Below are 71049 nucleotides of genomic sequence, written 5' to 3'. Positions count from 1 at the left end.
ATTATTTATGGTTAATTTTTTTGTTTAATTTATTTTACTTAATAGAATTAATAAATTATATTATAAAAAAATAATAATAAATATAATGCACAAAAATTATTATTATAAAAATATATAATGTCAAATAAAAAATTAATAAAATATATAAATAATAAATAATAGAAAAAAATTCATGTAAAAAAAATAATAAGAATTCTATAAATAATACAAAAATATGTATAAAAGATAAAGTTGGTAAAAGAAAAATAAAAGTTAAATGTTAATGGTTAAAAGCCAATTAGTACAACGCAGAAGCTAGAAATTATTGTTTTTTGTAAACGTGGTTTTGTAACCAAAATCACTTCTGTGTCTATAGAGAGAAAAATTAGCTAAATCAAAAATTGAAGCGTTTAAGAAGCTGTAGCATGCTTTTCCTCTTTCAACGTGGTTGTCAAATACACTCTAAATTTAGTTTGGTCGAATAATCAACTCACTTATTCTTAACCCTCAAATAAAATTCAGATCCGCCACAAATTATAGTCATTGACTTGTCGAAGCAGAAAAAAAGCTAACAAACTCGTAACTCGTTCACTCTCTTTACGCGCTAATTCCTTTGAAAATGAAAATCCCCAATCCAATATCAACGCACACTTCAACTTCTGAGCCTTAAGCAAGGAGCTCAACAATTTAAATGAAAAAAAAAGAAGTGTAAAATTTATATCTGTTTGAACAAGTTGAGTGCAGATTATAGGAATAAGGGTTGGCATTGGTCCCTGTTTTGTTGCAGGTAAGCAATGTAAACGGGAGAGAAAGGTAGCTTTCATGGCGTCGAATACCGCTAAAGTTCAGCTCTTTGGGATATGGGCTCTCTCTCTCTTTCTCTCTGGTAAGTCCAAAGTTTTGTTCTCATTGTTTGTCTCGCCCTTTTCACACCTCGTCCGTGTTCTTCTGCACATCATAACCCTTTTTCTCTTCTTCACCTTTTTTTTTGTTTTTTGTTTTCCTTCGTACTCTGACCTCTCTCGTTGTTTTTCAGGCACCTGTCATGTTCTCATTTCTGTCTCTCTCTCTCTCCCCTTTTCTTCTATCTACCCACAACTAACCTTGCTTTTGATCGTTTCCGTTGTATTGATTAAAATGCTGTGATGTGCTATGCTTACTAGTCCAACCTACTCTGGAACCCTCATTGTTGTTTGTGTATATTATTATTGACTGTTTCACGAGACAAGGTTGTGGCATTGTTTATGTAATAATCAGTGTTCACTGTTGAGTTGTTTTTGTGAGTTTCAGAATTTAGATGATTGGTTTTTGGCTTGCACAGACGTGTTTCTCAATTAAAGGTGTGCGTGTCCCCATCATGAAGGCGTGAGCTGAGAATTGATCGTTGTTGACTCGCTTTTTCAACGGATAAAAAGATCCACACTTTTGTTCTTTTTCTCTGGATTGGTCTTCTTTTGAGTTATTCACTTTCAAGATGTTGTGCGCTTGCTCCGGGGAGCAATTCAAATTGGAGGAGGCGCCGCCACAGTCACCGGATTCTCTGGCGACAAGGGATTTCTCAGCCGGTGGACTTTCTTCCAGGACTGCGGATTGGGAACCCAAAATCGATGATACCCAAGTTGACGAAGTAGAGTCCACTCTTAAAGAAGCTCTTTCCTTAAACTATGAGGTAGCAATGGAAATTCAGTTTGATCAAATGAGCATTTAATTAGATTATATGGGGCTGTTTTCTTTTTCCATTAAATTTGATTTTCCAATTTTCAAATGAATTTCAGGAAGCCAGGGCTTTGCTGGGGAGGCTTGAGTATCAAAGAGGGAACTTTGATGCTGCTCTTCAAGTATTTCAAGGCATAGACATCAAGGGTTTGACCCCTAGGATGGTCAGAGCCATAGCTGAAAGAACCAGGCAAAGAAAACCACGTTCCAAGGCAGACATTGTGGTTGCCAATGTGATGTCATTGCATTCAGTAAGCCTCCTTCTTGAGGCAATTTTGCTTAAAGCAAAATCATTACAGGAACTTGCCCGATATATCGGTACTGTTTTTACTACCTTCATAATTTTCATGTGTTGTATGTTGTTTGACTAAACATCTGTTTGCTAATTGGTGCGGATTTTGCATGTAAAATATTGGAACTTCCATTTTTTGTCGAAGTGGATCTTGAACGTTCTTCTATATGAATGAATTGAATATAAGTATCTATATTATGTTGATTATAGAGATGTAGATGTAGATAGAGTTTTGGCCTCCCAATGGTCCCAACTCAAGTGACTTTGATGCTTTCTCTTTTACCAGAGGCTGCAAAGGAGTGCAGAATAATTGTGGATACAGTTGAATCTGCACTTCCTAAGGGAATGCCTGAGGGTATTGGTGAAGATTGCAAGTTGCAAGAAATGTTCCACAGAGCATTAGAGTTGCTTCCAAACTTATGGATCAAGGCAGGATTTTTAGATGAAGCTGTTACTGCATATCGTCGTGCTCTAATCAAGCCTTGGAATTTGGAGCATCAGAGATTGGCTGCTGTGCAAAAAGACTTAGCTAAGACCCTACTCTACGGTGGTGTTGAAGTAAGTCTACCCTCTCAGTTGCAAGTGTGGGGTCCAACAACACCCAAGAGTAACATCGAAGAAGCAATACTTTTGCTATTAATACTCATGTGCAAGGTGGGAATTCAGGAAATTGACTGGGATGCTGAAATAATGGATCACCTTACTTTCGCTCTTTCCGTTACTGGGATGTTTGAGTCATTGGCAGTTCACATAGAGCAGATCCTCCCAGGGATCTATAGTCGAGCTGAGAGGTGGTACCTTCTTGCTCTGTGTTATAGTGCAGCAGGACAGAATGAAGTAGCATTGAACCTTTTGAAGAAGGCTTGTGGTAGTTCTGAAGCAAAGCAAAGACCTCACTTCCCTTCATTTTTGTTTGGAGCAAAACTGTGTTCACAAGATCCTAGCCATGCACATGAAGGCATTAACTTTTCGCGCGAGGTTATCGATCTAGCCAAGCATCGAAATGAGCATTTCTTGGATCAAGGCTATAAATTTCTAGGCATGTGCTATGGAGCTGCAGCTAGAATTTCTGTGTTGGATTCTGAAAGAAGTATATTTCAAGGAGAGTCTCTGAAATTTTTAAATCGTGCTGTGGAGAATGGAAATGGTGGCCCGGAAGCTATATTCAGCCTTGGACTAGAAAATGCGAAGCAAAGGAATCTGGATGTGGCTTTTGACAACATGATGATGTACTCAGACATGACAGTTGGCAGCTCAGGGAGAGGTTGGCAGCTGTTAGCACTTATAGTATCCGCACAGCAACGATTTAAGGATGCTGAAACTATAGTTGATTTTGCTTTGGACGAGGCTGGGAGGATGGATCAGCTAGAACTTCTCAGATTGAAAGCAGTACTTCAAATTGCTCAGCAGAAACCAAAACAAGCAGTAGAGACCTACAGAATCTTGCTGGCATTAATTCATGGAAAAAAGGAGCATTGGCATCAAGATAAGAAACTTGGTCAAGCAATAGGATTCAGGCATGAGGTGTGTATAACTTTTATGGGAAAATTTGAAACATCCCATGCATACACTAACATTAAAGTTGATTGAAAAGAAGTGATGCCACTTGTCTATTAAAAGCTGCTAAATAAATAAGATGGTTATGTCGATATTAGTGAATGCTGACGAGTCATGATGTTTTTAAATATCAGCTAAAAGTAACTCCCTCAATCCTCCCCTGACCCAGTTTTTTATGCAAAAATTTTCAATGATCAAAGATGAGTCTATGCTTGCTATGGAAGATTGAATTAATGATCAGAGACAGCTTTTATTATTATTACTGGTGGAGTAATGATTATATTCATCTCCTGAATTCTTGAGAAGAATGTCCTTAACTTTGTTCACCACTCTTTGCAGGCAATAAAAGAGAAGAATTTGGAAACAGAAGTCTGGCAGGATTTGGCTACTATTTATGCACATATCGGTTCATTGATTGATGCAAAGTCTTGTATTGACAAAGCTCAATTAATAGAATTTTTTTCTCCAAGAAGTTGGCATATTACTGGTAAGGACTCTGTCTGCTCTGGTTTTTAATTTTGTTTCACTACTACACATATTCACGGTGATCGTATCACCATGCATGAACACTTAAGAAATCAGTAATCTCCAATTCTATGGCTGCACGATATTTCAGGGAGGTTATTGGAAGCTCAATCATTATACAAGGAAGCTTTTGTTTCTTTCTCGATCTCATTATCAATCGAGCCAGATTACATTCCCAGTATTGTTTCAACTGCAGAATTGTTTCTGAAACTTGGTATGCAGTCACTTCCAATTGTAAGAAGCTTTTTAATGAATGCTTTGCGATTGGATCCCACAAACCATGATGCATGGTTCAACCTTGGATTAGTTTCAAAAAACGAAGGTTCCTTGCAGCAAGCAGCAGATTTCTTTCAAGCTGCATATGAACTGAAGCTTTCGGCTCCGATCCAAAAGTTCGAGTAATTTAGACATCGAAAATATGGAACCAGAAATTGAGCTCAACTTAGAGCAACATAGAAAACACACCAGCAGCAACCAAATGGAATAAATACTCATCCTACGGTTAACCACTACTTTGTTAATGATTTGTTCAAATGTATAGCTAATCTAGCACCTTTTTCAATTCTATAAATTTACATTTATTCTGTTCAAATCGATTTTCCTGGCAAATGACAATAGGTGCCATATATACAGTTGAACTTGCCCATGCTTGTTTCTTTTTTCTTTTGCACCTTTCTGATATTTTTTCTGTATTCTGAAAGGAAGCTACTCTGATATTCTTCATTATTCCAATTGATGCCCATTTAAGGTATTGAAGGTGTGAAGTTCAAGAAGCTCTACACGTTTTCAGTTTGTTTTTTGGATTATAATTTAGAAATTATTGTCTGCTGTGAGAGTACTGATATATAATAATAATAATAATAATAATAATAATAATAATAATAATAATGTTCGAGATCTTTCACTTTTGAATATAATTTGATCACACTTTTGATTTTCGGTAGGTTGATATCAGCAAAGAAAGATAAAGAAGGTAAAGTGATTGATGCGTTCATTTTTGACAATAAGATAAAGGAGTTGATTCAATATCAAGGAAGGGGGGGAAAACAAATTAAAGAAAACACCAAACTACATTCTCATCTTGTCCTTGTTTCCTTTAAACCATAAATTCTTTGCAATAAAACAAAATATGTCTTGGTCAGAAAGACAACAAATGTGACAGATTGTACAATTGTTTGAGAGAGCGTTTGTTATCTTCGGATCTACAAAGGGAAGCTGGCAGTGCATGCAGAGAATTTGACTGGTCCTATACTTAATACTGCACCATAAAGAAAAGAAAATCCAATGAACAAATAATGATGCTCTAATAAATTGTGAACAGACACTTCCATTTTGCCCAAAAGAAAGCATAATTTCCTATGTTAATTAGAAGATACATTAATCATTTACCCTATACCTTACATGTAAGAAACAGTTGACTCGGACAGACAAATTAACTAGCCTCAACCCATCTGCCACTGCATCCACAAATGAATATTATCATCCAGGTCAAATAACTCTTTTTGTTTATGATAAAATTGGGATGGAATTAGAAGAAAAATAGTAAAGAAAAGGAGGTAAACAAGATGCAATTAAAAGCTTAATGCAAGCTAATTAAGGATTTCTTGTTTGAATTTTATAACGATGAGAGGATATTATATATTATATAATGAATAATAATACTTGCCAGAAATCAAGTAAGGTGTTGAGTCGCTAAACTTTTACAAACGGTTCGTCATTGTCATTGTCGCTGTGGCTTTTGGAGTTGGAGTTTGAGTTTTGATCAGATTGCTTTTCCGCTTCTGGTTGCTTTCCCTCTTCTTTTGCCTCTCCTTCTTGTTCTTGCCTGCATAAAACATAAAAAATTACCACAATAATAAAATTCAAACCCCCAAACTTAATTGATTATATGCAATAATAATAACATAATTAAGATGGCCATTGCATGCATGCATGCATGTGTAGAGGCTCATGTATGTATCAATGTACGTATGTCACCTCTCACCATTTATGTTGCATGCATGCAGACAAATCCAATTTATTAATAGATAATTTAGATATACATAGAAATATTATATTTTGCAGGAAATAATTATGTAACGATTAAAAATCCAATAAATCCTTGAAACAATGCATGAATGGAGAGAGAGAAAGAGAGAAAGAAAGTACTTTTTTTGGGCGGCTTCAGCGGCTCTAGCACGGGCTTCTTCTTCGGCCAATCGCTCTTCCTCCTTCGTCATACGCTTGCTGTTGCCTCCGTCGAAGCAACCAAAGCAAAGCCCCATCTTTTCTCCGACCACCCTGGCCTCTCTCCCTCTCCTTCCCTCTTTCTCTTTTTTCCTTTTTTTTTATATATTTAATGTTTATTTGGCTGCCCTGTACGCTTTCTACAATCTGTACTTTTTTTTCCTTTTTTCTAAAATTTCCTTACCCTCCCCCCTTTTTCTGTTCCACTTTCTCTTCCCTTATATTGAGGAGGACACCATCACCAATTAATATCTATCCTATATATTATTTATTATTTTATATACACCCACACGCACCAATTGTATATATAAGCCAGAAAATTTTGATAGTAGAGACAAAATATATATATAATAATTTTTATAATAAAAATATTTTGTGTACATAAAAATTAGTTATTAAATTATTTATTAATTATTATATATTTGTATATAAATATATATATTGTTTAATTTATTTTTAATGTATATTTTTTATTTCAATATATATATATAGGTGGTTATTTTCTATGTACATATAATATGGTTAATTTTTAAAATATCTAATTTATAAATTAAAACACTAAAATAATAATTTAAATAATAACATATAATTTAGAATTTTATTATTTAGGTTTTATATTTTAAAAAAATTAAGTAATCTTTTTCTTATTAATATAAAATCTTTTTTTTAACAATACAATCGAAATGTCTGCTTTTTTATATAAGATAATGCTACATATTCATGTTCTTTTGTTAACCAAGTCCATCCAAGTTAGTCTAAGATAACAAAAATCAGTTATCACTAACATTATTTCAAGTATTATTATTTAACTTGGTTAGATTTAGTTCATAAAAAGATTTGGATGTGTAGTATTATTCTTTTATATATATATATATATATATATATAAGTAAATACTCATTTAAAAATTTACTTCTCATATAATTAGAAGACAATTCTTATTGAAATTCATAGTTGAGAAAGTTTTTTCAATTAATACAATTGTTATGAAAAAAAAAACTAATATAAAAAAGATAAAGAATACTCTTTCGAGTCGATTTCTAAGAAAAAACACAAATTTCATTTAAATTAAGAATTGATCATTCTAATGACATCTAATATGAAATTTTTAAATTGACTATGAAATACCAAAAATTAAATAAAAAATTATTATGGAGTCAAATTCAATAATTTAATGGGAACAGATAAATATTATTATCATATATTACTCAAAAAAATTTTCAAATTATAATGGATCGGAGACGGTTGCCCCCACAATTATATACATACATCCGTCCCTGGATGTATGTTTACAATTCTTTTTATTCATTTCATGTATATTTTTTTTCTAAATAAAATATATATTTTTTTATCTTATTTCATGTCTTATCAATCACTTTTTAGATAGAATTAATAATTAAGAACCATTAAAAAATTATTTGATATGTTTAAGTCTTTAACTAAAATATCCTTTAACGATTTTTAATTATTAACTTTTGCACAAATTTTTACCTATTTTTATCATCAAAAGAAAAAAGTTTATAAAAAAAATAAAACTTTTCTTAAATAAAATAAAAAATGATTATTTTGAATTTTTCTTCATACAGTTCGCCTAAGTGAAAGATGATTTACGTTTCACCTCCTTAGTTCACCCTTCCTAGGGACACCCTTCCTAAGGACGATCTATCCCCTAGCCAATGGTAAAAATGTAGCCTATAAATTCAAATGAGTCCGAGATATTAGTTGCACCAAAATTTCTTTCACTTCAACTTTATAATTTATCTATTTCTAAAATATCTCGAATCCTATTATTATCGATTTATTATGCTGGAGAAATAAGATATTAAAGAATAATCATTAAAATATATTATATAGTACACTCAGTTTGAAATGGGTTGTCAATAATAGAACATATGCATTTTTTATCGTCGAAAGTAAAAAAAATTGAAGTATGGATATACAATGATTTTTATTTTTGTATGCAAACATCAATAGGACAGAACCATCAAAGGTTGGAATATTCTAAAATAATAGCTCAAATGATCTACATAATGATTAAAGCATATCTTACCATTAGCATAAGATCGACCATCATGAGCGTGCATCTCGTCAATGTTCAGTAGTTCAGTAGGGAGAAGTGTTGCAAACCATCGAACTACCTGACAACATGATCCACTTAATGCCAACTCTACGATGGAAAGCACAAGAGTGGACGCACAACACGCCATGAGGTTTCAACTTAACTATACTCTATGGAATAATGTGTTGGATAAGCAGGTCAACATATTTGGAATCTAGTTGACCTGCGCACAATCCACACACAACAAAATAAAAAGCAAGACAATTGCAAACCAAAAAATAACAAACACATATATTTAAAAAAATTGTGATGATTACGTAAGTTATAAATCCCAATGTTGTTAAGAACCCGTCTCCAAATCTAAAGTCTGGTTTCTACGGTATTATTGTGCGGCTCGAAATTCACCCACCTACAATTTCATGGATTGTCAAAAATTACACATCCTTAAACATTAATTTAGAGATACAATCAAACAAATAAAAAATAATGTATAAATACCTCTAGACCAAAGGAAATCTATGCTCAAATACGTGGGGTCGACAGGCAAGGATACAATGATATGCCCAAAAGAGAAACAAATCTCCGTATCGACCCAAGTTCTGTTGCCTATAATTGGTGGCATGGTACATCTGTTGGTATAAAAAAGCTAATACAGTTGAACCCAAAAACAGCTGGTCACAGTGATTCAGATCCTCCAAAAATGCAGTCTCCTCATGTGAACTCGACAGTCAGACACGTCTGACGCCCCTTATAATTCGCATGTTGTAGCCTCGAGTGTACTGCATGCATCAGTCGCTCGTCCGTCGCATATTCTTCTGAATCCCAACATACTATATCTCTAAACCATGATAACTTGTCACCTTACTTGTTCTAACCCTGTTTATTAATGGCCTAGTACAACTCCTAATATAACAACTGTTGACATATGTCCACCATTAAAGTCCCTGTTAGAAAAGCTCCTTTCACTCATTCAGTCACTAATAGAATCTCCATTAATATTAAACCCCAGCTAATAAGGTACATCCTTTAAGGTAATAGTCATCTCTCCATAGGGCAGATAAAACGTGTGTGACTTCGACTGCCATCTCTCGATCAAAGTGAACATCAACATTGAATTATGGTCCCACTCAATCATATAGGCCACATGATTAAAGTCCGCTCATTTGAGGTGTGTCCTGCCAAGCTCGTTGGATCACATCAATATATTTTGTCGAGTTCGTAAGACCCTAGTAGGCTAAAAAAGCAAACTTATATAAAATTGAGGATCCAAAATACAAAATTTTATTCTCATTACAAACATAGTTTATATTTATATCAGTTGCTCAAACTTGCCAGCAATATGGTTAATCATATCTAATCTATACAGGATATCTTCGTAGCCTCTTAAAAAGTTTTGCTCATTAAGCTAACCTAAAATAAAATATTAAAAATTATTATGAATCAAATTTAACTAAAACAAATATAATAATAATAAAAATAATTAAACTAAAATAAATATAATTATAACTGTTGAGTTTAGTAAACTAAACCATGATAAAGATGATATGATAACTAAATATTATTGGGTTAATTATCAATAGTTTGTGTGATTTGTTTGATTTATTGTGCAGAAAATAAAACAGGCACAAAAAGTAAATGATCAAAGTCCACATACACACACATTCTGGCCCTATACCAATTCAACTGTACCACTACATTCACTTCAATCTTGATTCAAGAAGACTGAACGGCTGAACCAAGTGAAAGAAATAAAGATAAGTTGGCTCAATCCAAGCCCAATTTGGTGACCACACTTAAACCTACCTCTCTTCATCCTAATCACTAACCGAGCAAGCAAATTAAATTTCAATTAAATTTTCTTTCACTTTCACCAAATACAAACTCTCTCTTCTACTCTTCTCATATCAAATCCCTGAACTAAGAAAGAAGAAAGTGGAAAGATTAGAAACTAGAGCAAAAAGAAGAACAAAAAGTTGTTTCCGATTTCAAGCAAGAAGAAAAGGAAGAAGGGCTACAACAAATGGGTAAATCTTATCCGAATAAGAGTACACTACAACATTTTTGATCTATTGCAACATATATTCAAGACAATGCTTAAAAAGAGTTGAAAATAGTTAAAAGCAACACTTCATGTTTGTTGCAAGAAAATAAGACTATTGCAACCTTATTTTAACCAACACCTTATGAGCGTTTTCTTTAATCAATTAGGCAACATATTTAAAGCGTTGCTTCAGTAAATTAAATACGCAACGCTTATAGCCTCTATATATTACAATTAAAAAAAGTTGCTTTAAATTTTAAATAAGTTCCCCGATCTAAGTGTTGCCTAAATGAATAATTAACTCTAAATCTAAACCTTGTGAAATTTTCCCAATTAATGATAATGCTACGGGACTTACCATTCCTAATAATGATTCACCTTCCATTTTTCATTTGGATTAACGTGTTCTCTAAACGGTTCCCGAGAGAGGGAAACTAGAACTCCAATCTTCCAAAAAAAAAATTAGACCTGCTAGAACCAATCTTCTAAAAATTTACATGAAATTTCGAAAAACCCTACAAACTCTACGAAACCATGACTTTCCCTAACCCTATTTCTCTTCACATAACGTGAAATCCTCGTTGGAGCTCTGTTAGGGTTCAATGCTTTGTCCATCTCCGTGTACACAACCGGAAGATGGTTCTCGCCGGTTCTTCGGCCATCAGAAACCTACCGATGGCGAATCCTCTTCCCGGCATCCTCCAAATCATTAATTCAATTGATTCCTCGTCAGTTGAACCTGACATCAACGAATTCTAATCCAAAGGAAGCTCGTTTTGACACACAGGGCACGGATTCCGAATCGAAAGCCATGGAAGCTCATGCGCCTCGACCCGTAGTTCAAATGCTTCCTTACACACGATGCAGTTCGCTTCGGCACGCACGTGTGCCTCCGCGATCTCCACCGTCGTCATCGACTCTATCGCTGCTCTGCCGTGTTCTTCTGCTCGCACCGTTCTGAAACCTCTGCTCTACTCTGCCATTCTGAAACCTCTGATATGCTCTAATCGATTGAAGAAGCTCACATAATCATTTTCTTCTTTTCTTTGTTTTTGCAGTTTCGAATTCGAACATGTCGAAGGACAAACACTCTACCAATTTGTCGTGCACCTTCAAGTGGCTCTTAGGTTTCGATTTAAATTATTTTTTCTTTTTTTAGTAATCACAATTTAACAATGTGATTTTAATTTAACTGTTTCAGATTTTCGATAAAATAGTATTCCATTCATTCTTTCTTTTTTTCTGATGCTACCTTACATAACATGGCTTGCTGATCTTCTTTCTTAGTGTGTGAAATGTGGATATCATGATTTCAGCTACTCAATTCTTGTCAATAAGAATTCCATTTATTTTCAATACATGGATTGTAAGGCATCTTACACAAGAGGACTATGCGGTAAATCAATTTCTATTGCTGTTTATATCTTCTGTGTGCAACTGAGTATATGTATGTTTTGATTATATGCACCTTTAAACTTAGAAACCGAGTGCCTTTCTGTTGTGATGTAGACATGTGCTGGATAAAATTTTTGCGTGTGTTTGGTAGTAGCTGCTTATGCTGGTGTATAGTAGTGGCTGCAGTCATAAATTCTCAGAACATGTCTCAGTTTATGTGTAAGAACTTTTTTCATAGATATATTTAACAAAAATTTATTGCCACCACTGCTGTACTATTTTCATACTTATCTTCCAACAAAAATGTTACTTCTCTTCACTCTAATTCTATCCTCCGGTAGTATTTGATTGTAAATGTATGCTCTGATCTATGTGCATTTGACATTGTGGATCTTAATTAATTTACTCCAGACGATGTTACAATTCATGTTGCCTTTTTGGTTACTTTGATGGATCTATTACAGTTATGTCATGTTAGATATGCGTTTACAAATTAATTCTTCTTTTATGGTTGAATTAGGATAAGATGTGTCATAGGAAGTTCGATCACCCAAGACACAGTTCTCTTGGCTGTCTTCCAAGGATGCCAGCTTCTCGTCATCATGGAAAAGGTTATCTAGGTTTTTGTATTTGGTTTTCTATGTTTTAATGTTTGCATTGTATGACCATATGCTCTGGTACCAAGGTTTTCTATTTATGATCCTTGATATAGTAATATACTAACTAACTAAATGTCAAGTTTCACCTTTCAGTGATATGTGGATCACTCATGTGGACAACCCAACGGTGCAAGAGCTCCATTTCCTGCTAATAATCCACTACTAGGATCCTTGCCAAAGGCTGGAGGGTTTCCTCCTCTTGGTGCACATGGGGTGGGCTACTATACTGATTTGGTTTCGTAGGCATTACATATTGCTATCTTTTGGTTCTTATTTTGGTGCTGGACTATTTTGTGGTTAATGTGTATAGCCTTTTCAACCTACTCCAGCACCTGTGCCAACACCCCTGGCTGGTTAGATGTCAAATCCTACCACTGTAGCACATGCTGCAGTTTCTGGAGGAGCCACTATAGGTCTTGGATGTCAAATCCTAACACAAGCATGCACACTGCATTATGTGCTGAACTAGAAAGATGATTGCAGCAGGGATTGGTTATGAATTTATCAGACAATTAGACATGATCACATCACATGAATATTATTTCCAAGAATCTAGCATTTGAATGCCATATATCTGGTTCCCTTTAACATTTCAGTTGAATTATAAGTTCACCTCCACAAGCTCCATTTCATATTCACTGTATAATCCAATATACAAACACCAAATGTGTAATGTACTAATAGGAGCTTTAGAAGAGACTCTAATGCTTGCTGAACCTATGGCTGGTAGTTGTGCCTGCTCATACGAATTTGGTCTTTGTGTGATATGCTGCTGCTTGTTTCAAATAATATTATGTAGATGAATGTTATTTAAAAGTAATTTGCCTCCTTGGCTTGCACAGCACAACTGATCCTACTGCTGGATTCATATCCAAAGAGTTGCCAAGTGAATAGTGGCTATTTTATGTGCTGCTCCAAAGAAGCCTTTCAATATTATCATATTTGCAATAGTTTATTCTTTTAGTTTTCTAATCAGTGAAACAAGTTTTTAACGTTATCATTTCAATTTAAGAACATCCCCCCGCCCCCCTTTCCCACAATTTCAAGAAAGATATAAATATACATTTTTTTTATATTGTTGTATGATGCAACCAGTGAAAAATGAGTCAAGTTTGTTAATATTGTAATTTGAATTTTGAAGCTTATGATGAGAATTTTGTATCAACTTTATTGAGGTGAAGTTTGGCACGTTTTTTGTTTCTTCAGAGTACTGACCAGGAAGCTTTGAAGAAGATATTGGTAGCTACACATGACAAGTCTCAAAAGAAGGTGAGATTTCCATTATTTCTTTAAAAAACAAGTCTCAAAAGTTAACTTGTGATGCCAGTATAATGAGTTATTCTTTCTTTTTCAATTTTCTGTGTTATTGAACTTAACCAAACCTGTCTCTTTTCAAATTTTACTGACTATTTATGTGTACACTTCTTTGATAGGTTGATAAAGCTATAGAGGACATACAAAAAGATAAAGTCAGAGATACACAAAGCGAATGAAGGCAAGCATGTGTACTCATTCGTTATTTTTGTTTCCACACGTCAAAATTGTGGATTTGATTAAGCAACAACATTTGAGAAAATGATATTGTATTATTTAACATCAATTTGTAAACAACTTTAAACAGTTAAACTAGAAGCCACAAATTGTTGGTTTAGGTTGTTTGTCGATGCTTGTTTTCTCCATCAAATGCTATACATCAGCTTAAATTGGATTTACTGTTAACTCCCTTTGTTCTTCATGTTTATTGCATGCAGCTGTGTGAATCAGACATTGAAGTAGTAGAGGAAATTAACTTTTCAGTTTCTGAAGTGAAGAGCAAGTACAAGGTAAGATTTTCCCTTTCTCTTGTTTATTTGATGACCTAGTAATGGCTTTAGTGCCTAATGGTGAAAAACTGAAAGTCTATCATGTTTATATTGTTATGGTCTTAATTCTTATCCTCTAAACTATTTCTATATTTCTCTATTTTTTTGGCTCTTCCTATATTCAATGAATGATTACTTGATACAGGATGCTACCCTCTTACCAAAATGGAAAGCATTTCAGACAATCATATATCTTGAACAGGTGAGATTACTGGGTACCTTTTTTTTTTATCAAATAGATATAGGTCAGAATTTGTAGCATGACATCTTCTGGTTGATATAGATTTGCAGATAGCCAATTGAAAAAAAATGAGGTACTCAATCATCCAAAATTCATGCAGCCTATATATTTTCACCCATTTCACTTTATTCTATGTTATGGATTCTTATAACTGCAGGATGATGGCCTGAATGACTCAAGTAAAATTGCTGCATTTGATTTTGATGGCTGTCTTGCAAAAACTGCTGTGAATAAGTATGCTTGAATCTGAAGTCTAAGATTTGCTATTATATTTATTGTTGCTGTTGGATTTAATATCTTTTATAAATTACAACCTTTTAATATGATGTATTAAGAAGCTTATTTATTTATTTATTTACAGAGTGGGTGCAGACGTTTAGTTCGTCATGTATCCTTCAATTCCTGATAAACTACAAAGCTTATACAAGGATGGGTACAAGCTGGTGCGTCTGTTTTATTTTAAAAAAAATGGCTGTAGAATTTTGTTTGATTTTTAGAACTCTTCTATGCTCATCCTCCTTTATTTGTATCTTGTGATGGTCACAATTTAACTAAAATGAATAGATAATAATGGCATTTCTGGTTCTCTATGCTGTTTATTGTCTCGCTATTGTTTATTATAGGTAATTTTCACCAATGAATCCAATATTGAACGTTGGAAAAATAAGAGACAAGTAGCCGTGGACTCAAAAATTGGACGTCTCAATAATTTTATTGAGAAAGTGAAGGTTCCAATTCAGGTGACTTCTTTGAGACTCCACACATCTGTCTTCTACTATTATTAGCAATGCAAATATTGCTTTTCTTACTGGCTATAACAATCGTTTTCTGGTTCAATTATTTTATGGTCGCTAAAGATCTGTTTATACATCTGAGAAATCATCATCTGCTGCTGGATTGACTGCAACAGTTGCTAAGGAACCAGAAACTGGAGAGTTTTGTATTGAGGTAAATGACATAACTACTATTTTATGCTTCTGGGTTTAGACAGTAATTATGGTCTCAAATGAGGTCAACAAGGCTTCTCCGGGAGATATTTTTAAGTTCACAACTATTTGAAACTTGTACTATTTGTTGTAATTTGTGTTTGAGTGGCATGTTTTAATTTGTTTTGCTAATTTTAAACATGTATTAATTTGCTTCTCCTCTGGTATAAAGATCCTAAAGTATGAGTTGGTAATTTGCTTTTATATTTATAGTATTTAATACCATAAAGAAGTATTTATTATAATTTCAGTTTTAATACTATACTTTTTTGTTGTGTATTATTTGCAGATTTAGCATATGGGACAAGTCAAGCATGGATATAAAATATGCAAGTAAATTGATATTTTTTTGATAAATATTAATTACTATTTTGTTATGATAATTATTGTTAGATAAAATTTTATTATTTTGTTGAGAATTATTGATGAACATGTATTTGAAATACTAATTAAACCTTTTAATATCTATTTTAATTAGAATTTTATTATTAGTTATTTTGTCACTTTTATAAATTTCATTATTAGTTATTTTGTCTCTTTATTTATTAAATAATTTATTTTTGTGTATTTTTATTACAAAAGTAACTTTTATTTTTACCAAAGAGGCAACCCTTCTATTAGTTGCATATTTTGAATATTGGACAACACTTGTATGGTTGCATATTCAAAAGAAAAGGCAACACTTGTATAGGTTGCATATCCAAAAGAAAAGGCAATGCTTTAAAAGGTTGCATATTCATAACTAATAGGCAACATTTCAAAGTATTGCGAATTCAAACTTATAAGCAACACGTAAAAGGGTTGCATTTTATTGCAAATAGACAACACTTTTTAGTAGTGGCCAAAATATAAGAGAAAAGACAACACTAAAAAAGTGTTGTCTCAAACATACCTTTGAAGTATTGTTGTTTTTCAACTAAAGGCAACACTTGGTAAGTGTTGCTCTCAAAAGCAACAAGTGTTTCTCTCAAAAGCGTTGTTTTTAAAACAAAAAAGTGTTGCCTTGATCTAAGGCAACGGCTGCATATGCAACGCCACCCAAAAACGTTGCCTTAGGTCCAAAAGTGTTGCCATAGATCAAAAGCAACCTTTTGTCATCCTTTAGACAACACTTTTTAAATGTTGCCTCAACCTGAAAATGTTGTAGTGGTATCACAAAAGCTAATTTTTCCATTTGTGAATCACCAAGAAACCGGAAAGAAATCAACTCTGTACAAGTACCATTCTGAAAACTATGAAAAAGGTTAAGTCAATGGTGCTCTGCTGGAAATCCACGGTCAAGAAACAAACTTAGGGCCAAAGAAAAACTGAATGCCTCAGATTCAAGATTCTTGAAGAAAACGGTTGAGAGAGAAAGGTAAGGTTGCATGTTGCTGCTTCTGCTCTCTCTCACCTCTGACCACGCCGCTGCTAGTTTTGATGACGGAGAAGAAGACAATCCAAGTGTTGAACTTGGTTCAAACCTTGGAAGCTTCACTCTTCTATAATAGGGATGAATGGCTCAGGATTGAGTAAGAGAGAAAGAGCACTTGTTTCGGTGTCCATAGCTCCTTGAGCTGTTCTTGTTCTTGTTCTTCTCCTTCATGGTTTTTATTTTGTAATTCTTTTTCTCAATTTAGTCTGGCTGAGTTTCATTGGAAAAAAGACAAACATGGTGAGGTTTGAAAGAAAAAGTCAATAAGTGAAAAAAGGCAATGGGCTAGATTTGGAGAAAAAGTCATAGTTATCTCAGAAAATCTTTGTAAGTTTTTTGTTTTGTGTCATGATCTTGAGAGGATTTTCTTGCAAGTCGGGTTAGCACTTTGCTATTGAAAGCTAGGGTGAGTCCTAGTCAAGTTCAGTTTGAGTTAGAATCTGGATTTGTCCCAGATAGGATTGGGGTAGATCTTAGAGAGAATTGGTATATGTAAACTGTTGAAAGATATATAGTGAAATTTCATCATTGTTGTGATGGAGACTGGATGTAAATTACATTACACTGAGTAACCAAACTAGGATATATCTCTGTATCACCTTCTACCATCTTTTCTATTTCTAGTTCAGTGTATTATGAGACAAAATCAAAATGTCTCTTGATTGCTTAACTTAACTCCATCTTACTATATTTATTCCAACAAGTTATTGTGCTTTGACTCATCTCACATCAGAAGATAAAACTCAAAATCTCTCCTGTATCTATCTTAAGAAAGCAAAGTTACAAAGCAACAAAAAGCGTAACCAAGATTTAACCCCCTATTCTCTTAACCACTAATTATCATCAATAACATATTAAACTTAAACTAAAAATAAAAAATAAAATAATTAGAACATATTAAATATATACAAAAGTTCAAATAAAATACTAATCTAAATACTCTTTAAATATAATAATACTTATTATTATTTAATATAATATGATCTAATCTAAATATACTTTTTGTATAATCATTATCTAATTTAATATTATCAAAACATTTATTTTTAGAAAAGAAACTTATTTAGAGGAAAAAAAGCTTTTATCTGTAATGAAAATTCTAAAAGAAAAGAGGAGAGTGAGGATGTGGAAATTTTAAATTGGTAAAACACACGACTAAGAGTGTGTTTGACAACCACGTTCAAAGAGAAGAAGTACGTTGATTTGGCAAAGTTTTGATTTATGAACGCAGAAGTGATTTTTTAAGCTTCTGCGTTTCACCAACGGGCTTTTAGCCATCAATACTCAATCTTTATTTATCTTTTACCAATTTTATCCTTTATCCATACTATTGTATTATTTATATTATTTTTATTTATATGAATGATCTTTTTTTATTATTTACTATTTTTATTTAATTATTTATTTGATATTATACACTTTTATAATTATATTTTTTTGTATTATTTTATTTTTTTATAATATAATATATTGATCCTATTAAAAAAGTAAATTAAACAAAAAATTAATTGTAAATAATAATAATAAAAAATTATAACATACTAAAAAAGAGTACTAAGAGTACTAAAAATATATTATATAAAAAATATCATAAATTTTTTTTTGATTTATTTCAATTACTATCAAGATAAATATTTAATTTTTTTTATTATTCTTAGTACTCTCTAAAATTTATATTTTGTTAGTTTTAATTAAAAGTATATTTTGCCAATTTTTATATATTATTTTTATTTTAGTATATAAATATTAATTTTATTATAGAATTAATTAATAAGATCTATTCAAATATCTAAATTAAAATAATATACAAAAATTATTAAAGTTGAGGTCTATTTTAGTAATTTTGTTTCTAAAAGTGATTTTGAATAGTATAATCCAAACAACATTTATTTTACTATAATCCATTTTGATATAAATATTGCCAAACATAAATCACTTAACACAAACTTATTTTTCATCAAAATCAAGCTTGCAAAATTAATTTTATTCAAATTCTTATTTGCAAACTGTAATCCAAACACACACTAAAGGGTGAGGGTCAGATCACCAAACTTAAAGGCAAACTGGGTGACTGGAGGACAGCTTGCCGATTGCATACAGAAACGGACTGAGTACAAAAAGAGTAGTTCACCGAACCAAGAGGCAATCTACGTGAAGGACAAAAAAAAAGTTGATTTTTTGTAAACAAACCTTTTTCTTTTCTTTTCGAAAATAATATTTTTTATTTATTTAAGAAAACATCCTTAAAAAAAGTGTATATAAAAGTAGAAATATATCTAACTTTAATATTATTCGGTTGATGTTATAGTTTTATTATTTTTTTTATCAAAATTTTATAGTTTAAAGTTTGTAATTGAATTTCTATATTAGATAAAAACTTTCAGTTATGTTCCTTCAAACTATTTTTGTTAAAATATAATTCTTTTAAAAGATTTATTTTTGTAAAATGAATTATGAAATATTCTAAAAGCAAAATATTTTAGAATTATGAGCTTTTGCTGAAAAATAATAACTAGTAAGAATTTAATTATAAATTTTTATCTAATATAAATATCAATTACAAATTTTTAAATTGTAAAACTCTAATTAAAAATTATTAAAATAATAAAAATTAATAAAATAATTAAATCATATTTTGGATTTTTTTATGTTCTATTTTTTTTAATTTAATTTAATGTCATATCTATTCCACCCTTCCGTGTTCATCTGTGTAATTGTGTTGTATTATTAGTTAAAATAATAACGGTTTGTGGTTCTTTGACTTCTTTCTTTATTTTCATTCTTTTTAAAGTTTTTATCTAGACACACATATATAATAGTACTACATCCAAGGTTAGTGATCTTAATCTATTTTTAATCCAGAGTTAGTGGACAAAAGAGGTCTTTTTTTTGGTTAATTGAAGTATCGTGATTATTCTAAAAAAATTTAGTAATCTGGGTGTTAGAGATCCTACATATGTTAATATATCTTTATTCGATTAATTGGTTTGACAATTTTTTTTATTGTCATGACAAATTTTGGATTGTTCTATTAAGGACAAAGTATATGAGAAACGAGGAAATTTTAGATGGTTATATTCTTTGCAGTATTTCTTATATTTGGAAGAGTATCTCAAAGACTTTTGGTGCTCTTAAGAATGCCTTCTCTTAGTGTGCTGGGTCATTTGATCAATTTTTTTGGTTTGACAAGTAGAGTATTAAAGGTTCAATTGCTCAAGATGTCTCTTTTGTTCATATATCTGATTTTGATTTAACTATTAGAGATGTTTGAAAAGATGGTCAATGAAATCTCCATGATATTTTCTCTAATATTTCAGAAGATGTTAGACAGTGGTTGAATGCTTATAATCTGGATTTAAATGTTGGAGAGAGTTCGGGTTGGTCGTAGAGTGTGGCATCTTCTGGACTCTACTAGGTTAGGAGTGAATACAGTTGGCTAGCCAAAAGAAAATTTGACTAGAATGAACGTGATAATTGGTTGTGGGTATGGCGACTGCATATTTCTGAGAAGTATAAGTTCTTGATTTGGTTCAGTCTTCTAACGTTATTCCTACGGCAGAGTTTCGATTGGATCGTGGCTTAACTTTATCTAGTACTTGTCATCAGTGTTAGAGTGGTTATAAATTCATGCTTCATTGTCTTCGCGAGTGTCCCAGTGCCAAGGAAGTCTGGAATCTTTTAGGCCTGTATTTAGATAATTCAGATTTATGTGATTGAATCTACAGAGTTGCAAGGAGTGGAGATGTTTTTCTTTTCTTCTTGACCATTTGGTGGATTTGGAGAAGTAGAAATCGTGACTTATTTAATACAGATGACTCTTGGAGTGCTAGTAAAGTGATGAGTTTGATTTGTAGTTCAGTAAGGGAGTTTCACACCATTTTTGCTATACTTCAATCTTTGTCTCCTCCTTCACTTTGTTTGCATTGGGTTTCAATTTCCGTTCATTCTATTAAATTGAATTGTGATGTTAGTTATTTTGTTCATTTTGGCTATGTTGGTTTTGGTTGTATCGTTCACAATTCTTATGGATGTTGGTTGAAAGGTTGCACTGGAAAAGTCGAAGTGTGCAGTGTTCTTTTTGTTGAATTGTATGCGATTTGGAAATGTTTATTTCTAGTTTGGGATAGTAAATTTCGTGAGGTTATTTGTGAAACAGACTGTTTAAAAGCCTTTTTCTTGGTAAACCAAAAAATGTTTGGTAATGATATTTCGAAATGAGATTTGGCAAAGCATATACAAAAAGTTATAAATTGGAATTGGAGAGTCTCTATTCTTTTAATTTTAATTCAGAGGAATACGAATAATGTTGTAAATTGTATAACTAAAGCAGTTGCTTTTAATGCAGACATTTACTCGAATTGGAATTAAATCATAGAATAAACTTCAATATCTAATAGATTTAGATATAAACTTAATCAATTAATTTAATTTTTTTTTATTTAATCACAAAAAGAAAAATCTATTTTTCATCCTTGAAAACAGGCTGTAAGTTTGGTGAGAGATTTTTCACTGGCATAGATATGCTATTATTGATGAGAATTCTTTGTTCAATCATTTGTATGATTAGCCGTTTTTTGGTTCACTGAGCAGGTTAAAATTGAAGATGTATAGTAAAACACAGTAAACGAATTGTCACTCATCAACACAAATTGAACACGATTAATTCAATAGTAGAAACTTAGATACAGTCGACTTTACGTAAAGTTAATATCTAAAAATAATTAGATAATTTGATTGATTTAACTAACTTTTATTTAATAGTTTTCATATATTAACTTTATGTAAAGTTGATTTCACCTGAATTTTTACCTAATTCGATTCGACCTTATTAAAGTCTTTGTGAAAGGGAGGGATACACCAAGTTGATTCTTGAAATAAAAGCATAATTATGTGGCTTGCCTCCTAATAGTCGACGCATTTATAGCTGAACTCGACTTTAGGCTACTAGATTCTTCTGGTCCACGTTTCCTGTTGAATTTATTGGGTTCGATATTTTGCATTTTTCACCTGGCTTCTATTTTTTTTTACGGTATTTTTAATTTAATAGATTAAAGATTGATTTATCGAGAACTTGAATTTAAAAATTTATCGTTAATTAATAAATTAATAAATTATTACATATATAAAATAAAATTTAAATTTATAATATTTATTTACACAAACAAATAAACTGATAATTAGATTAAATCAAATTTATCTTTTTTTTAGTGCCCTCACTTAGGTTACAAGTTGATGTTACCCAACTCGGCTCGTAGCCTCTAGTCTAGGATATAAGTAACATGAATTTTGGTTCCATGTGAAGCTTCAGCAAATATAAATAACCAATAAAAATATTATATTTATTAATTGTATGTATTTTTTTATATTTGTAATACTAAAAGTGATTAATAAAAAATATAAAAAAATATACATAAAAATGTATAAACATAATACAAATATTATTTCTTATAAGAAAAATACGTGGATCAATAAATGAAATATCAATTGAGTAGGAGACTAGTTACTCTGCGGTTGGCATGCGACGGTGCTGTATAAGGAGGACCATTGCATTGCGTAGTAAAGTGACAAACCCAGTGAACAGTGATGAATCTACAAATTTTAAATAGTGTAGGCAAATATATGTAGGATATAAAAATAACAAAAAATTTTTATAAATATATCAAAATATATAAAAATAAATAATATAAACATACTAAATATTAAATAACTATTTATTTATTTATTATAAATATTAATATATTAATAAGTAATAATATAGTTATTAATTTATTTTTTATAAATTAAATATATAATAACAATAATAAATGGGATTAATCAAGATAATTAAGATGATAAATAGATTATCTTTTAATTAATAATAAAAGTAAAACATATGTTTTTGTAAATTATGTACAATAAATAATAATTTTAAAAAATTATACACTAAATCTCTCATATTCTTATTATATATTTTATAGATTATTTAATAATTATTTAATCATTTAATTAAAAAAACAAAAAATAATTTCAAATAATAATAATAATAAAGTTAGTTATAATAATAAAAAATTTAGTTACTTAGATAGATAAAAAACCCAAATGTGTTATTGTTTTAATTAATTTTTAAATGATTTTTAATTAAATTGATGTTTGAGAACTAATTATCAAAATACATGTTGAGTATGAAATTTTTTAATTTATTAGTAAATATTATTAAAGTTGGGTAAAAACAATTCAAGGATATAAATTGCTACTAAATAAATTTATTAATTAAAGAATGCTATAATAATATTTTTTCATTAAATTAATTTAATATATATTTTATCTTATAGTTTTAGATACAACTTAGAGTTTATTTTTTATATACTAATAGTATAAAAAATTTTATATAATTGTCTAATTATGTCTTTTTAGAGGATTATTTACGTAAATACAATTAATATAAATATAATTATTTTTTATGATATGGTTTTACATAATTAGATATATGTGTAAAACTATTTTATACTAATCGTGTATCAAAATTTAATTCTAAAAATTGAAAAAAATATATAAAATAAATATTTTAACACAAAATTTAATAGGTATTTTTTAATGTGGGGTGTTTCATTCGCTTTTTGGTAATCTCGATAAGGTGTCGAATCGAGCTTATATCAAGATCTCAATTTGGGGAGCAGATACGACTCCTCTAAAAGAGTGAGTTCGACCCAGAAATTACTTAGCGTTCGTATTGAAGCGAACTGCGTCGAACTATTAGTGACAAATTGTAACAAATAAAATTGAAATGCGTGAATTAAATAGAAGAACTTTAAATAAATAAAAATGTAAAAGTGAAATGAAAATTATAAGAAAACAGAATAACAATAAAATATTTAAAACAAAATAATTCCGACGGCAATCATGGAGCAGCCACTGGGGGTAATGCAAGCTAAGGAAAATCAGGCTTGGGAATTGGCCCGGACTGTGACAGGAATATGCGGACTCAGAATGTGGAGGAGGGTGATGATTGGATTTTTGATGGTTTAGAATTTCACAAATGAATTCTCGTTGCAAGTATAGTTCCTAAACCAAACAATAATCTTTTCATACAAAAAGTTGTTTGTCACTAAAACAAACCCCTAAATTTATAAACCGAAGTATTGAAACCTCGGGTCGTTCTCCCTAGGAATTACAATAAAGTGTCTTGTTATTGGTTTGAGTTGTTTTGGGGTTTTGATAAGAGGCATGAAAGTAAATGGCAATGAAAATAAACTAACAACTATAAAAGGCTCTTGGCAAGGTATGAAAATTAGAAGTCCTATCCTAGTTATCCTTCTCAATTGTGATGAGAATTGTTCATTGCTACCACTTAGTTAACCCTTACTAAATAAAGGAAAGTCAAGTGGATGAATTGACTTGAGCCACAAGTTCTAGCCAACTCCCAAGGAAGGACTAGCTTTAGTGCACTCCAAACCAATTAGCAATCTCTCCAATTATCAATTAACAAAGGAATTAGATAACTCAAGTGTCACTAATTACTCTACCTAGGCCAAGAGGAACAAAATCTACACTAAAACTAAAAGAGACATTTCAACAAACACATAAAGTGCAATAGAAGTAAACATTATTAAATGCAAGAATTAAAGGAATCTTAACTACAAAAACAAGAGATCAACAATGGAAGAGCAAAGAAGACACATTTATTATGAATTACCTCTTATTGAATTGGAAGAATGTAGAAGGAACAATACTAGATCTACAACAAAATATAAGAACAACATAAAGGAAATTACAATAAAAGAATAGAAGAAGATGAATGTAACAACAAGGAATTGAGATGTAGAAGTAGAAGAAAGCAAAGATTAAAACCTAGATCTAAGAACTAATCCTAATCCTAATCCTAATTCTAGAGAGAAGTGAGAGCTTCTCTCTCTAGAAACTAATTCTCAAACTAAACTATGACTAATGGTCAAAAGTATGAAAAGTATGTTCATTCCCCCTTCAACCCTTGGCTTAAATAGCATCAGAAATGAGTTAGATTGGGCCCACAAGGCTTCTAAAATCGCTGGCCACGTGTTGCATTAAGTGGGTCATGTGCCACCATCGGCGCGTCCGCGTATCGTGCGCGTGCGCGCCCCTATGCGCGATGCAACTATGGCAAATCTTATATCGTTTCGAAGCTCCGAATGTTAGCTTTCCAACTCAACTGGAACCGCATTATTTGGACCTCTGTAGCTCAAGTTATGGTCGTTTAAGTGCGAAGAGGTCAGGCTTGACAGCTTTTTGGTTCCATCATTTCTTCATGAGTTCTCCAACTTTACATGCGTTTTCTTCATTCCCTTGATCCAATCTTTGCCTCCTAAATCTGAAATCACTTAACAACATATCAAGGCATCTAATGGAATCAAGGTAAATTATATTTAGCTATTTTAAGATCTAAAAAGCATGTTTTCACTCTTGAGCACAATTAAAGGAGAATATACAAAACCATGCTATTTTATTGAATAAATGTGGGTAAAAGGTTATAAAATCCCCTAAAATCAATACAAGATAAACCCTACAAATGGGGTTTATCAGAGGGACACGGTGATAGAGGCAACCATAAAGGGGAAAAATTACATGCCAACGATGATGAGGACAACAGCAATGAGTATGTAAGTTTGGATGAACAAATGATGAACAAATGTTGGAAAACCGTAAGACATGGGAGCTAGCAAAAGAATCCGGAGCAATGTTGCTTAATGAAGAAGAAGATATTATGGCTATCCTCCAAGAACAGAATGAAGAGATTGCTCGAAAGAGAAGATTGGCAAAACAGAAGGCTAAAGCAAGACGAAGCAAACCCAAAAATCTCAAAAAGGTGTGTAATTATAATTCAAAATGATTTTCAGCTCATGGAATATTAGGGGGTTAAGGGGTGATGGAAAGTTGAGAATGGTGAAAGAACTTAAGAGGAAACATAGGTTAGATATGTTAGGATTGGTAGAGACTAAAAGACAGTTAGTGACAAGGTTTGATGTGTTGAAAATTTGGGGGAACGGATGCGCAGAATGGGAGTATGTGGAGTCAGATGGTGCTTCTAGTGGTTTGTTATTAATGTGGGATGATAGAGTCTTTAAAATGAGAAATTGCTATAAAGGTGAGCGATGGCTGTGTGTTGAAGGGGTACTATCAGAGAAGTCTATTAACTGTGCTTTTTATTGGTTTACGGTGCTCACACTAGAGATGAGAAATGTGTTGTTTGGGAGGAGCTGAGTTACATGGCTGGCTTATGTCCAGGCACCTGTTGTTTGTTGGGAAGAATACACCATTCCCCCTTGAGAAAATACCTTTCACAGAGAAATAAAATAGACACAATCACGACACAAGAATTTAACGTGGAAACTCCAATGACTGGAGAAAAAACCACGGCCATTGCCAAATGACAACCAGAGAATATCACTATGTGAAAATTGTTACAACACACAGACTTCTTTCTCTTTAACACCGGCACCCCAGTACACCCACACTCTCAAAGCAAATATTTAACTACACCTCACAACACTCTCTAATAAAAAGGTATAGAGGAAAAGAAAAGTCAGATACAAGCTTTAAGTGTTTCCGACTGGTGCAAAAAATATGGAGAACATAGCCTCATATTTATAGCTTAGGCCACCCACTCCATTTGTTATCCTAAGCAATGTGAGACTAATTCAACTAAATCCTAACAATCTCCACCTTGATTGAAATAGTCACACATCTTCAGCTTCCATTGTCAACACCAACAATTCTTTGCTGCCATTGTCTATACCGACAATCATAGTTCAGAGAACTATCATACTCCACCATGAAAGTATACTCACTTGGAATTAGAGCACTCCAAGCATTTTGCCTTGGTACAGATTGAAACCTTACTGAAAATTCATAGTGCAACTTCCAAATTGGCTTTTCCTGAAAGTTCTTCAGCCATCGACCTAACTCCGCCACACACCTTGCATCTCAACGCCAACCAATGCCCGTGTGCAATTGTGGACCCGATTGCCACAACTTATCCTTATCCATGGCAGTGCGGCAATACCATGAGGATACTTCTTGTCTTCAACGCCTTGTGCAAACCTGATTGTATCAACACATCCTTGACTTGTATTTGCCACAAGCCAAAATTGATTCTTCCATCAAATTTCTCTATTTCAAGCTTCACAACACTTGAATATCCTGACATTGTTGCAACCGTATAATGGAATATTATAACTCAACTGTAGACCGTGCACTAGAAAGGGTCCCCAGGAAAGAGAGGTGGGTCACAATGGACACACTTAAATACCAACTCTTTCCTTAGCCAGAACCTTTCCAAACTGGACTCTCACAGTGTCACACTGCCTTCCAGTAACAACAACAGCAACCAAAGATCAACCTCAAGTCACAGGACAAAATTCTTTTCTGATGTGGAAGGTCAGACTAGGCTGCAACCACAGAGCATACTAAGAATAAATCCCACCAGACCGAAACTCTGATACCACATTGTTGGGAATATACACCATTCCCCTTTGAGAAAATACCTTTCACAGAGAAATAAAATAGACACAATCACAATACAAGAATTTAACGTGAAAACTCCAATTACTGGAGAAAAAACCACGGTCGTTGCCAAATGACAACCAGAGAATATCACTATGTGAAAATTGTTACAACACATAGACTTCTTTCTCTTTAACACCGGCACCCCAGTACACCCACACTCTCAAAGCAAATATTTAACTACACCTCACAACACTCTCTAATCAAAAGGTATAGAGGAAAAGAAAAGTCAGATACAAGCTTTAAGTGTTTCTGACTGGTGCAAAAAATATGGAAAACTTAGCCTCATATTTATAGCCTAGGCCACCCACTCCATTTGCTATCCTAAGCAATGTGGGACTAATTCAACCAAATCCTAATAGTTTTCTGGGGGACTTTAATGAGATTGGACAAGTGGAAGAAAGACGAGGCTTAGAAAGCTTACCTTTGTCGGCACAGGACTATAAGAATTGGGTACATGACATGGGTTTGGTAGACCTGCCAATTTCAAACCATAAATTTACATGGTTCAGAGGACAGTCATGAAGCCATATTGACAGAGCCTTGGTTAGTTTGGAATGGCTTGAGGCATTTCCAAAGACTCGTTTGAGAGGTGGTCCACGGGGGTTGTCAGATCACTGCCATATCATAGTGGAAGAGAAGAGGCTAAGGGATGGACCGAGGCCGTTCTGAAGTCTGGATTCTTGGTTTACCCATGAAGGGTTTCTAAGGATGGTCAAGGAAGAGTGGAGAGGGCTGGGAGAGATACAATTTACCGACAAATTGAAGGCATTGACGATTCCTTTGGGGAGATGGCACAGAGACAACTTTGGTGATATGGACAGAACAAATTTTGAAGTTTAAGGAAGAGATTCAGAAGATTGATGACATGCTCGGCAATGGGAGTTATGATGAGACAGTGGAAGCAAGAAGGAAGGCGTTAGTTAAGTTCTGCGAGAAATGGTATGTGAGAAAAGAATTACATTGGAAGTAGATGTCAAGGTCGAGGCATGCAAGGGACATGGATAAAAATACGAGATACTTCCACAACTTAGCTTCGGCGAGGCGGAGAAATAACAGGATTGATACACTAGCTATTAATGGAAGATTGATAAGGAACCAAGCTAGGATTAAAATTGCCATCAGAGAGTTTTACAAAGAACTATATCATCAAGAGAGGTCCCCTGAGGTGGGTTTCTGATGAGCGGATAATCTATACGCTTTTTGGCATTATTTTTAGATAGTTTTTGGTAAGTTTGAGCTACTTTCAGGGATGTTTTCATTAGTTTTTATGTTAAATTCACATTTATGGACTTTACTATGAGTTTGTGTGTTTTTCTGTGATTTCAGGTAATTTCTGGCTGAAATTAAGGGACTTGAGCAAAACTCTGATAGGAGGCTAACAAAGGACTGCTGATGCTGTTGGAATCTGACCTCCCTGCACTCGAAATGGATTTTCTGGAGCTACAGAACTCCAATTGGTGCGCTCTCAATGGTGTTGGAAAGTAGACATCCAGAGATTTCCAGAAATATATAATAGTCCATACTTTATTCGGAAATTGACGACGTAACTTGGCGTTGAACGCCAAGTACATGCTGCTGTCTGGAGTTAAACGCCAGAAAAACGTCATGATCCGGAGTTGAACGCCCAAAACACGTTATAACTCGGAGTTCAACTCCAAGAAAAGCCTCAGCTCGTGGATAGATCAAGCTCAGCCCAAACATACACCAAGTGGGCCCCGAAAGTGAATTTATGCATCAAATACTTACTCATGTAAACCCTAGTAGCTAGTCTAGTATAAATAGGATAAGTTACTATTGTATTAGACATCTTTGGTCTCAGTTTTATTTTATTCTTCATCTTAGGAGACTATTGATCACATTCAGGGGGGCTGGCCATTCGGCCATGCCTGAACCTTTTGCTTATGTATTTTCAACAGTGGAGTTTCTGCACACCATAGATTAAGGGTGTGGAGCTCTGCTGTACCTCAAGTTTCAATACAATCACTATTTCTTTTTATTCAAATTCCCTTTTATTCTTATTCCAAGATATACGTTACACTTAACTTTGATGAATGTGATGATCCGTGACACTCATCATCATTCTCACCTATGAACGTGCATGACTGACAACCACTTCCGTTCTACATTAGGCCGGGCGCATATCTCTGAGATTCCCCAACAGAATCTTCGTGGTATAAGCTAGATAGATGGCGGCATTCATGAGGATCCGAAAAGTCTAACCTTGTCTGTGGTATTCCGAGTAGGATCCTGGGAATCCGGAAGGTCTAACCTTGTCTGTGGTATTCCGAGTAGGATTCCGGTATTGAATGACTGTGACGAGCTTCAAACTCCTGAAGGCTGGGCGTTAGTGACAAACGCAAAAGAATCAATGGATTCTATTCCAGCCTGATTGAGAACCGACAGATGATTAGCCGTGCTGTGACAGAGCATAGGAACGTTTTCACTGAGAGGACGGGATGTAGCCATCAACCATGGGTGATGCCTCCAGACGATTAGCCGTGCAGTGACAGCGCATAGGATCATTTTCTCGAGAGGATTGAAAGTAGCCACCGCTGATGGTGATGCCCTACATACAGCTTGCCATGGAAAGGAGTAAGAAGGATTGAAGGAAGAGTGAGTAGTGAAGTAGAGTTTCAAGAGGAACACAACATCTCCATACACCTATCTGAAATTCTCACTATTGATTTGCATAAGTATTTCTATCCCTTTTTATTTTCTTTTTATTATTAATTTTCGAAAACCCATAAACCAATTTAATCTGCCTAACTGAGATTTACAAGGTGACCATAGCTTGCTTCATACCAACAATCTCTGTGGGATCGACCCTTACTCGCGTAAGGTTTATTACTTGGACGACCCAGTACACTTGCTGGTTAGTTGAACGGAGTTGTGAGCTTCTCTAACAGTGCCTGGAATTCTTTTATCACAATTTCGTCCACCAAGTTTTTGGCGCCGTTGCCGGGGATTGTTCGAGTATGGACAACTGACGGTTCATCTTGTTGCTCAGATTAGGTAATTTTCTTTTCAAAAACTTTTTCAAAAATTTTTCTTTTCTTTTTCGTTTTTCCAAAAATGTTTTTCGAAAAAAAAAATTAAAAAAAAAATACAAAAAAATTAAAAAAATCATAAAAATCAAAAATATTTTGTGTTTCTTGTTTAAGTCTTGTGTTAATTTTAATTTTGGTGTCAATTGCATGCTTTTAAAATTTTTCTTGCATTTTTCGAAAATCTCATTCATTCATAGTGTTCTTCATGATCTTCAAGTTGTTCTTGATAAGTCTTCTTGTTTGATCTTGATGATTTCTTGTTTTGTGTTGTTTGTTGTTTTTCATGTGCATTTTTGCATTCATATTTTCCAAGCATTAAAAATTTCTAAGTTTGGTGTCTTGCATGTTTTCTTTGCATCAAAAATTTTTCAAAATTATGTTCTTGATGTTCATCATGATCTTCAAAGTGTTCTTGGTGTTCATCTTGACATTCATAGCATTCTTGCATGCATTCATTGTTTTGATCTAAAAATTTCATGCATTGAGTATTTTTGTTGTTTTTCTCTCTCATAATTAAAAATTCAAAAATCAAAAAAATATCTTTTCCTTATTTTCCTCCAAATTTTCAAAATTTTGGGTTGACTTGGTCAAAAATTTTTAAAATTAGTTGTTTCTTACAAGTCAAGTCAAAATTTCAATTTTAAAAAAAATCTTATCTTTTTCAAAAAAATCATATCTTTTCCATTTTTTTTATTTTTATTTTCGAAAATTTTAAAAATTATTTTTCAAAATCTTTTTCTTATCTTTTATACCATATTTTCGAAATTAGCTAACAATTAATGTGATTGGTTCAAAAATTTGAAGTTTGTTACTTTCTTGTTAAGAAAGGTTCAATCTTTAAGTTCTAGAATCTTATCTGGTAGTTTCTTGTTAGTTAAGTCAATTTTAAAATTAAATCTTTTTATCTTTTATCTTATCTTTTTCAAAAAATTTATCTTTTTCAAAATTTGATTTCAAAATATCTTATCTAACTTCTTATCTTCTTATCTTTTTTTCAAATTTGATTTCAAAATCTTTTTCAATCAACTAACTAACTTTTTGTTTGTTTCTTATCTTTTTCAAAACCACCTAACTACCCTTCCCTCTCTAATTTTCGAAAATATCTCATCCCTTTTTCAAAAATTCTTTTTGTTTTAAATTTTAATTTTAAACTTATCTTATCTTTAATTTTCGAAAATTACTAACCCCTTTTTCAAAATTATTTTCGAAATTTCTCTTCTCTTCTCTTATTCTATTTAATTAATTAATTACTAACACTTCTCTTCACCTCTCTTCATCTAAGAATCCGAACTTCTTATATCCCTTGTATTTGGATTCTTCTACCCCTTTCTTCTTCTACTGACATAAAGGAATCTCTATACTGTGACATAGAGGATTCCTCTTTCTTTTCTTGTTTTCTTCTCTTTCATATGAGAAGGAACAGGGAAAAAGGCACTCTTGTTGAAATTGATCCAGAACCTGAAAGGACTCTGAAGAGAAAATTAAGAGAAGCTAAATTACAACAATCCAGAAACAACCTTTCAGAAATTTTCGAACAAGAGAAGGAGATGGCAGCCGAAAATAATAATAATAATGCAAGGAGAATGCTTGGTGACTTCACAAAGCCAACGTCCAAGTTTGATGGAAGAAGCATCTCCATTCCTGCCATTGGAGCCAATAACTTTGAGCTTAAGCCTCAACTAGTTGCTTTAATGCAACAAAACTGCAAGTTTTATGGACTTCCATCTGAAGATCCTTACCAGTTTTTAACTGAATTCTTGCAGATCTGTGAGACTGTAAAGACAAATGGAGTTGATCCTGAAGTCTACAGACTCATGCTTTTCCCTTTTGCTGTAAGAGACAGAGCTAGAATATGGTTGGATTCACAACCTAAGGATAGCCTGGACTCCTGGGATAAGCTGGTCACTGCCTTCTTGGATAAATTCTTTCCTCCTCAAAAGCTGAGCAAGCTGAGAGTGGATGTTCAAACCTTCAAACAAAAAGATGGTGAATCCCTCTATGAAGCCTGGGAAAGATACAAGCAGTTGACCAAAAGATGTCCATCTGACATGTTTTCAGAATGGACCATATTAGATATATTCTATTATGGTCTCTCTGAATTTTTGAAAATGTCACTGGACCATTCTGCAGGTGGATCTATTCACCTAAAGAAAACGCATGAAGAGGCTCAAGAACTCATTGACATGGTTGCAAACAACCAATTCATGTATACCTCTGAGAGGAATTCTGTGAATAATGGGATACCTCAGAAGAAAGGAGTTCTTGAAATTGATGCTCTGAATGCCATATTGGCTCAGAACAAAGTGTTGACTCAACAGGTCAACATGATCTCTCAAAATCTGAATGGACTGCAACATTCATCCAACAGTACTAGAGAGGCAGCTTCTGAAGAAGCTTATCATCCTGAAAACCCTACCATGGCAGAGGTTAATTACATGGGTGAACCTTATGGAAACACCTATAACCCATCATGGAGAAATCATCCAAATTTCTCCTGGAAGGATCAACAAAAGCCTCAACAAGGCTTTAACAATGGTGGACGCAATAGGCTAAGCAATAGCAAGCCATATCCATCATCTTCTCAGCAACAGACAGAGAATTCTGAACAAAACACTTCTAATCTAGCCAATATAGTCTCTGACCTGTCAAAGGCCACTTTCAGTTTCATGAATGAAACAAGATCCTCCATTAGAAATTTGGAGGCACAAGTGGGCCAGCTGAGTAAGAAAGTCATTGAAACTCCTCCCAGTATTCTCCCAAGTAATACAGAAGAGAATCCAAAAGGAGAGTGCAAGGCCATTGATGTGATCAATGTGGCCGAATGCACAAGGGAGGAAGAGGACGAAAATCCTAGTGAGGAAGACCTCCTGGGACGTCCCTCAAGCAAGAAGGAGTTTCCTATTAAGGATCCAGAGGAATCTGAGGCTCATATAGAGACCATAGAGATTCCATTAAATCTCCTTCTGCCATTCATGAGCTCTGAAGACTATTCTTCCTCTGAAGAGGATGAAGATGTGACTGGAGAGCAAGTTGCTCAATATTTAGGAGCTATCATGAAGCTGAATGCCAAGCTGTTTGGTAATGAAACTTGGAAAAGTGAACCTCCCTTGCTGATTAGTGAACTAGACACTTGGATTCAGAAAACTCTACCTCAAAAGAAACAAGATCCTGGTAAGTTCTTAATACCTTGTACCATTGGCACCACGGGCTTTGAAAAAGCTCTATGTGATCTGGGGTCAGGGATAAATCTTATGCCACTCTCTGTAATGGAGAAGCTGGGGATCATTGAGGTACAACCTGCCTTGTTCTCATTACAATTGGCAGACAAGTCAGTGAGACAAGCTTATGGAATAGTGGAGGACGTGTTAGTAAAGGTTGAAGGCCTTTACATCCTTGCTGATTTCATAATCTTAGACACTAGGAAGGAAGAGGATGATTGCATTATCCTTGGAAGACCTTTCCTAGCCACAGCAGGAGCTGTGATAGATGTCAACAGAGGTGAATTAGTCCTTCAATTGAATGGGGACTACCTTGTGTTTAAGGCACATGGCCATCCCTCTGTGACAAAAGAGAGTAAGCATGAAGAGCTTATCTCAGTTCAGAGTCAAGAAGAGCCCACACAGTCAAACTCTAAGTTTGGTGTTGTGAGGCCACCACCAAACTCTAAGTTTGGTGTTAAGATCCCATATCCAAACTCTAAGTTTGGTGTTGGGACTACACTAACATTGACCTGATCACCTTGTGGCTCCATGAGAGCCACTGTCAAGCTATTGACATTAAAGAAGCGCTTGTTGGGAGGCAACCCAATTTTAATTATCTAATTTTTATTTTATTGTTATTTTGTGTTTTATTAGGTACATGATCATGAGGAATCACGAAAAAAATCAAAAAAAATTTTAAAAACTGAGTCAAAAATAGAAGAAATAAAATTTTCACCCTGGAGGACGCACAGACTGGCGTTCAACGCCAGTAAGATGCATCTGACTGGCGTTCAATGCCAGAACAGAGCACCATTCTGGCGCTGAACGCCAGAAACAAGCAACATCCTGGCGCTGAACGCCAGCAACAAGCATGAAACTGGCGTTCAACGCCAGAAACATGCTTTACATGGGCGTTGAACGCCCAAAATGTGCACCAATGGGCGTTTAAACGCCAGAATGGTGTGCAAAGGCATTTTACATGCCTATTTGGTGCAGGGATGGAATTCCTTGACACCTCAGGATCCTGTGGACCCCACAGGATCACCCCAGGATCTGTGGACCCCACAGGATCCCCACCTACTATATTCCCACCTTACCTCCTAATCCTATTTTTGTGATTTGAATTCCCCATGTCACACTTCCCAACAACTTTCACCAATCACCTCAATTCCTCTTCCCAATTACCCCATTCACCACTCACATCAACCCACTCTTCCCCATAAACCCCACCTACCTTCATAAAATTCAAAATCAATTTCCCACCCATTCCCACCCAAAATGGCCGAAGATACACCCTCCCCTCTCCCTATAAATACCCTTCCATTCTACTTCATTTTCACACAACACTACCCATCTTCTCCCCCTTAGCCGTACCTACTTCTCTCCCTCTCTACCATATTTTCTTCTTCTTCTTCTTCTCTTCTTTTCTTTCTTGCTCGAGGGCGAGCAAGATTTTAAGTTTAGTGTGGTAAAAAGCATAAGCTTTTTGTTTTTCCATTACCATCAATGGCACCTAAGGCCGGAGTATCCTCTAGAAAAGGGAAAGGGAAGACAAAAGCTTCCACCTCCGAGTCATGGGAGATGGAAAGATTCATCTCCAAGAGCCATCAAGACCACTTCTATGATGTTGTGGCAAAGAAGAAGGTGATCCCTGAGGTCCCTTTCAAGCTCAAGAATAATGAGTATCCGGAAATCCGACATGAAATCCAAAGAAGAGGTTGGGAAGTCCTAACCAACCCCATGCAACAAGTCGGAATATTGATGGTTCAAGAGTTCTATGCCAATGCATGGATCACTAGGAACCATGATCAAGGTATGAACCCAAATCCAAAGAACTATCTCACAATGGTTCGGGGGAAATACTTAGATTTTAGTCCGGAAAATGTGAGGTTGGCGTTTCACTTGCCCATGATGCAAGGAGATGAACACCCCTACACTAGAAGGGTCAACTTTAATCAAAGGTTGGACCAAGTCCTTATGGACATATGTGTGGAAGGAGCTCAGTGGAGAATAGATTCCAAAGGCAAGCCAGTTCAACTAAGGAGACTGGATCTCAAGCCTGTGGCTAGAGGATGGTTGGAGTTCATTCAACGCTCTATCATTCCTACTAGCAACCAATCTGAAGTTACTGTGGATCGGGCCATCATGATCCATAGCATCATGATTGGAGAGGAAGTAGAAGTTCATGAGGTCATCTCCAATGAACTCTACAAAATAGCCGATAAGTCCTCCACCATGGCAAGGCTAGCTTTTCCTCACCTTATTTGCCATCTGTGTTACTCAGCTGGAGTTATCATAGAAGGAGACACCTCCATTGAAGAGGATAAGCCCATCACCAAGAAGAGGATGGAGCAAGCAAGAGAGACCATGCACGGGTCTCAAGAGATGCATGAGGAAGCTCATCATCAAGAAATCCCTGAGATGCCTCAAGGGATGCACTTTCCTCCCAACAACTATTGGGAGCAACTCAACACCTCCTTAGAAGATTTGAGCCACAATGTGGAACAATTAAGGGTGGAACATCATGAGCACTCCATCATTCTCCAAGAAATAAGAGAAGACCAAAAAGCAATGAGGGAGGAGCAACAAAGGCAAGGAAGGGACATAGAAGAGCTTAAGGACATTGTTGGTCCTTCAAGAAGAAGACGCCACTAAAGGTGGATTCATTCCTTGTTCGTTATTTCTTTCTGTTTTTCGGTTTTTAATGTTGTGTTTATCTACGTTTTGTGTCTTTATTACATGATCATTAGTATGTAACCATGCCTTAAAGCTATGAATAAAATCCATTAATCCTTCACCTCTCTTAAATGAAAAATGTTTTAATTCAAAAGAACAAGAAGTACATGAATTTCGAATTTATCATTGAATTTAATTTAATTATATTGATGTGGTGACAATACTTTTTGTTTTCTGAATGAATGATTGAACAGTGCATATGTCTTTTGATATTGTTGTTTATGAGTGTTAAAATTGTTGGCTCTTGAAAGAATGATGAACAAAGAGAAATGTTATTGATGATCTGAAAAAAATCATGAAATTGATTCTTGAAGCAAGAAAAAGCAGTGAAAAAGCAAAAGCTTACAAAAAAAAATAGCAAAAAAAAATAGAAAGAAAAAGAAAAAGCAAGCAGAAAAAGCCAATAGCCCTTAAAACCAAAAGGCAAGGGTAAAAAGGATCCAAGGCTTTGAGCATCAATGGATAGGAGGGCCCAAGGAAATTAAATCCAGGCCTAAGCGGCTAAATCAAGCTGTCCCTAACCATGTGCTTGTGTCATGAAGGTCCAAGTGAAAAGCTTGAGACTGAGTGGTTAAAGTCGTGATCCAAAGCAAAAGAGTGTGCTTAAGAGCTCTGGACACCTCTAACTGGGGACTTTAGCAAAGCTAAGTCACAATCTGAAAAGGTTCACCCAGTTATGTGTCTGTGGCATTTATCTATCCGGTGGTAATACTGGAAAACAAAGTGCTTAGGGCCACGGCCAAGACTCATAAGTAGCTGTGTTCAAGAATCAACATGCTTAACTAGGAAAGTCAATAACACTATCCAAAATTCTGAGTTCCCAGAGACGCCAATCACTCTGAACTTCAAAGGAAAAAGTGAGATGCCAAAACTATTTAGAAGCAAAAAGCTACAAGTCCCGCTCATCTAATTATAATTAATATTCATTGATATTCTGAAATTTATAGTATATTCTCTTCTTTTATCCTATTTGATTTTCAGTTGCTTGGGGACAAGCAACAATTTAAGTTTGGTGTTGTGATGAGCGGATAATCTATACGCTTTTTGGCATTGTTTTTAGATAGTTTTTAGTAAGTTTGAGCTACTTTCAGGGATGTTTTCATTAGTTTTTATGTTAAATTCACATTTCTGGACTTTACTATGAGTTTGTGTGTTTTTCTATGATTTCAGGTAATTTCTGGCTGAAATTGAGGGACTTGAGCAAAACTCTGATAGGAGGCTGACAAAGGACTGCTGATGCTGTTGGAATCTGACCTCCCTGCACTCGAAATGGATTTTCTGGAGCTACAGAACTCCAATTGGCGCACTCTCAACGGCGTTGGAAATTAGACATCCAGAGCTTTCCAGCAATATATAATAGTCCATACTTTATTCGGAAATTGACGACGTAACTTGGCGTTGAACGCCAAGTACATGCTGCTGTCTGGAGTTAAACGCCAGAAAAACGTCATGATCCGGAGTTGAACGCCCAAAACACGTTATAACTCGGAGTTCAACTCCAAGAAAAGCCTCAGCTCGTGGATAGATCAAGCTCAGCCCAAACATACACCAAGTGGGCCCCGGAAGTGAATTTATGCATCAAATACTTACTCATGTAAACCCTAGTAGCTAGTCTAGTATAAATAGGATAAGTTACTATTGTATTAGACATCTTTGGTCTCAGTTTTATTTTATTCTTCATCTTAGGAGACTATTGATCACATTCAGGGGGGCTGGCCATTCGGCCATGCCTGAACCTTTTGCTTATGTATTTTCAACAGTGGAGTTTCTGCACACCATAGATTAAGGGTGTGGAGCTCTGCTGTACCTCAAGTTTCAATACAATCACTATTTCTTTTTATTCAAATTCCCTTTTATTCTTATTCCAAGATATACGTTACACTTAACTTTGATGAATGTGATGATCCGTGACACTCATCATCATTCTCACCTATGAACGTGCGTGACTGACAACCACTTCCGTTCTACATTAGGCCGGGCGCATATCTCTGAGATTCCCCAACAGAATCTTCGTGGTATAAGCTAGATAGATGGCGGCATTCATGAGGATCCGGAAAGTCTAACCTTGTCTGTGGTATTCCGAGTAGGATCCTGGGAATCCGGAAGGTCTAACCTTGTCTGTGGTATTCCGAGTAGGATTCCGGTATTGAATGACTGTGACGAGCTTCAAACTCCTGAAGGCTGGGCGTTAGTGACAAACGCAAAAGAATCAATGGATTCTATTCCAGCCTGATTGAGAACCGACAGATGATTAGCCGTGCTGTGACAGAGCATAGGAACGTTTTCACTGAGAGGACGGGATGTAGCCATCAACCATGGGTGATGCCTCCAGATGATTAGCCGTGCAGTGACAGCGCATAGGATCATTTTCCCGAGAGGATTGAAAGTAGCCACCGCTGATGGTGATGCCCTACATACAGCTTGCCATGGAAAGGAGTAAGAAGGATTGAAGGAAGAGTGAGTAGTGAAGTAGAGTTTCAAGAGGAACACAGCATCTCCATACACCTATCTGAAATTCTCACTATTGATTTGCATAAGTATTTCTATCCCTTTTTATTTTCTTTTTATTATTAATTTTCGAAAACCCATAAACCAATTTAATCTGCCTAACTAAGATTTACAAGGTGACCATAGCTTGCTTCATACCAACAATCTCTGTGGGATCGACCCTTACTCGCGTAAGGTTTATTACTTGGACGACCCAGTACACTTGCTGGTTAGTTGAACGGAGTTGTGAGCTTCTCTAACAGTGCCTGGAATTCTTTTATCACAATTTCGTCCACCAGTTTCAGAGATGGTCTGGTGGAAAGGATCAGCGAGGAGGATTCGTGTGCTTTAGAGGTACCACCGTCACCTGAGGAAATTAAAGAGGCAGTATGGGATTGTGAATCGTCCAAGGCCCCAGGATGTGACGGTTACAACATGAACTTCATAAAGAAGTGTTGGGATGATATAGGCTCGGACTTCACGGCAGCGGTGATGGCCTTTTTCCAATCTTCAAGGTTGTCGCCTGATGCTAATATCACATGGGTGGCGTTGGCCCCAAAGTTTACTGGTGCTAAGGAAATCAAAGATCTGCGTCCGATTAGCATAGTAGGGTGTGTATATAAGGTAATCTCGAAGATGCTGGTAAGAAGAATAAGAGGGGTTATGCCAGGGTTAGTTGGCGAGACACAGAGTGCTTTTGTGAAGGGTCGGAAGATTCATGACGGGGCCCTAATTGCATGTGAAACGGTGCAGTGGATCAAACAGAGGAAGAAAAAAGCGACAATAATAAAGCTGGATTTCCAGAAAGCATATGATAGAGTCAAGTGGAGCTTTGTAGACCTTGTATTGCAGAAGATGGGTTTTGGTCAAAGATGGAGGGGTTGGGTGATGGAGTGTATTATCACGTGCTCTATGTCAATGTTGATATATGGTTCGCCGTCCAAGCCGTTCAAGATGGAAAGGGGTCTGAGACAAAGGGATCCTCTGTCCCCATTTCTTTTTGTACTTGTGGTTGATGTCCTACATAGGATGATTGGAGAGGCTGTGAGAAACGGTCGCATATCACCATTGATGGTTGGGAGAGATCATATTGAGTTATCGCACCTACAGTTTACAGATGATACTGTTCTATTCTGCCCTCCGGAGGAAGACACAATCAAGAATTATAGGAGGTTGCTTAGGTGCTTTCAGTTGATGTCAGGTTTAAGCATTAACTTTGATAAATCTAGCTTGATTCCTGTTAATTGTGATGAGCAGTGGGTGCAACGTATGTGTGGTGTGTTGGGCTGTAAGCAAGCCAATCTACTAGTTAAATATCTCGGTATCTTGTTAGGAGCAAACCCAAGGCTGGTGAAGACGTGGAAGCCAGTAATAGACAAAGTGGAGGAGAAGCTTAGTCTCTGGAAGGCCAAAATCCTCAATAAGGCCGGTAAGTTGGTGCTTATCAAATCTGTGTTAAACAGCCTACCGGTTTATTATCTGAGCCTCTATAAGATGCCAAAGGCTGTTGCAGAGAAATTGATTTCCTTACAGAGAAAATTTCTATGGAGTAAAGAGGATGGGAAGAATGGTATGGCTCTGGTTAAGTGGGAAGTGGTCCAGACCCCTAAAAAGTTAGGTGGGTTGGGGGTTGGGGGATGCTATGATAAGAAATTCAGCTCTTCTGTTTAAATGGTGGTGGAGGTTCTCTAAAGAGGAGTGTCCTCTGTGGAAGAAGGTAGTATGTTCCTATAACAACCTGAATCCAAATGAGCTATTGTCCTCTCAAGAACTAACTATCCGAGGTGGTCCATGGAAGGATATTTGTCAGCTACAGTTCAAGAGTCAACAAGTTAGACAGAAGATGATTAACGGGTTGTCCATGGAGGTGGGTGACGGGAGGCGGACTTGATTTTGGGAGGATGCCTGGATTCATGGAGGTCCTTTGAAAGACTGTTTTCCAAGGCTATTCTCAGTTTCAAACCAAACAGGATCAATGATAGGGGATTGTGGGTTTTGGGATGGGCTAGATTGGGTATGGAATTTTCAGTGGAGGAGAGAATTGTTCCAATGGGAGTTGGGGATTTAGTAAACCAGCTTCACCACACTCCGATTCATTCAGCATTTTTGTCTTCATCTCACATTTCTCGAGCATTCTAGCTATTTGTCCTTAATTTGTCATCGCTCGTTGTCATTGTCATTTTTGTGTCAATCCTTATCTTGCCATGGTCTTCTTTCTGTAAGTTTGCCAAGCACTGTTGTTTCTGTGTCCTATTGCTTTTCCTTTGTTTTTCTTGTTCTTCATGTGTCTTCTTCTTTCTGGTTCCTTCTTTTTGTTATGTTTTCTCCTTTTTTTCTTTTACTTGATTTTCTAGATTTCAGTTTGTTCTTCATTCTTTTATTTCTTCTATTTTTTTATATCATTTTCTTTTGATTTGTTTTTTCTATGTCTCTGTTGTTGTTATTAATTTTGGATAGAGTTAAGATTAGGTTTATGATGGTTGTTGCAGTAAGAAAAGAAAAAGGTCAAAGCAGTGATGTGATGAAAGTGGAAATAGTGTTGACTGTTAAAAGGATGATTTTTAAAGCGATTTCTAATATTGAAAATGATATTAATAAGAAAAAAAAGTTGGAGACGATTTTGATTTTGAGCCAAGATATTAGAGACAAAAAAGTACTTAACCCTTAATTTAATCACGCACTATGTTAAACTTTTTGTTGAACCAATCTACGCCCACATGTAAGACGGATCGAAAATTGGTCGCCGCCGAATGTTTGTAAAAGAGAAAATAAAGGGGAACAATGCTCATTCTAAACAACGTAAATAACAGATTAAAAAAATATTAAATTAATTTAAAATCGAATTTTTAAATTTGAATAATTAGGATTAACAACGTAATGTTTCGTTCCCTCTCTCATCGCACCCTCACACCATGTCTCGTTCCCTCTCATCGCGTCAAGCATCCGTCGTTCAAACCGCCACTGCTTCGCATCCACAGTGTGCCGTCGCCGTCGGGGGGAGGTGCGCGTCCGTTCGCGCATTACGCCGCTGCCGCTGTCTCATGATCTCCGTGCCGCTGCCACTGCTGCCTCACAATCCCGGAGGGTGCCGCCGCTACTGCCTCACGGTCACCCCACGTTCTGACTGACCACTGCCGCTGTGTGCAGCGCCGCCGATCGTCAACGCTCCATCCTCCATCGCGCTGCGGCTCCAACCACAGAGGCACCTCCTTCTGCAACGCGCAGCGGCATCCACCCTCCATCATTCGTGTCGCGCAGCTTCATGGACCATCGATGCTACATCTATCGCCGTGCAAAGGCACCTCTTTTCGCAATGCGGGGTGCCATCCACCCTCCATCAATCACGTCGCACAGCCTCACGGACCGCCGTTGCTCCCTCCATCTTGCCGTGCATACAAGCCGGACATCGCGCAGACCCTAGCTCCCTCCTCTGTCATCCTCTTCTTTTTCTTGTGATTTGGATTCTTTTCGTTGTGATTTAGATGTTTCTTTTAAATAAGTAGTTTTTTTTACTATGAATAACTTTCTCTTTTTTGAACGTTACTTTTGTTTTGATGGATGTTTCTTTTTATTATACATGAATATTTTTCAGTATAAATTTGTTTAGATATTTTTTTAAGTTTGTTGGATGTTTCTTTTTATTATAGTATTGTAGTCTAGTGCTGCCAACAATATTAAAGGCGTGACAGGAGAGGGAGAATGGAGTAACTACGGTGAAAATAGGATAATAAAAAAGGTGAAAAATGTAATTGGAGATAAAGATGAATAATTAGATTTTTTTATGTTTAGTGAGCTTAAAATATAGTTCATTGTTCACGTTATTTATAATTTTTGTTATTTATCTAGTGAAATTAATGATAAAATTATCGAATTCAACTTATTCATATGTGCTAAGTATTAGTAATACATCTTTTTAATTTCAATTTTTTAGTTAAATAATTAGCTGCCATTTAAGGCATTAATGGAATGGAAATCTTAGACAACAAGAAATTTTGTGGGATTTGTTAGTAATTTTTAGTATTTTTTATTATTTAATCAGTATAAATATTAAATTATTTTTGACAAATAAATTTTATTAATTTATAGAAATAAAATTTAAAAAATATAAATACAAATTATATTAATTTATATCTGTAAATTATAATAAATATATGTGTAATTTTTTTGTATAAAATTTTATAAATATTGGTGTAAATTATTATTGACCAAATACTAAATAAAAATAATAATATTTGTTCCACATATAACATTACTCTGATAGACTTACACAACTATAAACCACTCGAATCCATGTACAAGCCAAACATGGCGTGGATTAATTACTGCACACATCATTAGCTCTAAATGTACAACAATTTACACTAAGACAATGTCATCAAGAGAAGGCATAAATTCTTAATTAACCAGTCTCAACAACGAAAAACATAATTAGAACATATTTACACAATAGAAGCAAAAGCAAAGTCCAATTTCCTTCCTAGAAATAATGGAGAAAATTAATTAATAAACTTTGAATGAGAACCCAAAAAACCTTGTAACAAGACCTCCATTTCTTCATCATCACCAGCTGTTTTGGTGGCCATGTTTCGGTGAACCATTGTCCTTTGATGGAGAATTTAAACTCTTATTCATCACCACCATCTTCTTTTCACTCAACCCTCTCACATATTCTTTCTTATTTGTATTCCTCATAATTTTTCTTATTGGCTTTGAACTTGATGAAGAAGAAGAAGAAAAAGAGATATCACTCAACACTGGAATTACATACCACAAAACACACGTGCAAAGTGTCGCCACCGATCTACCAAACACCGTCAAGAACACCAAAATCAATATCATAACAGCCGGAACATAGAAAGATGGATACTTCATCCTGTCCAAAGAGAACAACAAGCTCCTGTTATCAGATTCCAACAACTTGGGTTGTTGTTGTTGTTGCTGCTGCTTTGATTCTTTTTCCGAAGTTTTTTGCATTGGCTCCGAGAAAGATGTCATGTGTCTTACTCTTACCTTGAGCTTTTCATCTTCTTGATCATCTCTCTTGCTGTTCTTCTTCTGATTTTGGTCTTTGTTCTTCACCTTGACGACGATGGGGACGAAATCATCATTGTCGGAATACGCAAATCGAACGAAGGATATGTCGTGAGGGTTCATCTTGGAATAAACCTTCTTCCTTCTCTCATCGAGTTCAGCAAGAAGTTCAGAAAACTTGTCTAATCCACGTGTTGAGTATGGATTCTTGTCCCTGTTATTATCCCTTCTTTTTGAGTGCTTCTTTGGGGTAGAAGTAGAACTACTTTGACATGCTCCATCTTCTTCTTCGTGATTCAAATTGAAGCCGCAAACTATAGAACTCAGCATGTGGAAATTAATTTAAAAGCTTAATTTCTTGAAAAAAAAAAAAAGAAAGTTTGTGTTGCTTTGTGGAACTTTAATTTTGGGAGCTAGGAAGGTATGTTAATGGAAGATTATTGCGTGAGGGAAGACTATTAAGAGTTTATATATTTGGAGGAGAGTGTGACTGGATCTAATTTCTAGACACGGCTTCAAAGTCAAAACTAAGGTAAGGTTTTGAAATTTAATCCTATGAAACTTTCACACACACATATATAAAATATAAATCCAATGTGGCTCTGTTTGATCTTTGACTTCTTGGAGAGTACGTAGTTTATTCTTTTCAAGACCAAGTAATAATTCGTATTTAAATATATAATAAGGAAATGATGGCGTAAAAAAAATAAAGGGATTGTGTATCATAACTTATTAAAATTAGTTAACATGTTCCTTGGAAAAGAGGGATTTGACTTTTGTTGAGTGTATATATATATGAGGACGTATTCCAAGTTATTGCAAGCCAACATTTTTATATTTGCCATGGATCAATCATGATCATGTCTTCTAGAAGGAACGTGATACTGTTGAGACTTTTCATTAATTTTCCTTTGTTATCATCTGCTTGTTAATTAAAGATATATAATTACAATTTAATAATTATGAGATCATACTTATATTTCACCGAAATAATAGTTAGCTATAACTAATAGAAAAGAGAAAACTAATTAGTATCAATCATGGTAAGTATATATTAAAATTAGTTATTAAAATAAATTATATTAAAATATAAAATATATATTAAAAATAAATTAAATTATATATACATATAATAATTAATTTTAATGTGTAAATAATATTTTTAAACTAATATGATGCATTTACAATTAGCCAAACAGTTCGTCTATTCTTTATTATTATTATTATTATTATTATTTACACAACTTCGGTATATGCCAAGACTAGTACACTAGTTTTAGATACACAACAATTATCATTTTGTTTTTCTGTTACTTGCATTGCTTTCTGAATGACTTGGTCATATAGAGCACCCGGTGACCAACAGTTAATAGCAAACTTGCTCAACCAAAAAATATAAATAAATAAATAAAAAATCGGCTGACTGCTTCAGCTATGTCAACTCATTTAATTGGTTCTTACAGGAAACTAAATTAAATTATTAGTAGCCACGACATTCGTGACGTTATTGGCAAAAATAAATATATTAAGAGTAATAATATCTGTGAAATTGTGGAAAATATTTTTTATAAAGTGAAAATTCATGTACATTATCTTTATATAAAATTGATAATAAATAACAGTTGAATAATAATTTAATTAAACATATCAAATCATCAAATAATTTAGAACGGTTAACTTTACATAAAACTATATATAAGTCTTTCACTTTTTTATAATCATATTGTATCTGCGTTAATTATCATCCCTATATCAATAAGGATGATTTGTGTTTTTCAACTTCACTTTGTCATTCTCACTGCTTTTCAGTCCACTGAAATTTCTTAGGCTTGAACATTCAGAGTTTTGTTTTGAACTCCTGTTATATGTTATAAGCCTACAATTCTACAACATTCTTACTAGTAGTAATATATCAATATAAAGACTTTACTTGAATCTCCACAATATTATATAATATACCTATAATATACTATAATATACCAACCTGCTGCATATAAGTGGAATACTTCCTAAAACCTACGTTCACTGAATAAAAAAATGTAAATAAATAAAAGGCTAAAATAAACACTCTCATAACCGTTGGTAGAGTTCATTCAAAATGTAATTTGGATATCAGATATAATAAAATTAGATGTGTTGGCTGCTGGCATAAAACCTTGTTATATTTAATGATTCTATAATCTTAAGATCTGATGTCAACGAGCATAAAACAATATGATATCTCTTTTTCACAAATTGCTCCTACCTCCCACAAACATGTACAGAGTTTTTATAGCTGCTTTTGCTGGTGTTGAACAAGCCATGTAACCAAAATGCAGATGCTCTACTCTCCCTGTTTTCATAATTTTCCCAAGAGAAAATCAAACTCTACAGAAATCGGCATCGCACTATCTGCAATGATAGTCGCAAACTATTAGTAGGGCGTATCAAGTGTTTAATAAGCCACGGAATCACAAGATAAAAGAAACTTATATGCAATGAAGAAAGTAACAATACTCACCAATGCGTCATTTTCTTTCCAATGTTCCTCCATATTAATCATCATAATCAATTTCATCATCCTTCATATACTTCTCTTGCACTGCTGCAACTGTAGATTGCTAAGTCAAGGGAAACTCGGAATAAACATTTCAAGTAAAGCTTCCTCCAGTAATATAGTTAAGGGATATTATGCAATGTATTTGTGACATGCCACTAAATAGAAGTACAGCACTAGCACTTAAACCTTACTAGAATTATCATTTAACGTTGAAAACTTGATCCAGATTGTAAATCGATAAATAAAAAGAAAAAAAAAATCTCCTAATGTAGCTGGTAGCAATGTCATGTTCTCATATCAGATTTATATTCACAATGCAGTTCAATTTAAATTAATATCAAATATTAATATCACAACCTTTTGTATGAACTGATGAAATATGGTTAAGTTCATTAAGGTTTTCAAAAGTTCTTTACCACACTGAAAAATGCACTGCTGGATAGTAAAGTTTCATAATGTACATGTGCAAGTGATGAAATTTTGTAGTGTAAGCCATGAGGTAAAAGGTAAATGAATCCAAAATATGCATATCACGAGAAAGCAAGGATATCTGTAATAATCCCAATCATTGGGACCAATAGCAATCTTGCTAAATTCAACTGCACTTGCTTCTATGCCAGCAAATATGTACCCATTGCTTTTGTCTATCAGCTTCACTAAATTTCCTACACTCTCTTTGTCCTGAAAAGGAAATCTAGGTTTAGGATTGTGAACTCTGCCATGAACACATTCAAAGAACCCAGAGAAATATTATGTACCTGAATATCTAAGGTTGTAAAACTCACAAGACCGAAGTTGTCAATAACTTCACACAATTCCTTTGTGAGCTTTCTGCAAAAATATAGATTACTCGTAAAAAGAACTAGTCGGTGTATAATAAACCAGAAATTCTATGCAAGGATGGAAGGATCAGAACATTCAATTCCATATCCTAAATGTTTCATCAATCTGTTGGTCGTTGGTTTCTTATCGAGTCAGTTCTATTTCATAGGTTGTACCCTAAGAGTGCATTTATGAGTTGAAGTTTTCAAGGGGAAGGGTAGAATGGGAAGGGTCCGAAGAGTAAAAAATACTTTATGCTTTAAACTATTCTCTTCTCTCCCTTTCCATCCAAAACTCCAATTGGCAAACACCCGTTAGAGGACACTCCATTCCTATCACAGGAGAAAGAATTCATGAAATAAAAAAATATATATATTTTGTCAGTGTACTTCATTATTATAGTTTACAGAAGTACACCAACAAAATAAATTCCATGGATCCAATTGAAACAGCCACTTCCACCATTTCCAAATTTTCATTAAGCCGTTATTTAGCATGGCAGATGATCACAGATTCATGGTACTATGGTAGACAAGTCAATTACACAATACAGTACAGTATGGAATTCTATGACTTAAGAAAGAAAACAGTTGAAAAGTTTTAAACAATAGTCACAAAACATCAAAATTATATTAGAATCCAAAACATGCTAGTAGGTAAAAGAATCTCCAAGAACACATCCCACCTGTATTTCGCAGAGCGAGGATCCTGATCAAGATGGTGTTGTAAATATGACAAGTCTTCTACGTCTGTATAGAAATCAAGATTAAAGGCTGCAACAGTCAAATCACAAAGTTAGTGCTGAAATTTGCCAAATATAACCAGCATCGACAAATATATATTTAAACCGTAAATTCTAAAAGTAATTTCCGCACCTAGCCTCCCATAGCTCTCAATTAAATCAATTTTTGACAAGACATTTATGTGAGGGAGTTCTAAATGTAGCATTGTTGATAAGGATAGAAGCAATGCACTGACATACTTCCCAGGGTCACTGCAAAGATGGGCATCAACCAGATGCACTGCTGTTAACTGCATAGAACGAACATAAGATTAAGTTCTCAAACTGATACACAATTAGATATCACAAGAAGCAAAGAAAAGAACTATACCCTTAGATTCAATTTCTTAATGAGTTTCATGATAACACTCTTGGCATTTGAGTGAAGAAAAAAGAGTTCCACTTGGCCAGGAAAATCAAAGAGTAGGTAGTGATCTGAAATGTTAATACTATTGTCAGCCCACTATGGATAACAGAATTTACCACATTTTCAGAAACTTATTACCAAAATGTCACTCTTTTGACATTAATTACTCAGATGCCACCTTCCTATATTATTATAAACAATCATAATTAAAACTAAAATAGCAAATCAATTGTCACTGTGGTAAAAGGGTGGCTTTGGGTAATAGTTATAAAAAGGTGGTATTTTGATAATAAGTTTCGAAAAAGGTGGCACATGAGTTAAAGAAAAGCCATTACAAAGCAAGATAATAGCAGGTTGTAGTCTACTATGGATAATGCCAGTAATTTTTATTTTTTAGCATTTAGATCTATACAATATGGCATAATAGCAAACCAACCTTTTAGAAGTGGTTCCAACTTTGCTTCCAACCAGTCGATATTTTTCTCTATATAATCCATACAATATACGAGACCTGCTTGTAAAAGACGAGAAACTTCAAACTGTGCAGCCTGAGACTATGATATAAACCCTGAACCCTATGTTTCGGGTTTAGGTAGTGCAACATATCCACAGAACATTTTATTAGAACCATTAACTTGCACACTAAGCAACTAGTTAGATTTCTTGGAATCCATGCTTCCAGAAAGAAAAAAGTCTAGAAAACGTTCGTCCTATGTTTACACTTCAAACAGTCCATCACGCAATTCAATTATTTACACTTTGCAGTACATAAAACAGATAGAATTCAGTTTAAGAAGAAAAAAATACACATTAAACATGAAAAGCTAGGTAAGTATTAGGCGTACCCCCATTTGGACCAAGAGAATGTTCCACCATTACATCACTGAGTTTCACAAGCTCCTCAATGTTCACAGCACATTCATAGCTATATTTTTATATTAAGGGAAAACACATCAATTGGAACATACAACTAAAATGGAACATTCTGGATAACAAAAATTGTAGAGAAGGATACGGTAAAGAATCATTAGCAGGATCCAAATTGACAATAGCAACCTTCCTGCAATCACAAAGAAAATATACAAGGTTAATACAAGACCCACATTAGTAGAAAACGTAAAATTAATCCATCTAGCGAAACAATGTATTCAATCCTGTTCCCCCATAAAGAGTCAGGCTAACCTTCCAATAAGATTGAGGAACTGAGACATGCCATTGCAGTAAGTTGTTTTGCCGGAGCCAGGAGGTCCAACAACTACTTGCCCAAAAACCATCGTTTCTTCCTTTCAAATAAAAGAAATCAAAGTTCCCAGAATGCAAAACCAACTATTCTGGACATAGTTGTCAGAACCCAATCCAAAACCAATTCAACTAATTCAGCAATTCAAAACCAATTCAACACTTCAATTCAACCCTGCCATATTTATTTCTAATCAGCTCATCAACCAATCAACAATAAAATTCACAGCAATAACACAAGAAATTTCACGGAAAAAAAAACTGAAAAAACAAGTAAATGCTCACGGCAGGAAAGAGAGTGGAGCAGTGGAGGAGACGCGAGCGGAGGTGAGCGTGCGGTGGCGGCGTGGCGGTGAACCGAGGTGACAGAGACAGAGCTGGGGTGGCTGCCGTTTTGGAAGGTGGGTTCAGCCGTTCGGTTCTTCAGGAAGCCAGGAAGGATGAATTCACGAAGGAGAATTGGGGAGAGTAGCAAGGTGAAGCTGAAGCTTGAAGGAGACAAGGATGGGGGAGAGTCTCAGTCTCTCTGAACTCTGAAGGGAAGGAGAATGAGGGAGTAAGTGCTAGGGTTTCGTTTGGGGATGAGGTATTTTTTTTTAAGAGTAAAGTGATAATTAAATTTTTAAAGATGTTGACTTTGGACTAATTAGTTTTTGAAGAAAAAAAAAGTATTAATTAGATTAGAATAAATGGTAGATATGTATATATCAATAAATAGTGTAAAATGAAATTGAATTGTCCATGTATTTTGTTAGTTATAGTGGTGTATGTCTTGGTTGTATCACATGAGTAGAAAAATCATACAATTTTGGAGAGTGAAATATTAATTATCTTCGGAATTTTCATATATCCTTTATTAACTGTTTTTTATTTATCACAAATTCTATTAAAATAAGTGAAGTTTTGTTCCAAAAATTGTTATTATCTACATGACTATTTTTTATAAATAGACATATAAGAGTAATTATCAGTACATATAAATACCACCGTTAAGTTTTAATTGATGAACACTATTTGTTATCCTGGAGGACCAAATTGGTACTTTTTTTTATCTTTAGAAACTAATTAGTCCGAAGTTAAAATCTTCAAAGACCTAATTTTTACTTTACTCTTTTTTTAATTTGAACCGATCCGAGTTCTCCGATTTTTCACCAAACCGGCTAGTTCAAACCGATTTTCTTTCTTATCCAGTTGCATGCATCACCCAGACTGATTACATAATTAATTTACCGGTTCGATCTGATTTTGACAACTATAATTTTGAAACAAATAAAAACAAGGTAACATTAATAATCAACAAAATTAATAAAATTATTTCAAAAAAATTAACTCAGAAGTCAGAATCATAAAAGTTAACTCACTGAAGAGTGAAGAAGCAATGGAGGTCTAGAGGAGTGCTTACTGGAGAAGGAAAGCCGGCCGACCAACAGAGGCGTTCACGAGGAGGTGACGGCCGAACAGTGGAACAGAAGTGACCACGAGGAGAGACGTTTGCAGTGAAAGTGACATAGAATGAGCTCGAAGAGAGAGAGCTTGAAGAGAGAGATGCAACGGCAAGAAGAAGAGTTCCAGCCCGAACAGGTCTTCACAACGTCGATAAGAGAGCCGAATTGTAGAGACCATTTTTGGCGACGAAGGCACGCTTCTGTCCCAATTCTGACAGCAACGGCACTCCCTGGCCAAGGAGAGAAGTTCGGTGATGGAGAAGGTGGCTGCTAAGGCTGCTGGTGGTAAGTGAAGGGGTCTACTGAATCATGAATGAGGGACCGAGGGTGAGTGGGTTCATCCGTTTAAGGTGAGAAATAAATTAGTAAATTTAAAGAGATAATATTTAATTTGGTCTCAATTTGCATTTGAGCCTCAATTCAATCCTAAAGTTTCAATTGTCTCTATTTAATCTTCAAATTTTGCTAATGTGACTCGTATTAGTTCTTGAGATAATTTTTGGCGTACAAACGTTAACAAAACACTGACATCCGAATATCACGTTGAACTCTATAAATGACGTCATTTTTATTTTGGCACTTAAATAGCCTAAAAACATCATAAGTAATGTTTTATTGAAACTTTTCTTCCTAAAATAAGTGATCAGGCATCGCTTTTAAGCTATTTAAGCGCTAAAACCACAACGACGTCATTTTATAAGTTCCAACGTGGTATATGCCTATTCATGTCAGCGCTCCATTAACATTTGTGTGCTAAAAATTATCCAAAGACTAATGCAGATCACATTTATAAAGTTTTGAGACTAAATAGAGGCAATTGAAACTTCAAAGACTAAATTGAAGCTCACTTGCAATTTCAAAGATCAAATTGAGTATTAACTCAATATTTAAATGACGTAGTTTATAGAATACTTTTGATCCATTGTACCTTAAAAATCGGACCAATTTACACATTTCATCAATTAACTGTCAATTCAACTAATTCTCTTATTAATTTTTTGTTAGACTTATTACAACCAAATTGGCCAAAGAGCTAATGTTATAAATTTCATAGAAATGTGAGGCTACCAAGTATTTTTTGAACAAAGTGTTTAACTAAATTTCTATTAGACCTTAACAGCCAGACCGATTTACACAATTCACTAATTAACTGTCAATTTAACCAGTTCTCTTATTAGTTTTTTGTCAGACAATTTTTTATCACAACCAAATTGGCTGAAGTACCTAATGTTATAAAGTTTACAAAAATGCTAGGCGTTCAAGCACTTTTTTTAACCAAATTTTTAACCAAGTCTTCATGCGCTCTTCTCTTTTAGACATAGGTCTTTTTCTTCTTCTTCTTTCATTATTGTTGTCGTCATCATCTTATTTTTTTATGCATTTCTTTATTCAATGTCATTGTCATCATCGCTGCTGCCACCGCCGTCATCATCGTCATTGCCACCACTGCTTGATGTTGTTGTTTAATTTCTTCTTCTCTTTTTTTTCCTCCTCAGCCTATTTTATTATCATCATCATCATCCTCGTCGTCTTCTTCTTCTCTCAACCAATAAAATATGCATAGCACATAATTTTGGTATACAACACAAAATTTTGGGTATAGCACAGAAATTTTGATGTGTCGCACATAAATTTTTGGAAGACTACATATCTAGAATATTGACTCACCCAACTAACAAAATACATTCGCAACAAAAGGTTGTATGTTATGTAAAAAAAAAATTGTATGCTATATGTAAAAATTTGTATACTATACTAATGAAATACGCACAATAAATAACTTTTGATGTACAACACAAAAATCTTAGTGCATAATAGCATATAAATTTTGATGTACAATATTGAAATTTTTGGAGGACCACATACTCAAAATAATGGCTCATCTAACTAACAAAATACATTTGCAACAAAAATTTGTGTATTATGTGCAAAATTTTGTATGCTATGTACAAAAATTTATGTACTATATCAATAAGTTTGTTATATGTAAAATTTTGTGCTATGCTTTGAAATTTGTATTATATCAATAAATTTATGTGCTTTCCAACAAAAATTTGTGTTAAAGAAAGCGCGAAAAATGAGCGCTTTTTTTGGCTGGGCTTTACACCGACTTTGCATCAATCTAAATTTTAATGATTTCATAAATTTTAGTCTAACTATTTTTTTATTTTAGATGAATGTTATATATATCACTTTTATTTATATATATATATATATATATATATATATATATATATATATATATATATTACATAGTTTACTTTAGTATTAAAATTTGGATAAATTATACTTTTATCTCTACTATTTGTAATTTATTTTAAAATATTCCTAACATCTAATTTCATTTAATTTTCATTTAATTTTGTTTTCAACGTTTTTGATTCATTCAATTTTATCTCTAACGTTTAAAATTTAGATGAATGTTATATATATCACTTTTATTTATATATATATATATATATATATATATATATATATATATATATATATTACATAGTTTACTTTAGTATTAAAATTTGGATAAATTATACTTTTATCTCTACTATTTGTAATTTATTTTAAAATATTCCTAACATCTAATTTCATTTAATTTTCATTTAATTTTGTTTTCAACGTTTTTGATTCATTCAATTTTATCTCTAACGTTTAAAATTTGTATTAAAACTATCTTCGTAAATTTCAGGGTAAATCACAATAATAAACCAAGGGGAGCAAAATTTTACACAAATTCGCCAAACCAAAATCTACTTCGTGAATCCACCAATGCACATTTATATGTAGTTCAAACCAACTTGATTCGAACTCCATTTCTACATAATTCGAACCAAATAGGTTCAAATTATACACAAACACATGCACACACTAATTCGAACCAAATAGGTTCGAATTATACACAACACACGCGCACACACTAATTCGAACCAGTTTGGTTCGAATTACACACATAGTAATTTCTATGCTGTTAAAAAATTAATAATTTATTAAAAAAATTTTATTAAAAAATTAATAATTTAAAAATTAAAAAAATATATATTTTATTTCATACAAGAAAAGCTAACAAAATATTTAATTACGAGACTTCTTTAAAATATTTGTGATCTATCAATTCGAATTCCATACTATACTCTTTTGTCCATTTTTAATAGCTCATGAATATTTTTTAATAAATTTATTTAAATTATACTACAAAAAAATATTTTATTCTATGCAAAACAATTTAAAAAAATGGCTTAAAAAATGTTAGGAGTACTGTAAAAATTTGTAATGTTCTAATAACTTAGGTAAATACATGCATGCACTCAAATTTTAAATAAAATACTCTACATAGTCAATAATAATTTAGAAATGAAAGAAATATTTAATTCCATACAAAATAATTAAAAAATATATTTTATTCTAATACAAAAAAAAATTTAAAAATGGCTTAAAAGATGTTATGAGTACTATAAAAAATTGTAATATTCTAGTGATTTAGGTAAATACAATATCTTACCTAAATCACTAGAATATTACAATTTTTTATAGTACTCATAACATCTTTTAAGCCATTTTTTAAAATTTTTTTTGTATTAGAATAAAATATATTTTTTAATTATTTTGTATGGAATTAAATATTTTCTTTCATTTCTAAATTATTATTGACTATGTAGAGTATTTTATTTAAAATTTGAGTACATGCATGTATTTACCTAAATTATTAGAACATTACAAATTTTTACGGTACTCCTAACATTTTTTAAGCCATTTTTTAAAAATTGTTTTGCATAGGATAAAATATTTTTTTGTAGTATAATTTAAATAAATTTATTAAAAAATATTCATGAGCTATTAAAAATGGACAAAAGAGTATAGTATAGAATTCGAATTGATAGATCACAAATATTTTAAAGAAGTCTCGTAATTAAATATTTTGTTAGCTTTTCTTGTATGAAATAAAATATATATTTTTTAATTTTTAAATTATTAATTTTTTTAATAAATTATTAATTTTTTAACAGCATAGAAATTACTATGTGTGTAATTCGAATCATGCGTGTGTGTTGTGTATAATTCGAACATATTTGGTTCGAATTATTGTGTGCATGTGTTTGTGTATAATTCGAACCTATTTGGTTCGAATTATGTAGAAATGAGTTCGAATTAAGATGGTTCGAACTACATATAAATGTGCATTGGTGGATTCACGAAACAATTTTGGTTTGGCGGATTTGTGTAAAATTTTGCTCCCCTTAGTTTATTATTGTGATTTACCCTAAATTTCAATTTTATTCCTAATATTTTACATGGAATTAACGTCTAAAAGTATTTTTGATACAAACCGAAGATGTTATGGACAAAATTGAATGCAACTAAACATTAAGAATATTCTAAAAAATATCGCAAATATTAAGAATAAAAAGTATATTTTACACTAAAAATGTTCGATAAGTGAAAGACGATTTAAAATTTTTTATCTCATAAAGAGAAAATTAGTGCAAATTTATTTCTTTTTATTTTTATACTCAAATTTATGTACCAAGATGAATAGCAATTTTTTTGTACTAATCCCTCAAGCATGGCAAAAGCACACAAAGTAGACAATCCTCTGAAACAAATTCTAATCTCATCCTCCAAGAAAAATCAAATCCAGAAAAGATGGCTAAAGGAAAGGACACACACTCTATGATTGGATGGCTTGATTTAAGTGGGCATCTTATATGCTTCCCAAACAACCACATCCGAGTTCAAATCTCACTGATGGAAAAAAGAACCTATGTATTGTAGTGTGTTTGAATGTGTTGTGTAATATTGTAAAAGACCCCAAAATAAAAAAAAATGGACACACTCTTATCCAGCTGTGCTTATTTTAGAGAAAAAACCACACAACCAAGGGACTCACGATGGCATGCTTATTTTGGAGAAAAAACAACACAACCAAGGGACTCACGATAGCAGGAGTCTATATAGCCTATGTTTATGTTATGTACTGATGTGAGGAAGAGCTAATCAGCACATACCGTCCATAAGCACAAAAGAAAAGTGATTTGAATAAAAACATCAAATTCACACTATTCATTTGCTTGAAAAGTTTTTCCCTTTGTGAAGGAAAAAATAAAAATACAAACAAAATAATGAATCCTAAGAGAAAACCATACCCCAAAACAGTTCAAAATAGTAAAGGGTATCCAATGATGTTTCATCAAGCTTAATACAATCCCTAATGCACAAGAGCGAGAGGATATGATAGAAGTAGGGTGTTGAGAATCGATTTGTGCACAAGTTTTGAGCTCATAGAGCTTGGAATAAACGTCTACAAGCCTTGGATATGTGCAGCAGCAAATAGAATGACTCAAAATTAAGAGGGAAGGGGCAATACATATACCGTATCCCTACTCAGTTTTTAGGTTGTTTAATGGAAGAGGCACTGTTCACTGCAATGAGAGTGTATTTCAAACGGCTGTAACATATACACTCATAGCACAGCCAAGCGAGATACTTGAATAGGAACAATAATAACTCCCAAATTTTTCATGCCAATCCAAAAATAGGAACAATAATAATTTCCACAAATAAAGTTAGTGCATCAAGCCAGCAAGTTATGGATAAAGAAAGTAGTAGTATGACTTAAAACACAGTACAAAGTTGAACGTCTCATGGGAAAAAATCATGTTTCTTATGATTATGGACATTCAGAAAAAAAAAAATGCAACTAATGTGTAATTTAAACTCTGGTTATCAGTGCTTTCTAATAATAATGAAAGGTGTTGGCTTTGAAAATACACTAATAGCTTCAACACGATCAGCAACATCTTTCGCTGTGGTTATATGTTTGGTTCGTATCCTCCTGTTAATGCAAGCAATTAAACTCCCTATTGCATAACATTGATCAATTGACAAATTTCCTTAACACAGCTTCAGCGCGTTGCTCGAAATTTGGTAAGGCCCAATCATGTTGTGTTATGTCAAGATTGTCTTTCTCAGCACTCAAGCCCTGCAAACAAAATTTTTAGGGGGAAAAAGACTTAGATTGCATATTCATTCGACTCCCAATTACACCTTACTATATTCAATTTATTTTCCCATTTTCATCATTGAAGCACAACCATAACAATACAGATTACCCAAGTCCTTGGGCATAGACCACGTTTTTTTTCCTTCTCTTAACACATGGTTCAAATTACACAACGATGACACCGCACACACACAATTCCACCCCCTCCCCTAGGAAGAAAACATTAAATGTATATGACAGATTTTATCATTTTTTGTTAGAAATATCCAAAAGAAGGGGAGGGAGAATTCAATTAGAAATGCCATAAACATAAAAAAGTGAAAAAAAAAATTCATATTTGACAAGAGAGTAAAGATTGATATTCTCATTTATGGAAACCTATAAAGTCACTCATATGTGTGTACCTTCGAAGGGTCCATTCCAAATCCACCCATTTGCATCATACGTTGTGTATCATCCACAGCTGTAGCGAAAATAACAACACATCAGCATTCTAGTAAGTGATCATTCTTATCTAAGATTTGGAAAACTAATGAAAAACATGCAGAATATATTATTTAAAAAAAAATCAAATTCATGAAATAGAGGATATAACTAAAAGCACATATATAAAAGTACCCGGTTTTCAAACCATAACTAACCATTTTCCTCCCCCAAGATGAGACTAAACAATCCTCGTAATCCAAACAAATTGAGGAAGTACCTAAAATGTGATCACAGTAGTTAAACTTGAGTGAAACAAGTAGATGGATGCCAGTGGAGAAAAAAAAAAGGAAGGGGGGGAGGGGGGATTCACAAGTTCCATTAAAATGAAAATTACCAGGAGCGGCTGCTAACATAGCTAACATCTACTGTGCTTAGGTCTATTCCATTCTGTAACATCGACCTAAATCTCTGTGTCAACGGAAAGGGTATCTTGGCTGCAAGAGAGTTAAACATTTAACAAAGCAAAATTAGTGATTCTATGGCATTAACATAAGGAATGAAATGTATGTGCTATGTAAAATGCCAGTTGCATAGTTATTAACAATGATGAAAAAGTTCAAATTACACCTTAAGACAATTTATATGAACAGAAACACTGGAGAAACATATAGAAGCACAGACAGAAAAAAGATTCCAATCAATGAAGAATTGCCGAGTGGGGGTGAAATTAGGAAGGAGAGCAAAGTGTAAAAAGTTACCTGCTACAAAACCAGAAAAGAAAAAGTTCACCCAAGCAAAGGTAAGAGTCTGTAGAACAAGAGGAAACAACAAAGTTATTACAACATCTTATAAATAACATTTGTAACATGTAAGGAGTGCAATCCAATATCCTATAAAAAATGCTATGTAAGTTTAATTTTTACACCTGAGGAATGATCATAGAAAGGTTTTTCTTCATCATATCCATGGCCATGTTTGGATCGGAGAACATCTGAGCTTGCGGATTCTGCGCTTGTCCCTTTGGAACAAACAACAGCCCATTTTCCTTCAATAAATATAAAAGTAACAAGTAGTTTAGGGTTATTAACTTGTAAAGAATTTTAGTTCTGGACTAATGTTGTAAAGATGTCAAATGAAAATTCAGATTTGTTCCTCAAGTATAAAAGTAACAAGTAGTTTAGGGTTATTAACTTGTAAAGAATTTTAGTTCTGGACTAATGTTGTAAATATGTCAAATGAAAATTCAGATTTGTTCCTCAAGTATCCAGCAACGGATCAGAGGAACAAAGTTCAAGCAAAAGCAAATAAGATCGTGCCGTAAAGTCGCACAATATAAGTGGTTATATTCTTGACTTAACTCTTAAATTTTTTTTTATATTACTATTTTGATCAAGTCAATGGATTCTGAAAATTTCCATTAAATCAAATGATTTTACAATTCAAATCATGTTACAATTTCATGTTTTATGTTTTCAATGTTATCCTTCGATTTTATGTAAAATCGAGATTTTAACTGCTTGCCCCCACAACAACAGACAGTAAATGCAACCTAAATTTCTCTCAATCAAGATATTATTACACATCTAAACCATATGGAATTTGAGTAAACAAACCTCGTTACAAAAGTAAATCTTGCGAGCACGGAAAGCTTTAGCTGGAATAAAATTCGCTCCGGCACGCAGGTTCCGAGCTCTAAGCATCACTTGCCTGAATAAATATCACCAGAAAATCACTCAGATGTTACACTAACGATAATTAAAAAAGCAAAACAGCTACATAATAGTGTTGAATGGGGAGAGGAAATTACCCTTCTTTGACAATTTTGACATCAGGGGTTTGGGAAGAACGCATAAGCTTAGAGACAAAATACCGTAGCACACCAATTAGAACCATAACCACAGAGAGAGGGATCAGCACCCAGTCTCTGATTGCAGTATCTAGAACCAGATCTTCCGCCATTATTCTGCTAATTAATCACAACCAAATATTCAATCAATCACCAAAACAATTAAACAAGCTTCCGATTATATGCATGGGATTTGCAAATATGATATCAGATAGAAAAATGGTTAATTTCCCTAATAATTGCCAAAATGCGTTCTAAATTTCTAATTCACCACATCCATAACTAAAATTTTACTATATATATAGACGACACTAACAAATTGAAATCTACAATTATCATCAGATGGTTGTGGATTTTAAAATTTAATCCAACACAGGTCCCAGCAATAACAGTAGAACAGAGAAGACAGAAGGGGCGGAGTAGAGGAGGGATGGAGGACGGAGCTGGAGGTTGGATGGGAGGGCTTACCAGCTGAGGGCAGTCTCAGATCCAAGCAGAGGAGACGTACAGAGGACGGATGGAGGGGAGTCTGGCGGCGGCGACGTCGATGGAGCTGGAGGCGGGATAGGAGGTTATCGCCGCGTCGTCGATGGAGGGGAGTCGTCGGCGGCAGCGTCGATGGAGCTTGCGTCTGGAGCAGAAACTGACGTCGTCTTTGGAGAAGGCTCGGAGCGGACGCCTGGCCGGCGGGATTCGTGGCTGAGGAAGTGAGGATGAGAGCCAGAGGACGCGAGAGGGAGCCGTTTGGTGTGGTGTGGTGTAAGTGTACCAGTGTTTGTTCTTTATTGTGGGAGTGTTTCATTTATTTAATATTTTTGAAGCAAATTTTGTAATTTATAATCATTATTAATAATTTTAATAATATAAAATTATATCTAATAATAAATTATTATTCAATTTTTTTATTAATTATATGTAAATTTTAATAAAAATAATAGATTTTTAGATTTTTTTATTTTTGCTTTGGAGTAAAAGCAAGATTTTAAAGAGATTAAGGTGGCAAAACAGACAACCCGTCCAACCTGCCCCATAAAACGGCCTGTTTCGTTAACTAGGTCCGCTCGCATTATGGGGGATTCATGACCCACAAGCTATTGACTCTTTTTTATTTTTTTAAAAAATAAAATTTATTAAAAATTGAACTCTGAATTCAAGTTATTCAACTGTAAATTGATATAGTGATATAGTTCCAACATTTGCATTCATTCCAACATCTGGTTCAACAGCATTTGTTGGTGTCTCAGGTTGAGTAACCTCATACATGAGCGAATTTGTTAGGACAATTAAATTCTTTATGATGTATGTTATAAGTCAAACTAGAATGAGACCCGCGCGATACGCAGGACGGTAAATTAATAATAGTATATAATAAATATTTAAAATTGTTATGTTTTGTTGAAATAAATTAAATATGTGTAAATTGAAGTTAAATTTAAAAGGTATTTTATTTTAAATAATTTGTAGTACAAAAGATTTGAATGTTAGAGTTGTATAAAGTAACATTTTTATTTGGTGGTTTGATTTTTGCATTTGTTTTAGTTGAGAGACTTAGTCATCTTATGTGGCGCTCGTCCTCCTTTCTTTTGTTGGTTGTTAGAATTGGTACTTTCTTCTTTTTGTCGTAGCTAGGTTCTTGTGAAGACATGTTCTTTATGAATTGTTGATGAGTTTGATGCACTTTCTATTGTGTTATTTGGTTCCATCTTTGTATGTATGTTCTTCTTCCGAAGATGTGTCTTAAATTTATATGGTTTTCTTTCTCCTTAATCTCTTGATGAAGTGGTGCTTCAATGTCATTATTTTTCTGAAATGTCATTAGATTTAAAGCAGTTGTGCCCAATAAGTTTTTTGCGTCGCCATCAAATAGTACAAAAGTTGTTGTAACACTTTGATCTAAAACCTTTAATTGAATTCTGAACCTAAAATAAGTATTGGGTTAACAACTAATAATTTGATAGATGAGATTATAAAAAGTATATTGAGTTACCTTATTGTTGGATATTGTGGTGTTTGATTACATGTGCCACAAATGTAGTTGTTTCTTTTTTTATATATGCTTTCTTCTGACACTTTTTACATTTAACACAGTTCCATTCTAATTTGTCATAAATTTCGTTTATAGTTGCTAAAATTGTGAAGATCTTTTCCTATTCCAATATTCAATTTATGTTATCATTAGGTATATAGTATTTGAGTAAGTATGAATGTATGATGCATGTTGTGTTTTTTTTTTTGTCATACCTGATCATCAGATTTTCATTGCATGGCCATTAAATCTAATCGTTCTGCTTTGAGAGAATGATGCTCTATTGAGTAAGTTTGAGATGTGCAGTTCGAAAATAAATTTTTTGTGCTAAATTTGATGTTATGTAAAGGAATAATGATAAGGACTTATATATGTAGTTTAAATGGTATGAAATTTAAATACTTATAACGTAAAATTTATTATGATTAATAATATTATTATGACATTTGTAATATGGATATTTATTACCTTTAGTGAGTTATTTATAAAAATCAATAAATTAATTGTTACGGTTATAAATTTATTGTATTGTTTATAACGGTAAGACATAATAAATATAGGAATATGAATTCAATGTATTTGGAGGTTACAAATTTATTGGATTCTATTTTAGTTTTTTATTTGTATATTTTATTTTTTTGCTGATTTGAAAATAATAGTTGATTTGGCAAGAATTGCGTGGTTGATTCTAAAGTTGTGCCAAATAATAATTATTCTAAAGTTGGCAATGCAATTGACGTAGTCAATGGCCTAAACTTATAGAGTTGCGGTCAACATAATTATTGTAATAATTATATATTTAGATTTGTATCTATGCATAATGTATTTTACATGTACAAATATACGCAATAAAAGCTAAAAGTTAAACATTTTTAATAAAAAAAAGAAAATAATTAATTAGTGTTTTGAGATAAACATGCATGCATGATGCATCTTATATACTATAAATGTATCTAATATGAAAATGTATGTCTAATATCATATATTTTTTGGTTTCGTTTTGATACTTTTTTAATAAATTTTTTTTTTTTTAGTTTTCAAATATTCTTTTCAAAATTTATATTGGTAAAATAAAATAGAATTTGTTTTTAATAATAAGTAAAAATTAAAATGATTATTTTTTTTACCAAATATACAGAAATTCGAACTCGCGACCAATATGGGAGACTATGCTATTTGAGGTATAACACATTGGCAAAAATTAAAATGATTATAATAAACTTGATTATAATAATAAAATATAAATTTCATTTTTTGAACTTTTAATTTATAAATTAATTGTTGCGGTTATAAATTTATTGTATTGTTTATAACGGTAAGATATAATAAATATAAAAATATGAATTTAATGTATTTGGAGGTTACAAATTTATTGGATTCTATTTTTTAGTTTTTTATTTGTATATTTTATTTTATTTTTTTGCTGATTTGGAAATAGTAGTTGATTTGACAAGAATTGAGTGGTTGATTCTAAAGTTGTGTCAAGTAAGCAATATTACTGACATGGCATTAGTAGGAGGAAAAAAAAGTCTCAAAAGTAATGTGGTGCATGCTTATGTATCTACTTTTATATATTAAGAATAGATGGGTCCTTTAGAATTTATACTATAAGTCAAACAAGTCCCTGATCAATAATATTATATGTCAAGGTGATCCCTATAACAGAGCAACTAATGGCTGTAAAAAATCTGAGTCTTAAACAAGTTATCATAGATCCCAACCTGCACAATATGGAACATTTAGTATAACAAGGTAAGTATTAATCATGAATACCTGAGTTATGGGTGTCGATTGAGAAACCTGAACCTCTTCTTGTGTTGCAGATGAATTTTTCTTGGATTTTTCCTTGACTATTTTTTTAAGATTAATCCCAGCCTTAGGAGCTCCCTTACAGGTCTTAGCACTGTGGACAGACTCTCCACATTTTTCACATGTGACTCTGAAAGTCTTTTTTGCCTTAGTACCCTCTGGTCCGTCTTCTACTGGATTTAGTCTCCTTCTCTTCACTGGACGCCCTATTGGCCTCTTAATCTTGGGAGGAATTGAGCTTATTTTTCCAGACTTCTCCCAATACTCTTCATTGTTGACAGGACTAATGGAATGCCATATGTTGCTCTGAAAGCATCCATCTTCAGCCACTTGTGCACATATATGTCTGCTCTATCTCCCCTTTTAGCAATAGCAACCATGGCATGCACACATGGAATGCCTATAAGTGATTATTAACTACAATTAGATATACAGTTTGTCACAATAACAACTAAAATGTATAAATTTAAGTGTTATACCTGTAAGTTGCCACATGTTACTTGTACATGTGCTGTTACCCAAGTGCACTCCCAGCTTCTTCAAGTGCATTTGCACCTCAAATACATGTCTGGCATCATCGCCAGTCCATTGAGCAGTCTAGTGCTTGGTGTCCTTCATAATGGCTTCCATCCTTTTTTGTTGTACAGGAGCAACAACACCGGTGTACGTGCTTAGGGCCTTTTTGTGTTGTGTCATCCTCCACATAATGTAACATCTGAGCTCCTCTAGCATTGTTAGGATAGGTTTTCTCCTATAGTGCACTATCTTGGCATTTCACACCTCTGTCATATTATTTGTGATGTTGTCCAGCTTAGGCCAGTGGCTGAATTTTGACTTAGTCTAGCATGCTGGATCCAATTTTGCAAAGTAAGCCCATGCGTCCTCGTTCATCCTCTTCAGCCTTAGCATGTTCTCATTAAACTCTACAGATGTTGAACTTTTGGCACATGCCCACACCACGTTCTTAAGCTGTGTGTCCTTGTATTTATTTGTGAAATTCTTCCAAATGTGCCTAACGCAGTTTCTATGATGTGCGTTAGGCATAACCTCCTTTAGTGCTGGAAAAAGACCCTGCATCACAGTCCAAACAAACCAAAAAATAACATGCATAAAAATACTAAATATGAAAATAAAAAACATACTTAACAGTCACTAAGAGTTAGAACATTAAACCTATGTGATATTCGGGGTTATATTTTGTTGATCGTTGATGAAGTTCCAACCATCATTGGTGCATTGCCCAAGATCATCCTGCAACAATTCCAGAAACCATTTCCAACTAGCCTTTGTCTCACTATCAACTACTGCATACGTAATCACATAAAAATGATTGTTCGCGTCTTGTCCTACAGCTGACAGTAACTGTCCCCCATAAAAACCCTTCAGAAAGCACCCATCTAAACCTATCAAAGGGCAATATCCAGCTTTGAACCCATTTTTGCAGGCATCTAAGCAAATATATAATTTATCAAATAACGGAGGAGATTGAGGTATGGGCTCCGCTACCAATAGTGCAGATGAACCTGCATTGCTCCTGTATAAACATATATCTTAGTATGACAAGAATTCATTTAAACATTTGAGAATGCAATTTTTTTTAACTTAAGAATCTAATGATTAAATTTCAACATGACAAGTGTGCAGTTAATTATTAAATTTTTTTTATTCAAGCAAGTATACTGTGATCTTATTGTAACATGACTGCACGAAATGATTAAGGCATTTGGTTCGGGTGAGTTCTATTATTAGTATTTGGTGGAGCATAATGATCATATACTGTCATGGTCCTTGCAACCACTTGATATATTCGAATTCTTTCCCATCATCGATTACTATGTCTACATTGATCTATCTTGATATTTAGATATATTAAATCATCAGTGTATCAAAAATTCTAATATAATGACTGTGTAACTATTAGCTTTGTTTAGAATGCCTATATTTTTATACCATAAAACTGTACCCTAGTATTATTTGTATTCTTTATTAAAGTTCAATTCAACCCATCATTATTTATTTTGTCTTTACTTGTATCAAAGAATGCTTTGAAGTTCTAAAGGAGGTCTACACATGGCTGGTGAATAAATCACTACAAATATTCTAATATTCTAATATCACTATAAAGATTCTAATATCACAACAATTTATTTTTCTCAAATAAGAACAAACATAAATACACTTTGCAGGACTGAGTCTTTTAAAATCTTACCCTGCCTCAGTTAATATTCTCAAACTATTGAAATCTCAAGAAGTATTACTTTTTGAAATAAAATAACAAAAAATACATGTGTATCTCATTCAGGTAGTCTCGCAGCCTGCCATATTGCATCTTTTCGTTACCAACATACTTTTTCCTAGCCATCCAGAGTATTCTGTACAACATTTTGTCACTGAGTATGACATTGTAGTCAACCTTCATGTGATCCCATGCCTCTGCATGTGTCAAACATGGCTGACTCAACAATCTCTTTTCTAGTTTCCGTGCTACCCAATGTTGATCAGCCATATTGCTGCCAAACTCTCTTCCACAGGTATGAGTGGGGTTGTAAGTCTTTATTTGATACCCACCTGATCGTGTGTTCTTTACACAGTATATAAGCCAGGGATAGTCATGCTTCTCCGCATTATAATTTTTCTCACCTTAATTTGCAATGTTTCATTATCTGCCGCATTAGCTTGTCCTTCTATCTCATCATTATTTTTCTCACATCCAGCTTCAGCCTCATTTGTTGCCACCACCATATTAGCTTTGTCATTTTCATTAGCTTCCTTAGCAACATCTAACTTTACCTTTTCTTTAGCTGCTTTTCTTGCCTTTGTCTTGGCCTTCTACACTTCTTTTTCAGGCATGAATTCTCCCTGTATACAAGCAGACCTGACCCTTCTTTTATCATTCTTGATGTAAAATATCCTCCTACCCTCTGATATGGTGAAGTCCTTCAGAGCCTGCTTGAATTGTTCAAGTGACTCAAATTCCATGTTCAGCTAAAATTGGACCTCCCCAAATTCTGCACTTGGATTAAACTGAGGCTAGTCAAACTCATTTCCTCCATAATCACTTGAGTCTTCTGAAGTCAAAAATTATTCAGACTCATACTCAAAGTCAATGTTTGGCACAGGTAACAACTCCACACCAAGTTCTTCATCAAGTGTAGCAGGTTTTCTGGACTTTGATGCAGTCTCATTGGCACTAGCAGGTGTAGCATTATTTTTGTTGTCATTAGAACCCCCATTGACAACTTCTTCTCTTCCAGCAGGCCCATAATCACTCTTATTGGGCCTGGCAGGCCCACTATGGCTCTTTTTTTGAACAGATGGTCCAGCTACCTCTTCTCTTCTAATGCCTATCTCCTGTGACTTGCCATTGCTCTTGCCAACTGGCCCATTAACAGGCTTACCAACATTTGATTTCTTATGCAAGGCCTTCATTGAAAATTTCTTCTTCCCTTTATTCTTTCCTTTCTTGCCAGCTCCGACTGACTCTTCCTCTTCACTTGAATCCGAAAAACCATATCCAGAAGGCGGGAGCTTATACAATGCATCTTCTGTAGATTCATACCCATCATCACTATCCGAACTCTCCACATCTGCATCATTGTCAACACCATCATCCTTAACACTAACCTCTTGCACATGCACCTCCTCAACGCTAACATCATCATCATCATCAATGAACTCTGTATCTTCCATGATTGGATGGTCAAAATAGATATAGAATTCGTCAGTATCCTCATTTACCATCTTGTTCTTTTGCAAAGCTCTGATATCTGTGTCTCCGTGAATTGGGTGAAGACCAGATTCTAGGTCATCAGAAGTAGGATCATACCAAAATATTGCCTTATAGTCATGGTAACCCAACTCCAAAAAAAGTTTCTTCAGGTCAAAGAAACATATCAAGTCTATGTCCATTAGGGGAAACTTCTTGACTTCTCCATTGATGTACACAAGTACCCCCCTTGTTGTCTCTAACAAAGCTTCCACCGTGGTGAAATACGGGTACCACGTCTTCACTCATCTAAATATAACAAAATAAAAATTCATCACAACTAAAAACAAGAAAGGAACACATTACAAGAACATTAAAACAAAATCCAATTTTTTAACACCGACATTGTTAACGTTATCATGCAGTGGCACAACCTAATCACTTTACAACTCTGACTTAACCTACACTAGCAACACACTATCTTTGATCTACCCTATTAACATGACATGCATGTTATTCATACTTCAATCTTCACCCCCAAATTAATTCAAAAAAAATAGTAAACTTACCTCCAACAATGGCGATATGCAGGACACACCACTGCCACCACCCAGTCACCGTCAGCTATGTCAAACCACCGTTATGGACTTCAGTCAACGTTAATGGAGTTGAGAAAGTTGAAGGGTTACCTTGTAAAATTTGGGTGAGGGTTTGGGGTTTCAAGTCATTTTACAGAGACAAAGAAAAGGGACGTGCGTTTTTATGCTAGGTCCTTATTCACACGCTGCCATTTTATAACACTGGCATGAGAAAGCTTGGGGACAAATCTGTCCCACTCAAAACGACGTCGTTTGAAGAAGCTCTTAAATGACGTCGTTTTGGACACGTATGCAGGGACCAATGTGTCCTGGTAGCTAGCCTTTAACCTGACACGTCACACTGATCACCTCCACGTAGGAGAGAGACTGTTCGATTAACCGGTTAAACCTGGATCAGGGACGTATATGACATATATCTAACAATTTTGAGGACCAGGAACTTAGTTAATTTTTTTGGGGGACAAATCTGTCGGACGACCAAATCCTTGGGGACCTATTTGGGGTATTACTCTAAAATATTCTTGCTTATTAATCTTCTCTATTGCCTAGCGGTCGATATCAACCCAAACCATACTACTTGTGCAGTTAAATAAGATTTAATTTTATTGTTATGACTGTAGATGTAAAAGAGGGTGTATTTATATTATCATTTTATTAAATGTCTGTCCTTTCAATTTTTTGAAACACTGAACAATTTAGTCAATTGTTTTTTTATTTTTTTCTGTAATAAATTAAAAAATATTATTTCCAGAAAAAATGATTTTAACTTTAAATTTTAGAATACGCTTTTTTTGTAATTTGGAAGAAGTTCACCATATTTACCGGGGAACTTTATGTAAATTATGAAGTTCGTCGCATCCCCGAAGAACTTCACGCTGAACTCGCCAAATAAAAGGATGGTTGGTTGAGAATCGAACTCAGTAGTTCATTCTTGTCTTTCCTTCTCATCTTTTAATTTTCTCTCAACAATGTCTATAAATCCATTGTTATCCATTCATTATAATGGTGAAATAGTGTATGATGAAAAAGGTTCTATAATTTTTAGGTTTGGGCAACCAGCAATTATATACATGGCACGGAAATCAACAGTTTAACAGCGTTAAAGAATTTGATATTGCATTTTGTTGGACAGCAACACATGAAAAGAGCGAAAAAATTTTACTACAGATATCCGACCGAAATATATGACAATTTGTTTTATAAAAAGTATGTTACAATTGTCTTTGTTATTTTGGTTATTAATTTTATTAGACCATGATTTTGAGAAATTTTTCTATTGTTTTAAATTAGGTATCGGTTACGTGACAACAAGGACGTACGTCTTATAAGGTCGTGGCACAACCGATTGACAAATGTTCATCTGTTAGAATTATTCGTGTTTCTAGTTGAGTTGGGTGGGCGAAGATCATCTGCAGATACTGTTGATGGTAGTCCGTTAAGTGGAGCAGTTAAAAGAAATATTAGAAGGGCGATGGTTGATCTAAATATGCCACCTGAAGGTAGTTAAGAGGGGTCAAACGTTGAACTTTCTAATGCTACCATGATGCAAGATGATTTTGAAAGTCATGAGGATTTTGCTATCAGGGATCCGATGATGGATCCCTATGAAGTTAACCCTGATGACGGAGAAGTGTTGACGATGAACCAACGAAAATTCCTGATGAAGGTGAGGATGAATAAGAGATGAACTACTATGGTGACACACAAATTGCTCTGACACATCTTGCCATTTCTTGACTATATGACCGGCTAGATCACTTCTCCATCTTGAATCTCGATGCAATGGCTTTGAATTGGTCATTTACCCATGATGGCCCCGAAGAGGATCCAACCAATGAGTTTGAGATTGGACAACAATTTGAAAGCAAGGAGGAAGTTATCTTGGCAGTTAAGACATACAGCATCAGGAGGGCTGTGGAGTATAAAATACTAGAGAGTGTCCAGTTGAAGTATGATGTGTAATGTATACGGTTCGGGTCCGGTTGTATATGGAACATAGACATAGCATATTGCTGAAAGCAAGAAAAATGGGAGGTTAGGAGATACAATGGTCCTCATACTTGCATGCAAATATCAATCGGCTAAGACCATTGTAGGTTGGATTCGAAGGTGATTGCTTAACACATATTCACAATGGTCAAAGTAGATCCAACAATCAGCATAAGGGTTCTGCAAGGAGGTGTGGAAAATCACTTCGGTTACAAGGTGTCGTACAGAAAGGTTTAGCTTACAAAGCAGAAAATCATTCCTAGGATATATGGCGATTGCGCTGGTTATTCGCTATGCAGATGTACTTACTTGGTAAGATTTATTATACTATTCTTAGTTATGTATAAAGTCACCATTTATATGTGCTAACTTTTGTGGGTATTTAGGTACTTAGGTGCAACTTGTGACACAGCATTGGCCTAGTTCAATCGACACTGTCATGTTTCATCGGGTATTTTGGATGTTTTCACCGTGTGTTGAGACCTTCAAGCATTGAAAATCACTTATTTCTATCGATGGCACTCACTTGTATGGTAAATACGAAGGCATGTTGCTAATTGCTCTTGCTTAAGATGGCAATGCAAACATATTGCGTATTGTATTTGCCATTGTTGAAGGTGAGACGAAGGAGGTTTGGTCATTTTTTCTTTCGTATTTGCTGCAGCATGTCACACCACAACACGACGTCTTAGTGATTTCAGACAGGCACAAATCAATTGATGCTGTGTTGAACGCCGATGGAAGTTTATGGAAATCACCGCACGCCTTCCAAGCATTTTGTACAAGGCATATTGTTGCCAACTTCATAACTCACTTAAAAACAAGGACTTAAAGAAGGTTCTTGTTAACGCAGCATATTCAAAGGGGCCTTACTAGTGTGTAGAAAGAAAAATCCTTCTACATGTATAAAAGACAAGTGTTGTCTTCACAGCCACAAATTTTACCAAAGACAAGTACAATAATGATGCAGCAGCCACCTTTAATGTTCAATCTATAGCAGTTCAGTTGTACAGATATTGACATAAAATAATAAAGAGAAAATACCACTCTCCTCCCCTACGAGATGCTAAAATGACACTCCCCTCACCTCTATCTACAAAATGTATATTCTCCTCCCTTATAACTTTTAAAAAACCTCATCTTTAATCTATTTTAATTTTTTTTTGTGTTAACTAATGTTAACTTTATTTATTTTCAAGAAAAAATAAATTATTTTTTACAAAAATACCCTTTAACAAAAATTTTATGTTTTTGTCATTAAATTTTGCTTAGCAAAATACTCTTTAATAAATTATTTTTTTATTAATTAAATTATATTTTTACCAAAATATTTTTTCAAAAATTAATAATTAAATTATTTTTTTCTAAGATATCCTTCAATATTTTTTTAATTATTAAATTATAATTTTTTACTAAGACAAAAAAGACCTTCAGAGTCACATGTGAAAAATGTCGAGAGCCTGGTCACAATGCTAAGACCTGCAAGGGAGCTCC

At 34.0% G+C, this 71049-nt stretch overlaps 5 protein-coding genes, 1 long non-coding RNA gene and 1 other non-coding gene across 19 annotated transcripts; 2 read left to right on the top strand and 5 right to left on the bottom strand.

Moving 5' to 3' along the window:
- The first annotated feature begins 460 nt into the window (after positions 1-460).
- On the top strand, positions 461-4820 carry LOC112706428 (protein NPGR1). Of its 4 annotated transcripts, none has more exons than XM_025757726.3 (6): positions 461-865; positions 1270-1648; positions 1755-2013; positions 2274-3511; positions 3884-4031; positions 4161-4820. In XM_025757726.3, exons 2-6 carry the CDS (start codon positions 1454-1456, stop codon positions 4469-4471), a joined length of 2151 nt encoding a protein of 716 aa, XP_025613511.1. In that variant the 5' UTR covers positions 461-865; positions 1270-1453; the 3' UTR covers positions 4472-4820. The 4 variants fall into 4 exon arrangements, with proteins under 4 accessions (XP_025613511.1, XP_025613513.1, XP_072056921.1 ...); XM_025757728.3 differs by having other exon boundaries at positions 544-865; positions 1016-1648; XM_025757727.3 differs by having other exon boundaries at positions 627-865; positions 1301-1648.
- Positions 4821-5063: 243 nt separating this feature from the next.
- Positions 5064-6609, bottom strand: LOC112708354 (uncharacterized). 2 transcript variants are annotated; one of them, XR_003156314.3, is made up of 4 exons: positions 6218-6609; positions 5736-5894; positions 5466-5526; positions 5064-5327 (listed from the first exon to the last, which is right to left on the bottom strand). It is a non-coding gene; the product is annotated as an uncharacterized lncRNA (long non-coding RNA). The 2 variants fall into 2 exon arrangements; XR_011864621.1 differs by having other exon boundaries at positions 5471-5526; positions 6218-6573.
- Positions 6610-10703: 4094 nt separating this feature from the next.
- On the top strand, positions 10704-16031 carry LOC112706426 (polynucleotide 3'-phosphatase ZDP-like). Of its 8 annotated transcripts, none has more exons than XR_003155739.2 (14): positions 10704-11789; positions 11903-12007; positions 12309-12399; positions 12541-12660; positions 13654-13716; positions 13881-13942; positions 14199-14270; positions 14455-14511; positions 14593-14623; positions 14708-14784; positions 14912-14993; positions 15174-15290; positions 15408-15498; positions 15826-16031. XR_003155739.2 is itself a non-coding variant. In XM_072200819.1 (14 exons), the coding sequence occupies exons 7-11, from the start codon at positions 13937-13939 to the stop codon at positions 14928-14930; spliced, it is 231 nt and encodes a 76-aa protein (XP_072056920.1). In that variant the 5' UTR covers positions 10711-11789; positions 11903-12007; positions 12309-12399; positions 12541-12660; positions 12758-12860; positions 13654-13716; positions 13881-13936; the 3' UTR covers positions 14931-14993; positions 15174-15290; positions 15408-15498; positions 15826-16031. The 8 variants fall into 8 exon arrangements, 4 of the variants coding, with proteins under 4 accessions (XP_072056920.1, XP_072056918.1, XP_072056919.1 ...); XM_072200819.1 differs by lacking the exon at positions 14593-14623 and adding an exon at positions 12758-12860 and having other exon boundaries at positions 10711-11789; XM_072200817.1 differs by lacking the exon at positions 14593-14623 and having other exon boundaries at positions 10712-11520; positions 11710-11789.
- Positions 16032-32461: 16430 nt separating this feature from the next.
- On the bottom strand, positions 32462-32565 carry LOC112708550 (small nucleolar RNA R71). Its single transcript, XR_003156404.1, has one exon. It is a non-coding gene; the product is annotated as a small nucleolar RNA R71 (small nucleolar RNA).
- A 10590-nt stretch (positions 32566-43155) lies between these two features.
- On the bottom strand, positions 43156-44571 carry LOC112706425 (uncharacterized). Its single transcript, XM_025757724.3, has one exon. It carries the CDS (start codon positions 44297-44299, stop codon positions 43499-43501), a length of 801 nt encoding a protein of 266 aa, XP_025613509.1. The 5' UTR covers positions 44300-44571; the 3' UTR covers positions 43156-43498.
- Positions 44572-46057: 1486 nt separating this feature from the next.
- On the bottom strand, positions 46058-50357 carry LOC112706424 (GPN-loop GTPase QQT1). The gene is made up of 12 exons (XM_025757723.3): positions 50003-50357; positions 49661-49892; positions 49494-49538; positions 49324-49403; positions 48915-48989; positions 48443-48546; positions 48206-48362; positions 48016-48103; positions 47267-47339; positions 47059-47189; positions 46470-46561; positions 46058-46360 (listed from the first exon to the last, which is right to left on the bottom strand). The coding sequence occupies exons 2-11, from the start codon at positions 49750-49752 to the stop codon at positions 46504-46506; spliced, it is 903 nt and encodes a 300-aa protein (XP_025613508.1). The 5' UTR covers positions 49753-49892; positions 50003-50357; the 3' UTR covers positions 46058-46360; positions 46470-46503.
- Positions 50358-56666: 6309 nt separating this feature from the next.
- On the bottom strand, positions 56667-60240 carry LOC112706422 (uncharacterized). Of its 2 annotated transcripts, none has more exons than XM_025757721.3 (9): positions 59895-60240; positions 59388-59546; positions 59194-59287; positions 58506-58625; positions 58339-58387; positions 57975-58074; positions 57796-57857; positions 57559-57617; positions 56667-57133 (listed from the first exon to the last, which is right to left on the bottom strand). In XM_025757721.3, the coding sequence occupies exons 2-9, from the start codon at positions 59537-59539 to the stop codon at positions 57029-57031; spliced, it is 741 nt and encodes a 246-aa protein (XP_025613506.1). In that variant the 5' UTR covers positions 59540-59546; positions 59895-60240; the 3' UTR covers positions 56667-57028. The 2 variants fall into 2 exon arrangements, with proteins under 2 accessions (XP_025613506.1, XP_025613507.1); XM_025757722.3 differs by having other exon boundaries at positions 59388-59543; positions 59895-60236.
- Between the last annotated feature and the right edge of the window lie 10809 nt (positions 60241-71049).

The sequence above is a fragment of the Arachis hypogaea genome, chromosome 8, assembly GCF_003086295.3.
Source record: "Arachis hypogaea cultivar Tifrunner chromosome 8, arahy.Tifrunner.gnm2.J5K5, whole genome shotgun sequence".
Classification (NCBI taxonomy): Eukaryota; Viridiplantae; Streptophyta; class Magnoliopsida; order Fabales; family Fabaceae; genus Arachis; species Arachis hypogaea.
Note: the sequence above shows the minus strand (reverse complement) of the source record. Positions and strands in the feature narration are given on the sequence as shown.

Bases quoted from the DNA above. Each gene is read 5' to 3' on its own strand.
- LOC112706422 (XM_025757721.3), bottom strand. From the start codon at position 59,539: ATGGCGGAAGATCTGGTTCTAGATACTGCAATCAGAGACTGGGTGCTG. The intron at 58,626-59,193 runs GTTTGTTTACTC...TATTTATTGAAG, and splicing joins AGATTTACTTTTGTAACGAG to GAAAATGGGCTGTTGTTTGT. The intron at 57,858-57,974 runs GTAATTTTCATT...ATCACATTTTAG, and splicing joins TATGTTAGCAGCCGCTCCTG to GTACTTCCTCAATTTGTTTG.
- LOC112706425 (XM_025757724.3), bottom strand. From the start codon at position 44,299: ATGCTGAGTTCTATAGTTTGCGGCTTCAATTTGAATCACGAAGAAGAA.
- LOC112706424 (XM_025757723.3), bottom strand. From the start codon at position 49,752: ATGGTTTTTGGGCAAGTAGTTGTTGGACCTCCTGGCTCCGGCAAAACA. The intron at 47,340-48,015 runs GTGGGATGTGTT...ATATTTTTGCAG, and splicing joins CCTCGCTCTGCGAAATACAG to AAAGCTCACAAAGGAATTGT. The intron at 47,190-47,266 runs GTACATAATATT...TTTCCTTTTCAG, and splicing joins TTACAACCTTAGATATTCAG to GACAAAGAGAGTGTAGGAAA.
- LOC112706426 (XM_072200819.1), top strand. The intron at 14,271-14,454 runs GTAAGATTTTCC...TACTTGATACAG, and splicing joins AAGTGAAGAGCAAGTACAAG to GATGCTACCCTCTTACCAAA. The intron at 14,512-14,707 runs GTGAGATTACTG...TTATAACTGCAG, and splicing joins CAATCATATATCTTGAACAG to GATGATGGCCTGAATGACTC.
- LOC112706428 (XM_025757726.3), top strand. From the start codon at position 1,454: ATGTTGTGCGCTTGCTCCGGGGAGCAATTCAAATTGGAGGAGGCGCCG. The intron at 3,512-3,883 runs GTGTGTATAACT...CACTCTTTGCAG, and splicing joins CAATAGGATTCAGGCATGAG to GCAATAAAAGAGAAGAATTT. The intron at 4,032-4,160 runs GTAAGGACTCTG...ACGATATTTCAG, and splicing joins AAGAAGTTGGCATATTACTG to GGAGGTTATTGGAAGCTCAA.